The 72089-nt window shown below is 44.1% G+C and overlaps 1 protein-coding gene and 1 long non-coding RNA gene across 2 annotated transcripts; both read left to right on the top strand.

The window, feature by feature from the left end:
- Nucleotides 1–4856: 4856 nt before the first annotated feature.
- LOC112953140 lies at nucleotides 4857–7373 on the top strand. Its single transcript, XR_003250526.1, has 2 exons — nucleotides 4857–4944; nucleotides 6108–7373. It is a non-coding gene; the product is annotated as an uncharacterized LOC112953140 (long non-coding RNA).
- A 16431-nt stretch (nucleotides 7374–23804) lies between these two features.
- WNT7A (Wnt family member 7A) lies at nucleotides 23805–54953 on the top strand. The gene is made up of 4 exons (XM_026046106.1): nucleotides 23805–23930; nucleotides 24494–24720; nucleotides 34418–34689; nucleotides 52967–54953. Exons 1-4 carry the CDS (start codon nucleotides 23860–23862, stop codon nucleotides 53444–53446), a joined length of 1050 nt encoding a protein of 349 aa, XP_025901891.1. The 5' UTR covers nucleotides 23805–23859; the 3' UTR covers nucleotides 53447–54953.
- The last annotated feature ends 17136 nt before the right edge of the window (nucleotides 54954–72089 follow it).

Genomic DNA, 72089 nt, shown 5'->3' with positions numbered 1-72089 from the left:
TGCGCAGCCCCTCTTATGTTGATAATGAAAACACTTCATTTGGAAGCTATTAAAAGGCTTCCTGTATTTACTACAGGGAAGAGAAGTTTAATAACATAGCCCATTTGTAAACATTTTTGTGAACATGAACTTATAATTTATACAAGTTCAGCAAGCCATCAGTTATATAGGTAYGCAAGCATCATGCATAAAAGCTGTCAACATAGCCTGCTCTCTTCAGAGGCAAGGCAGCTTTCCTAATCTTTTGTTCTATGGAAGAACACAAGTGTTGGTAAATGTTGTTAAAGTTAAGTGTTCTCAATAAGTTGTCATCTTCCAAAAAAAAAAAATCCCATGTTTCTTCCACTTTTCTTGATCATTTGTATTCTGAAATACTCAACAACTACAGTAGGAATAAATGAGCATAGCCCATGTACTGGTAGCATGTCCCAAGAGAGACAGATCTAGGGAGTCAGTGTTTAAAAAAAMCAAATCTACTTTGTCAAGTAAAGTGACATGGGTGCATTGCTGTTCTGTAGTGATGCAGTGGTAGCTAATAGACATCCTGATTTCCATTCTCAAAACACCTTCATTAGGCACAAATTTGGACACTAATGCAGGTCTGTTTTCTGTCTATATCAAATATTAAACTTCTTTTTAAAAACTATGCATGCCATTGGAAAAAAGGTATTGCTCATAAATACTTTTGAAATACTTTTGCACTGCATAGGAAGGAGGGAAGGAGTAAGTAAAAAAGATGTTTAATTCATCTGAAGTCCTATTTCCAGACATAATCAATGATATTACATTGATTATAAGCAGATGGCTTAATACTAAGGTTATAAAGTCAAATATGCATTCAGGAACATGCTAGAATTCACCTTACTTTGGTCTTTTCTTCACATTAAAAATGGTTCATTATGGTCACACACTTCGCTTTTCTGCAGATGTGCTTAATCCAGTACATGAGTGGTGACTTCCTTCAGGCCATAGTTTCTGAATACTTAAGTTTCTTCTGATACTGTGAAAAAATAAAATCAAACATACTTACGGTAAATGCAATAAAACACAATTATTTCATGCTRTAATTACATGGAATCAAAATGCTTTCTGCTAAAGTTCCTACATGTAAATCAGATTTAGATATTTCAAATATGGTATGTTGGATTGAGATAGTAGATAAGTTATTTATGACAATTAAAATTATTTATCTTGTATTGTTGTGTGGAAAATACCAAGAACTTATGAACATTGGAGCAGACACATCATTACTCAGTTGGATTGGGCTTTAGTGCTGTTCGTGCTGGAGTTGAAGTAATTCTGTAAATACATACAGCATCACAGGCTGAAAGGAGCTTGTACTCTGGTTCTCTGTTGGTAAAGAAATGCCACTTCAAACAGACTCCATTGTATTCCAGTGAAATGGACTGCCTGGTCCATACAGACATACTAAATCTCAAGTTTTTAAATGCTRAAGTACCCCTGCTGATATGTAAATAGTCCCTTGCACTTCAAATTGCAAGCCTCACCTAATAAAGAATTTCACCTTCCTGGTCCATGCATCTTTTCAATGCAGGTGTGTTCTCTGCTACCATTTAGCTTGGAGATGAAGTACAAGATCTGTATCTACTATAGAAGTAATCTTACTAAATACCATTGGAAAGGAGGTCAGGAAATATGGGCRTAGGATGTGAAGGATATGGAACAACTGGGTGAAGGGAGTTGAAGAATGACTAAAAGTCTTCTGTTAATGACAGTTTTCCCTACACCCCACTTCCTCCTCCCCTCAAAAAACTGCATTCTTACCCTTCAAGCCAATTGAGCAAAGCCGAGTCTGTCAGTCTGCCTGTCATTTTTGACACTCCTGTGTAGATGCTCCAGCTATCACTGGAGAAGGTGACTGAAAGGCATTCACTGAAAGGCTGTGGGAGTCTGGCAGCCCCATGCCATTGGAGAGGGCATTAGTGAATTTAAAGGATAAAACAGTGAGGAGTTGCTGCTAATCTGAACCCCAGAGCTCCATCATGTGGCCAGAGCTGTGCACAGGCTGGAGCCTCAGCCCTTGGCTGCAGGCAGCAGCTTCCCACGAGTGCATTTGGCAGTGAAGTSATTCCCGTGTTCTCAGTGCTGTGCCCGAGTCCTGCACTTGCACAGCGAATGTAGCTCTCCCTCACTTTCACTGCCTTGGGCAGGTTATAGAGCAGAGACCTACAGGTGTCTGGAGAAAAAAAACTATATATATATATTTTGGGCAGTGCTGTTAACAGGGAAACCACATGAAAAATATCCCACTTAAAAAGCTTAAAATTTCATAATCGTCCAAGTGTTTATTGCTGAATTAGCCTGAGTGCAGGCAGGTGGCACAAAGTCTTGTGCCTTACTGTGATCTGATACCAGACTTAAGGGTTGGATGCAAGAGCATACTCACTTGGGTGGCTAGCAGATATCAAATCAGTAGGGGCTGCGCCAGGAGCATGATTTGCAAAGTTTCCCTGCTTTGGTGCGTGCCAGAGAGACTTTAACACAACGTCAGGAAAGCAGCATACAGCTAGACCTGCAAGGAGGCGTGAGAGATCTCATTCTTTGAACGGACATCGTGACTTGACTATACAGATTCTAAAAAGTCTAATAACCCACAAGTACATTGCTTAAAGTCCCAAACTACAAAACTTAAMTACAAAACAGAAGATGAATTTAACTACTTATTTAAAAAGAAAAAAAAATCTTTTTATAAAAGTTAACCTGGAGAAGGTTAATAGAATGGAGCAGACAAAATCAGCAATATTAGAATTGTATTTTAAAAAATGACCAGAAATTGATAGCAGGTACTTGGTAGCTATAACCTGCTGATAAAACTTTTCTCCACTAGTTAGAAGATGGGATACACTGATCTTCTACTGATCTTCTATTATTTAGAGAGTGAGGATTTCCTAACGGACTTGAGCACTTTTAAGATCTCAGAGCAGATAAGTGCACATAATCCTAAAAGAACAATTGTAAGGAATTCATAATATTTTCTCCAAGGACATTTTTGACCTTAAATAATAAATAATCTATGCACAGCTGCATCAGATAAAAGGCACATGTTTGGAGAAGCTGAAAGCAGACAGATTGTTATCAACTGAGAAATAGCAAACTCTTGACAGGAAAATCAAGTTATGGTGCTAGAAGGTGATTTGGAATCTTATATAAGTTTCAGAATTTCCCAGGGAAGACTTGCTGTTAATAAAGTCTGTTTTATACATCTTCTCAAGTGGGTTACCTTTAAAAAACAAACAAAAAACCCYCTAACTTACSTGGATGTGAAACAGTGATTTCTATTCTTATAAATCTAGTATTTTTCAGGCTGTGGTGTAAGAGAGCAAATTTGCAAGTATTTTCTTGAAGTATTTTGTGCTGTTTATTTTTTGTCATGCCCTCTTGCATTGTGCAACACCAGATATTTGATTTTGAGGCACTTAAACTCTCTTCAGTGCATCGGAGGGTCAGCAGCTTCATCGTGAAGTTTCTCCTGAAATTACAGATCTTTTAGGACAGTTACTGCATGCAGTTAATGAAATGACATATYGAAGGTACCAACTTGGCTGTGTCTCCAGCAAGAGTCACTGGACAAAGGCCCTTGTGAGCTACCTCTGCCCTTTAGAGATGGGGCCTTTATGTGAATGCCCCAGTGCTAATTCTAAACCTGTGGGGCTTTGGTGCGAGAACAAGGAACTGAGTRTGCTTGGCAGCAGCACCTCTCCCAGGCTGATACAAAGGATGAGATGTGTGGCAGTATTTCATCAGGATTTGACTGTCTACCAGGCTCCTATTCCAATTTATTTCTGTTTTGTGCATTAGCATCAACTGCTTCTGTCCATCTGTGCATGCTAAACTATATGCTCAGAGGCATGCRAAAGCAAATAATGGGATTTATACAAATGATAAACAAGATTTAGGAGCGATTCACCAAAATCTGTCATAAATATTGTGCAAAGAGTATTCTACAGTAAAACTGAGAGGGTTGTAAAGTACTTTTTCTTTGCTTATCAAGGAATAATGTTATTCCTTTATATATGAATGCATAATATAGTCATGCATTGTGTTTTTTGGCAAAAATATTAACATGCATTCAGAGCTGTTTTTCTGTCAAGACTTTGTTTGAAAACTGGTCTGAAAATCTCAATTTCGAATTGGGATGAAGTGTTACTGAAACATGTATTTGACATTCAAAAAACTGGATTTTCATAAACACTTTCAACAATCACATAAATTACATGGACAAAATAATCAGTTTTCCTTTCCAGCTCTATTTAAGATGTCTTTGTTAAGGAGGGGACTTTAAGTCACATCTGCCTGGCAAGTATTTAGATTTCAAAGTTGTTGTTTTTTTATACTTGTGTTAAACTATGTTGATGTAAAAACTGGCTTTAAGATTATTTTCAAGATCAATTGGAAAAGCCTATTTGGCAATATATGCCTTAAGTGGCTTTTTGACAAAGCAGGTGTAACAGTTAAATGATACAGAGAGTAGGACCTGTTCTTATTTTTTTGTCTAAATAATAATAATTTTGTCTAATAATAATTTTGTCTAAATAATTTTGTCTAATAATAAAAAAGTCCTTACGAACAGAACTTGATGTAATTTCAGACTAATGGAAAAAAAAAGATGATACCTATTTTTCTTTGAACTGTTAAAATATTTATGATAACTGAAAAATGGTACATAACAAATATATATCTGATCGAATTATAAACATCAAGGCATCATGATCCATGTTTGCATTGTTAGGATCTTATATTTTGTTATTRCTTCTAATTGTAGAGGAAGAAGTTCAGCTTTGTATGTAATGCTTCCAAAGCTTTTTCTTCTATTTCCAGATGAATTTACATTTGTGGGACAGGAATGGTACTTTTAAAGAAAAGTTTAATGATTATAGTTGCTATGACTGCCACAGCTTGCGAACTGTCAAAAGATGGAATATGGTAAGACCCAAGCGATTGGTAAAATTTTGAAATTAATCTTACTTTTAAAGTAAATAASTGCATATTTGGGGAGGTAAGTAATTTTTTCTTTGATTTTATTTTGTCTTCTTTTTTAATACTGTAAAGGGTGCCTTACAGCAAGCTTACCTTAACTTTAAAAATCACACTTCCTACATCGTCTCTGAAGATGCCTGCACTGTGGGATGAGGTAGTAGGTTGTATAGTTTTAGGGTCATACCCACAACTGGGAGATAACTATACAATCTACTGTCTTTCCTAAAGCAGCAGAAAGTCAACAGCGGAAACGTTGCGRTTCAAGTTCAATGTCAGATTCTACTGAGCTCCTGCACTTGGAAGGTCTATAGATAAGGTATTTTAGAAGAAAACTGTCAYAAGTGCATTTAGGTTTTTCACATTTTTCAAAAATCCATGTACATAAATTCCTCTCCCCTAAAGAAAATAGCCTAAACTTCCTATGTATATGATTGGGTAATCAAATACAAGTGATTGATGTTCTAATCAGGTGCGTTTCTTACTGTTAAGTGCAATGTTAAGTGTAAGTGTTGCTCAGAATAAGACAGTAGTTAGGTACTTCAGGAAAGAGCTTAAACATATRCTTCTCTGTCAGAGTGAGGTAGTAGATTGTATAGTTGTAGGGTAGTTATTTTACCCTGTTCAGGAGATAACTATACAATCTATTGCCTTCCCTGAGGAGTAAAAAACACTGCGGTCCTTTGCAGTCATTCATGTCTACATTGAATAAGAATAGATCTGTCAGATAAATTTGGAGTTTTAGAGTATCTAATTAATCAGTGGCAGAATTTTCAGAATGAACTATTACGTGGCAGTGGTGCAATTCTCTTCGCCCAAATACATTTGACTACTGTGACTTTTCTTCCAAGGTGAGTGGCACAGTGCTGACTGGATAACCAAAGTGCAGATGTTACTAGATACAGATTTGCCCTAGTAGAATGCTCTAGAATAATTTTTGTAATATAAATATACAGGTGGCTTGAGATTGTCTTGTGCATTGTCTTAAACTGTTTTGAGACCTCAGTTTCTTTAAGGTATTAAAGTGCCACAACCCCAGCTGGTTAGTAAAAGTTGAAGGAAAACTTGTCAATTGTGCTTTCTTAAYGTGTCTGCTTTTTTTTTTCTCCTAGTTCTAGCAAATGAGGCTTAAACAGTGTAATACAACATTAAAATGTTGACTTGAAGAGCCAAATACACCTTTTAAAGCAAAACACTTCTGGAGTACACATGTAAAGCTATAAAACTTGAATACTGAAGACTGAGAACTCCAGTTTGTCTGAGGTAGTTCCTGTTTTTATAAAAATACAGTTTAATCTTACTTTGTGCTTTTTCTTCAAGTCCTAAAGTGTATTCAGTTCAACTGCTTCTAGAGTAGATGCACAGATAGCTCTTCCCTCCAGTGACAGAGCAGAGCATGAAAGGGCTTTTCGTGACTGGAGGTTGAGCACAGTAAGAATAAAAATGGAGCCATTCAAGCCAGGAATGTTGAACTGCTTAACCACATACAAATAGTGACAACAGCATAAAGCTGCAGAACATACCCAGGCCTAACATGCAGAAGATGGAGAGCAGCTGGTAAGCTAAACTGACTGCAGAGAACAGCTGCTCAGTAAGAAGAACTGCCAAAAGGAGACATGGGGCTCCTAGGAAGAGGTAGTAGGTTGCATAGTTTTAGGGCAGGGATTTTGCTCGCAAGGAGGTAACTATACAACCTGCTGCCTTTCTTAGGGCTTTATTATAACAACAGGACCATTGGCTCTGTCTTAACTTCAGCAGCTTTAACACGTGAAGAGAAAGGACAAACTATTCCTAAGCATATTGAGGCTTATTGAAGCTGGTGTATGAGAAGGCATGGTGCTAAACTTGAGTTTAATAATGCTAGTTGAAGATCAGCATGGTAAAGTGCTGCATTTGAGGGTGTACTTGCCATTTTGGTGACATTAGTGCGATACCCTGCAGGAGAGAGGCTATGCTTGGAATGTAACTCCTTCAAAACCAAGATTTAAGTTCTCTATTGCATTATGCATATCTAAAAGTTCTATCAATACAACATACCTACCAACAAGTAACTAAAATACATATTCCTTTTGGCTTTGCATGTCCAACAAAGACTAGTTCTGTTTTTCCCCAAACAATCAGCTTGACAATTCGTCTGTAAGCTGGTGGTTTCTCTACATATAAGCACTCCTAGTAAAAAGTAGCTCTCGGTCACTCATTAAATGAATGATTGCTTGGTACCCTCTGTCATGGGCTTGCAGGTTAAGCAAGTAGTCCATAATTTGTTCTTTTAGGGCTTGATCCCAATACCTTACACCACGGGATACAGAGACTTAATTTAATGCCAAAGCCTGTTACAGCATTGAAATCTTCTGTCTATGCTAGCCAACACACTGACAGTGAGACACAATCCTTCCCTAGATACTATGAAAACACTGCATATGCTTATTTTTTGAACCTGTTTCATCAATGTAGTTATTTGACACAGTTAATGACCTAATAAACTAGTGTTTTATGCAACTATTATGATGTGTGGACTTTGCTTTCTCCAAAATAGAGCTGAATTTCACAAAAAAATAATACCCACATTATTTAAAATAATCAAGAACCTGTCATAAAGGAAGAAAAATCTAGTAGTAAAGTTTTGCAGCATACAAGACTTCACTGGTGGCAGAGAAGAAATCCTGTACAAGATCCCTGCTGAGTGTCAGGAGCTTTGCTTACCCCAGAGCTAGTTTATGAACTTAAGTTTTAACTGCTGCATAAATGTTTTTGAAAGGGTGAGCTGTCTAGCCTTACTATAGGTTGGGTTCTGCATAAATGCATGATCTGCATAGAACTGCTTAAAACATTAACATTTGGGAAAAGAAACAGATACCCATGTGTTTGATCTTTAGCAATGTGAAACTCCTTCTAAGCTTTAATGTACTTAGCATTTTATATGTTGAAGGAATATGCTTGTAAAAGAAATAATCTGTGTCAGCCACCATAGCTGTGATGRTCCTTTTGTCACGTGCTACTTTTGCAAAGTCTGAGGCATGTATCAATAGAATTTGGAGACTAAATTAAAACAAATAGCTTTATATTGCTATTAATATAGCTGTTAATTTTAAATTTTTAAAGTTAGTTTGGTGTCATGTGCAAGGTTTAGACTTGATAGGCAGATATCTCTTCTGTTACTGTCACATTTAATACGGTTAGCTGCATGCAGTAGAATAAGCTTCAAGTTTATTAGATTGACTGAAGCTGTATACATCTAAACACAGCTCAGAGCCAGACTCCTTTGCAGAGTCTTAAATGCTGTTTAGGCAAAAGTAACTAAAATTTTGAATATAGTGAGATTAATACCTCCTTGTGCTTTCACAGTATGGAGATTACTGCATCTACTGCACCACATCAAATATAGACCCTATTACATAATACAGTAAGTGGCCTTGATGGTGTCATTCCTAAAGGAAAACAGTAATACTCACTTTTGTTAATGGTTTAGTTCTTTAACTAATGGTGCTAGCAGTATTTGACTTTCATCTGATCATTACTGATGCTGTCTTACCTAAGATTTATACAGGCATTTACTGGCTTGTAACTGGAAGCAACTTGATGAAATGATAAGGCTTGAACTAGAAAGGAAGCTTGTTATCGTTTAATCACCTCATCTATTAATCAGATTATTTCCTACCTTGACCATCTGTAGAGTCCACAAGTAAATGGCATCTGCTCAAGGCAAGGATTTTTCCAKGTGTGTAGTTGGAGACCCAAGGATGAGGTGACAGCACGGAATGAAGCCTTCCAAGCAGAGAAGCAGTGGTTAAAGAACACACATCAAACRGTGCAGAAGAGTTTGCGCTAACAGTAGAGACATGCCTACCACCCATATTGAAGTAGTTGTTTCATGGTGGTCTTGGAAATGTTCCAAGAGTTCCAAAAATAGAACACAGCTTCAGCTCTGATCAGTATCCCATGAGAATTACTTCTGTTCTGTATTCCTCTCTGGGAGAAGTTGTGCTCTAAAATTTTCTTGGTTGTGTGAAATTGGAGACCTCTTGAAGTTTTCCATATGGAAAAAACTGCTTTTGAACACCGTGCCCCCGAAGAGTACTGCTAGCATTTGAACCATCTAAACTAGGGACTTGTCACCTGTGCTGCCTTGCTTTGGGATCTGAGACTGTAGCTGGTAGAAAGGAATTCCCATAGTAAAATTCTTACTAAAATAGGCTTTCATTTATATAATTTGTGCTATGCAGCAGATACCAGAGCTCATAGAGAACAGCTGCAGCCATGAGTGCCTACTCTAGAACCGCAACATSCCTCAATGCATGGTGTTACTTCTAGACCCCTGCTCAGCTTTAAGGAGCCCAATGGTTGAGTTTAAGAAAACCAGATTTCTGCTAAAGCTTACTAGTAAATTTCATGAAATGGTTATGTAAAGATAAAGAAGATTGCAATGCCCACAAAAAATCAGAAGTGCCATTTGTTCTTACTGCCTGTATAGTCTAAAAACATTGAATTGTAGATACAAGTTTCAGACACTTTAAAGCACTAGAGTGAAAAGAGTTTATATGCATTGAAGAGTAAAGCATTGATCTCTTTTGCCCTGTTAGACTAAAATAACTTCAGAATCAAACTGTTAAAAAAATCATACAGTGATACCAAGTCAAACTGTTCAAGTTATATAATGATACTAGAAGTTGTATTGTTGGTGACTGAAAATGTCTTTTCTGAAAAGTACAAGAATGTTACTGAAAAGTTCCTATTGACATTCAAGCTTTTCCAAATAAATTATCTTGAAAGTGATGATTAAGCCAGCACAACCTAAAAACAAGGAGAAAGGCCAAATCATGCATTTCAGACTCCCAATTCCAYATAGCATAGGTACATCTCTAAAGGTAATGTGTGTTCTCAGTGATCCCAGCGACTAGCCATAAATTACCAGGTGAAGAAAATAACAAATTTAAGTATCCTGAAAAGTTCTTACATGTGAAACCAATTCAGCTCTGGAATTGTTTATTTATAAATGGTTCCTCCTTCAGTAGCTACCTAAAATGAGGAGGGGTGGGTGGAAGGATGAGGAAGAAAAGAAGAGCAAGACCGGTGTACTTTCAGCATCAGCTCTTAAGATGAGAAGTGTGTACAAACAGCTAGTACTCAAGATTTACAAGTGTTATACGCCGTGGTTGAGGCTGTTAGACCCAAACTTATAGAAGGCATATTTTATTAAAATGCCCTTATGCTCTTATCAAGGGCATAAGAGCACAGCTTTTATCAAGACTTTCCCTCGTAGTAAAATAACTAAAGAGGTCCAAAGTGGTTTTTCAGTTTCAGATAGGTAATAACCATCCCAAGTGTTTCTTGGGCAACTGGCCTATACTGTCCTATAATATTGRTGTAAAACTCAATGAAATACACAAAACTGTTGTGGAGATCCTACCATCACCAGGCACAGCGGAAGCAACAGGCCTTCACTGTCCAGCACCAAGTGTGTTCTTTGCATGCAGGTATCTGCTGTGCACGTTTCTTCCTACWATAATAGTTAACATCTTCCTACAATAATAATTAAAAGAACCAAAGGATTTGGTCCTCCACAGGCCAAAGCTTCCTGTTCAGCAGTTCAGCAAAATGTTTAAGGATGTGGAGCTCTGGATGTGTCTAGAAAAATAACATGCCATTTAGAAAGCAAGTTCTTAAGTATTGTTAAAAGACTGCCTGTGTGAAATAGTTCCCATCTTAGAGTATTATATAATGGATGTTGAGCAACTTGGATTTAACTATAAGTACAAGAAAAACACTTGCAGTATAAGTGGGTAACATGGTTGGTGAGCGTATAAGCACTTATGTTTTTACAAGTCTGGCTTATGGTCAGCAAAGATAAAGAAGTTTTCACAATTGATGCCTTTACTTAGCCAGCATAGATGAGCAGATGAGATGCACAATTGTTTTTTTCCATCATTTATACAAATATTTTTAGGGCTGGTAAGGGAATATCGAAGGTGGGCACTTAAAAAACCATCCAGGCAGAGCTCTATTTTTAATCTTCTGAGAACATGACACACAAAAGCCATTTTTTCTAATGATGATTCACTTAGTGTCCACATTTCTGCTTACGGCCAGCATAGCTTTTAAAGAGACCCCAGTATGGATTTTCACTCTAAATTCATGCAAGTTGCGTGCAAGGGCTTTTGAAGTGCTTCATCTAATACCTGACACGTAAAACTGATCTGTAGCTTCTCTCAATATTCATCTGTGTGAACTTCCTCCAGAATCAATTCATTCCAGCTAAACACTCTGAAAGCTGTTACCACAGAACAAGTAACCAAACAAAATGGAATTTTCCTTACCATTATGCCCCCTTAGTGTCATACATGGGCAGTGCTGATAACAAGCCTGATGCCATTCCATGTTCAGACTGGGAATAGTGGGAACAATATTTTCAGTACTTGCCTTCCTGAAATCCAGTTGGAGATACCGCAAAGGGTCCAATCTATACACATTYACCTATGAAAAAACAAAGGTGATTATTGCCATGCATATAGGGGCTGATAAAAACCAGTAATACAAAACAATAAATTTGGAAGGCACAGCTAGCTGTGTGGATTTAATATTTTGACTGAAATATTCAAAACACTTGGTTGAAACCACAGACAAAAGCAGAAACTTGTTCATTCAGGTAGGGTCCAAGGCATGACTATGGAGTTCAAAAGAAAGTTTCTGCCCCGTGACAGAAAAAACTCACTGTGCTCAGGTATGACAGGACAGAAATCTAAATCACTCATTAATACCTCTGGGAGCCAAAACAAGATTATGATTTTTGTCATCACATTATGCACTAGCGAGTGCTGATAAAGCCCAGCCTGCTCATACATGTCACGCAGGAGAAGTGTTTTGAGGACACTGGTGGCGTGGGGGAGACCGGAGCAGGGCTGGCACCACCCGCAGCAACACATGGAGTTGCCTGCTGCCAAACTGCAGTGATTTAGTCCTGGTGGCGATTTATTAAAATCTAACAAGCTCATTGTACCCACACAGCGTGGATGGCCACAATTCAACTACCAGGCACCCCACAGGAGCTGCTGTCATAGAATCATAGAATGCCGAAGGTTGGAAGGGACCTCAGAGGTCATCGAGTCCAACCCCCCTGCTCACGCAGGGTCACCTAGAGCACGTGGCACAGGGCTGCATCCAAGCGGGTTTTAAAGATCTCCAAAGAAGGAGACTCCTTCCTTCAGACTGTCAGTACTGTGTTGATGAAGGAGGCGCTGGCTTTGCTGGGAACTGCTCTCCGCAGGGTTTTCTCAGCACCTAGGGCTCTGCACCCCAGCTTGGGGCAGCTCTGCTGCTCCAGCCGCATGGGARGGGATCGCAGCACCAGTGTGAGCATACATTGCCAGCTTAAGAACAAATAAAAACCCACAAGAGCTCACCAAGAATTAAAACAGAGGGAGGAGGAATAAAAGTTAGAAATAGAGCTAACYGGAACCTTACAATGTAAGAGAATGGTGTCAAGTTTGAAGCTTGCTCCTCTCTCTTTCCCTGTCCCTGGACAGCATTTTTTGAAGACTTTGGTTTCCTCCAGAGCGTTCCAGCCTGGGCATGGGGGTGGCAGAGCAGGCTGGGTGGKGCTACTCCATTTTTGACTATGTCTGCCAAAAACTTCCAGGATTGCCCTCGCAAAAAAAAAAAAAAAAAAAAAAAAAAAAGGTCAAAACATGAGTTATATTTCCTTGAAAAGCCACAACGCTCTTCAAGTGCCTCAGTAACGCGCCACAAGCCTGAAGCCAGCGCCAGACAAGAATAACGAGGCAGGCTGCACGCGAGGATGTGCCAGCGATAACGTTTTCCACTGAAGACAGGAGCAGGGAGATGTTTCCAGCACAGCAGCAGCGGTGGCGGCGACGCCGCCTGCCCCGCGCAGGCCGAGCAGGCCCGGCCCCATGGCGCCCGCCCGCCACCACCGACCTCGGCGTCCCCCGCTGCCCGCCCGCGCTCCCGAGGGGAAGTCACGTGTGCGGCACGAGCCTGACCCAGGAGCGCTGCCCGGAGCGGGATATTTTGTGCAAAGAAGGAAGGGCAGGGTCCGCAAGATGAGTCACCAAAACGGGGATTATCCTGAGGAAGAGCTAACGGTGATAAAGGCCCTCCGAGGCGGCAGCAGCGCGGGACGGCCGCGCTCCCTGGCTGTGTGTCGCCCAAGGGGCCACGGCACCAACCGTGGGCGCAGGGCACACGCGCTGCCACCCACGGCCCCCAGGCTTATTTTTAGCTTGCAGGGAAAATAGAGAGACAGCTGTTATAAAGACAGGAAATAAACTTTAGAAACTATTTAGCTTTTGGCTGAGCAGGGCCACCGAGTTACACAGTTCCTGAACGCATCTGACAGGCTCAGATAAGATGAGCTCCTAATGATGAGCTCTCCTCTGTGGTAGCCTCGCGGCGAGGTAACGCTCAGCGAGCGGAGAGGCCAYGGCAGCGGGTGAGAGTCCCATCCCGGCACCTCCGGGTGCTCTAGACCCTGTGCACCCAGGGCGGGTGCCACGGCTGAGTAGCCCCTGTCTTGCTCCACCACTGACAGCTGTCCCGTAGTACAGCCCAGGAGCCCAACACAGCCTGTGGATCCCAGCACAGCTCAGGGCAAACAACAGCCCCGTTCTGCCTCCCGCTTATGTCACACTGAGGGTTTTGTTAACAGACTGACACAAGGTTCACTCCCTCCTCTGCACGTCATCACCTTAGCTAAGAGCTCCTGGCTACCACACTGGAAGCACTCTCCCTTAGGTCACCGGTTGCGCTGTCCCAGTTCTACACAGATGCCTTTCCATCTCACTGCTCCCCAGTCATGAAAGTGTAAATACGATGCTTGCATCTCACCATCACTGAAGCTGTTCGCTGTTTTACACAGCCCCTCCTCAATGTCCTTCTGAGCCAGGTCCTCTTGGGTCACTYCACTTGGGCTCTTGCTGTACAGGGATGGGTCCATCGGCACTTGAGGGGTGGCCTGGTGGGAAGGCAAGCTCAAAACTCCTACTAGTGTTTGCTTGTTTAGCTGTGCATAGAGATCCCTCTGGGCACAGCACCATCCCTGCCCTCCCAACTGCGGTTTCAATTGAAGGTCTAGAAGGATATCCATAWTTGTTATGCCCCCAAAAGCACAAAACAACCCTCCTTTATCCCCAGGAGATCTCATTCTGCAGCGAGCCTGCCACAGTAAACCTCATTATCAATGTGACCAGATCAGTTTCCTCTATGGTGGAGCTGTTTTCTGTGCACTGCCCTGTGTATTACAGAAGCCAGAGATATAAATGATCAACTGGAAGCCTGAATTAATTTTTCCTCATGTCTAAATTAGGCAAGTGAGTAATTGCTGCAGTAATCGCGAGCAGAGCCTGTTTATCAATGCTGGTGAATAATTGGCTATTAAACAATAGTGCACTTTGCCTTTGAAAATCCACAACACTCCAKCAGGAAGCACGCTGCCAGCTTTATATGAGCCTGATGATTGATGAGAGGAGTGGCAGTGTTACAAGCACGGTTTGGGGAAACGCTCTCCGACATGTCTCCCCCAAAAATCTTCCCTGTGCCTAAACGGCTCTCCGCAAAGCAAGGATAAAAACACAGTGGGCTTGGATTACAGCATCTGAAGTCACAGGGCCAAAATAGCATGAGTCTAATTCTGTAATCAATCACTCGCGATTGCAGCCAGCCAAACGCTGTACCTAAAAACCGCAGGCAGGAGCTGCCTCGTTTTCTGTTTTTGTACATTTGTCTGTCTGCCACTTAGCCGTGGCTCTGACCTCACCCTTTGTTCGCCGCCGCATCTGTCCCCGTTATCTTCTTTGCCCTCTCCTATTTTCCATGCCAAGCCTATCCTTTTCCACAGCGCTCCTCTGTCCTTCCCTTGGACAACCCTGGACTGAGGCCCATCCTCCCAGGGCACCACCCGCTCCACCCACATATCCCTGTCCACACCTCCACCTACCCTTGGGCCACCACTCTGAACCTCCTCCACCCAGTGCTGTTTCGTGCCTCCATGCTCACAGAGCCACCCACAGCCTTGTCTGGCCAGCAGCTCCCTGGACCTCGGTGGTGCTCCCTAACACTTTGGGGCATCCTTCTTCCCTGAGCTACCTGYTCTGGGACAGGCATGATGGAAGGGGTCAGGGCTTCCTCCCATCTTTGCCCCTTTCTTTGCCTCTACCACTTGCCAAAGCCTCTCCCCACCCCCCTACTCTGCACCTGAAATGCCCTTTCTCCCGTCCAAATCCACATCTGTCCTTCATGGCCTCTTAGTGACCACCCAGCCAGTTTCTTACTCTTGTATTTCCTCATCTTCACACCTTCAGTCAATCTGTAGTCCTTGTCCAATTATTTCGGATGCTCCAAAACTGCTASCTGGGTATGCTTTCACCTACCACTTCTCGCTCTTCTCCATTCCACAAATCCCAAGCACAGTGCTGGCACTTTTCAAACAGTTTTTATGCTCCAGGTTGCATTAAAAACATTTCACAGTAGCATAGACTTCTAAGATGTCTCAAGAACATGTATGTGCACCTATAACCCTTTGGGCCAGGTCTCCCAGAATGCTTCCTAGGAATACTTTATTAAACATTGAATTTTTGTCTTTCCAGACCTATTGCATTCACTTTAGACAAACAGCACAGAAAATACCTTTACTGACAAGAGTGCTCACTCGGGCCAGATCAGAGGTAACACCAGTAGAAAGGCATTTTAACCTGAACCACAAGCTAAAGGATATGGCTGGAAGCTGTTCCCACCTCAGAGAGTGGAAATCAAACATCTTGCYTGCCCTTCATGCCTATGGACAATCCTGGACCAGCAAATGAAGCTGGTCAGAAACATGAGTAGACCTGGGACACAGGCTCTAGGGCCAGTGCTTAAAGGTGCTGAGTGTCATCAAGCTGCCTTTAGAGAGATGATCCTGTCCGGCTCTGGGGACACATGGGAGCAGTGCAGGAGTTGCAGCATCACCAACACAGCCCTGCAGGTGCACCAAAAAAACACAGGTTTGATRGTGCCAAGCCTGTTCTCCTGGTTTAAGGCAGCAAGGTCTCAAGGAGCAGGTGATGCTGGAACAGCCTGCAACAAYGGCCCAGGCCAAAATCAGCAGCTTCTGGTGACCCAGCACTGATTTGCTTCCACACCACCACCTTCGCTACTGTACAAAGTACATAGTAGGGCTTGATTAGTTCCCTGCTGTATCACTAGGCCTCCACAGTTTACAATTACATGTTTGATACCTTTAATTTATTTACTCTGCAACTACAGTTTGCAAACACGTAACTGAGGGGCTGCGTGAATCCCTCTGGAGGCATTAGAAGGTAAACAGATTTGCTTCAGGTATCTAGACATGCAGCATCTCTAAAAACATGAATTAGCTTAGCCAGGCATTTTCCAAGAATGAATGCTTTGACAGATTAGTTAGTATTGTTTATATAATTTTTAAATAAATATTGAATAGAGGCCTCTGACTTTACATCATCGCATAAAATGTATCTTCTCAGAAGTAGATAAAGGAAAATTCCTGGCCTTAGGAGGAGATAGGAGATTATTGATAAGGGTTCTGCTAGCTGCAGTACAATTCCCTTCTGAGGGCTTGCCGAATTCCCGAAAGCTTTCTTGCTAGCAAAGGCTGGTTTTGTTTTTCAGTCAAGTTTGTTCAAACTACCTAGTTTACTATTTTATCTTCCCCCCTCCCCGCCCCTGAAGTGGTATTTTAAGAATAACTTTGATTACCACATAGGCAAAGGCTAAACAGAAAGGGAAAAAAGTTGCAATATTCCCTAAAGTGTGTGCCATGCCCACAACTTCTCACCACCACGATATGACTGTGCCCTCCTGAAGCTCTGATGGTACCTTGACATCAGCTTTGTAAGACTTCGACTAGAAGGAAAAAAAAGGGAGTCAGACATTCAATTCTATTATTTAGCTTATTTATTTAGCTATAATTATAGTAGTATTAAGTTGACTGCCAGTAGAGATATTCTCAAAATTTATTCTGCTCATGGTCACATTTGTAAATATGTAATACGTTAGTGCAAGGTCACTGTCCACGAGGACAAAGAGTAGACCTGTGTCTTTCTGTGCCTTCCTCCTCATCATTCCACTCTCTCCACCCTTTCTCTCCTTCCTGCCGCRAACACGAGCTTGCTTCCCCTGGTCCCCACATGACTTCCTCGTGCTGTTTGCTGCCCCTTCCCGTGCACATGTTGGTGTCTCCGCCCTGGGCGCTCGGGGAATGGACAACACCCTTGTTGTCCGCTCAGCCCGGCCACGCGCTATCTGCTCAGTGCATCACCGAGCGCGCGGCGCTCCTGCCACTGCTGCAACCAGAGCACCAGGAGCAGCTCTGGCTCCTCCTCCTCTTCCTCTCGCTGTGCCRGGGCTGCCCCAGTCCCGAGCACAAGTATCTAAGCACTTCTCTTATGGAAAGTTACACCAGCAGGATGCCTATATTCACCATCAKTTGGCCAGAGGGTACCAAGATGCCTGTTTGACATCTGGTTTTACAGCACCTCTCTTTGCCCACACTCTGCTGTTGCTGCTCCATCTCACTATAGACTTGGCATTTCCAAAGCTGACAAGTTTTCCCCTACTTTGAGCAGCACCTATAGCTCCCCAGCTGTGATGCTGCCTGGAAGACTGTGTCATGTTTGCTGGATCAGATCCATGGTGCTTAAGACCTTTCTTTGGCAGCAAATAATCTACTCTGACAGTTCATCGTTTCACCTCTACATCCATTAATAAATGTGTAAAGGAAACATCTTTAAGACAAAAATAGTGTTTGCCTAAGTGCATATTTGTGACAACTAAGTTTTTTTTTTTGCAAGCACATATTCCCCAATGTGTTTATAATGAGTAGCTTATTACAAAGTGATGTCACAGAAAGCTTCTAAAGAAATCACAGGGAAGGTTAAAAAAAAAAGGAAAGAGTCTAGATGAGTAGCAACCCTGTGAACAAACAGCCACACTTACAGAGGGATAGGAGATCAAGAAGTGAGTCACTGCAGAACTAGAGGTTGGTACATTACAGCACTGTGGTCACCTAGTGACATTTTTACATTGCTTGAGACAGAGCAGAAGATGCAAACTGGTGGGTTTCACATTGTTTGCTTGAAATGACTGTTGAAGAGAGGGCTCTCTTAACAGCACATTCCTGTTAGCAATACTGAGCATTCCTGCTTGGGAAGCAATGGACTGYCTATATATTAATCACTAGTTTCCTCTACACTACATGTAACAACTGCAGGATTCCAGGCCGCCAAGATGACACCATGAGAACTGCAACCTGATGAGCTGGACAGTTTAAGGTTGACAACAATGTAAATTCAGCCCCAACATCAGGTCTAGTGCGTGCACTTGCCGAGAGGAACCTCCAAAACCACCACAAGAGCAATGGCAGGGCACCAATACCTGATGCTTAAGGGGCATACTTGCACAGAAAAGAACCACTCCATTTTCAAAGCAGCACATAAGTAACATATGAGTTCAAGCCTTGTTTTCTGATACCTGGTAGGACTGACAATCACATCGTCACACAGAGAATATCTTCTCTATTTTGAGACCCAAAACCTMCACATACTTGCTCAACAGAAATGGGACCAGGAATCATAGAATGCCCAAGGTTGGAAGGGACCTCAGGGGCCATCTAGTCCAATGCCCTGCTCACACAGGGTCACCTAGAGCATGTGGCACAGGGCTGCGTCCAAGCGGTTTTTAAAGATCTCCAAAGAAGGAGACTYCACAACCTCTCTGGGTAGAGGAAGAGTTCAGCAATGCAGGCTCAATGGTATCTTCACCAAACTATTGTTTGTATTTAATTTAAAGCATGGCTTTACCTGTGCTTGGATTCAAGTATCTAAGCAAATTCAAACTCCTAGGAAGCCCCGGCTCACAGGCCTCATTTTCAGAAACTCTGCAGGCTGCTCCTGCCCCGCAAAGACAGCAGACACAGGAGAGGAAACCCTACCTGGGCACTTACAGGTGGACACAGCTCTCCACCAGCTGGACATGGACCACCTGAGGACCTCTCACATCACTTCACAGGCAGTAGGTGCCTAAGTCACAGCAACACTTTCAATGCCCACCCCATCTTCCTCTAGCAGCCACCCAATGCATTTGGCCTCCTCCTAATTTATCTCCCGCGAGCTCTCAGCTCATCAGCAGGCAGCAGCTCAAGCTGCAGCTAGTTACTCCCAGCTGCAAGGCCAGACTCAGCTGCTTTGCAGGCAGGCTGGCTTCAGCTGTGCCGTGCAGGGTTCTGCCTGGCGGCCTGGCCTGTGTCTCACCCAAAGCATCGCCAGGAGACACGACGGCACCAGCACTCCTGTTCTCAGAGGAGGCAAATCTCCTCTAGGCTTCTCAAAATGCCCTCCCCAGCCTGCCCGGCACCCCTTCGCACCCCAAAGTCAATCACTAATTCTGTGTTAATGCCGCAGACATTCAGAGCCAGCCAAGTGCTCTGGAAAGGTGCGTGGCGCGGTGCCGCGGAGCCGCCCCACGGGGCAGGCGGCTTTCGCCCTTCCTGAGCTCTGACCTGCGGCACCTTCTGACATAATTTACTCATGGCGGAGCGAAACTCTGCAGCGCGCTATTTATTGCTCATTTCGCAGTCCCACGAACACATCTGTAAACTGAGAAGCTGCTGTTGTTGCTGATGATATGATATATTGCAGGAGGGGTGAGGGAGGGCCCAGGAAATTAACTGGCTTTGTGAATCTTGCTTATTTATTTGTTGTCTGTTTTAAGCACCTTTTTGGGAGGTTAAAAACTCTTAACACAGAGAGTGCTGGTATATTCACCCCTCGTTTCTGCTGCTGAAGGCTCGCCAGCCTGCCTGCTACAGGAGATGTTTTGACAACAAAACTGCAGCTATGATTAGCCCGATAAAAGGGAGCCAGAGTTGGAGTATTGATGGTATGTGCATCCAGGATCTGGTTACAAAATGGGCTTTTAACCACATTCTCCCTTGTGAATTTGTATTATCAAAGGCCATCTTAAAAAAGAAAAAAGGAAAAAAAAAAAAAAAGACAGACAACCTTTCTTTTTTGTTTTACACTAGTATGTTTCTTATGTTTCTTTATGTTTATGAAAAATGAGACATTAATAACCTTGGCCAGAGCCACACACGGAGCGGACGGGCACTTCCGCACTCGGCTTCACTGCCGGAGCCCGATGCAGAGCCCGGGAGCCGCTTCTCAGCGGGAGGCAGCAGGACYGGGGCTCGTGGCCGCGGGGCGTCCAAAGGGGCCGCAGTGACACTACCGGGCTTTTCCTGCTCCTGGCGGGACCGGCGCTATTTCGGGAGCACTCCCTGGTGCMCTAAATCACGGGGCGCGAAGCCAGCGCCGCCCTGCCCGCGGGGCAGCGGTGGCCGCGCACTGTGAGGGTGATGGATGGCCYGGGGTGTAGCCGGCCCGCGCTTTGTTCCAAGCTGCTGCTAAATAAAGAAGCAGGAGTCAGAGGCGAGAGCCGGCAGATCCCACCCGCAGTTGGGGGCAGCTCCGGCACGGGATGAGCGGCGATGCTCCAGCCCTGCCTCCGCGACACGCGCTGTCTAGCCCACTTTTGTTGACACGGGCAATTTCCTTTTTCCTATTGGATTTGCCAGTTGTTCCAGGTTAATTTTCCAGGTGTTGCCTGTAACTTATTGCCCTGCTCTGGTAAGAGGAGTGATTTTTCATAATGTCTCATATTGATTTTACTATGCAATAATTACAAAGTAGTATCAGGATGTGGTGCAAAWAGAAAAGCTGAATTTATATGCACTGGAAAACAGACAGTAGGAAGAGACAAGACACTAAAGACCTCTGGAGGAACCACAGGGCAAGAAGGACCACTTACCTTCTCAAGCATTTTCATGTTTTACAAACTTTGTGGAGCAAGACAAACTACCCTTCTATAATCTGCACAGCATTTTGTATAGATGACTTACATGCATGCGCACACGCACACACACATATCTAAGGCACAAATATTTTAGGAATAAATAGAGTACGGTCAAGTCCAGTAAAGTGTCCTCACTTTCTGAGGAGCTTTTGCCGTTTCTGTTCTCGCAGACCCATGAAACAGCAGTTTGCTTAGCCTTGACCTGCCCCCTGCTACCGCACAGTGCTAGGCAGCCAACCTGCTGAGGTCAGCCACAGAGGACAGAGAAAGCACAACTGAAGCCTAAGGAGCCCTGGGCTTGGCTTCTCAGATCACTGTACTGGGGAACAAGGACTGAAGCTCCAAAGTGGATTTAAATGACTTCYCCATTCTTTAGTGTTCACAGGTTCCCTTTGGAAGCAGATTTGTTCTTTGGAAAGCAGGTTTTGTTTCAGGACGAGGCTCCTGGGACTGACGGCGTGCTGCTTGTGCCCATTTCTGTGCAGGGATGACTGAGCAGTGACACAACCAAGAGGCTGGGCGAAGYAAGACGTGCAGCCGACTCCACCTCYGGCGGCTGCCCGGGCTCCTCCTCAGGGCTGCTCGGGCGCTACCTGCGCTCTCTGGCTGTTCCCTGCACCGTCCCAGCGCCAGGAGCCCCCAGGGCGGCCCAGGAGCTCCTGGCCCGGGGGTGGATACAGAGCAGGGGCAAGAGGCCAGCACAGGCTGGGGAAGCTGCTGAAGCGCTGCCTGGTGCACAGGAGGGGAGCTCAGCGACGTGCGCACATGAGTCCTCACAAACCCCGCGTGCCCCAGGCCACCCTCCCAGCCTGGAGCCCCTGCCCAAGCGCTGCTGATCGCCCAGCTGCGTGTGTGTGGGACACCAGTCCCACGAGGACACCTGCTCCCAGCACCTCGCCACGTGCGGCCCCGTGCCGGAGCACAGCACCAGTGCCCGTCCCGCCGTGATCCCTGGCGGTGCAGCAGCACCCCGTGTTCCTCCTCAATCCATGGGGATGAGAGATGAACACAGCTTGCAATAACTTAGCCTTTCTGCACAGCTATTAACGACGCTTTACATATATATATATATAAATAGATAGATCATATATATACACACACACATACGCTTATATACATACTTATATATACAATTTTTTTTTTGGGGGGGCGAGGGAGAGTTTCCCCTCCTGCCCCTAGGGGATATTCCCTACCCCCTGGGTGCTTCCTCCTTAACACAGGCCGCTCTGTCCGGGCGTGGGGGGCATGGGGGGGCGCAGGGCCGCGCTCCCTCCGCGCCCCGCGCCGCGCCCGCCAGGTGGCGCCGTGGCCAAGAGCTTGGGCGGCCGCGCACCTGCCCGCGCCGCTGCGCGCGCCGGCTCCGCGCGGGGCTCAGCGCGCCCTGCGCCCGCGCCGCGCTCCGCTCCGCATCCGGCTTCGTTTTCCGCGCAGAGCCGCGGCGGGAGGCGGCGGCGGAGTCAGGGAGATAGCCCCCTGCCGCGAAGCGCGGAGGAAAGCGGAGGACGGGGGAAAAAAAAAAGCGGGAAAAGGGAGAAAAAATGGGGAAAAGTGAAAAAGGGGCAGAGAGGGAGACAGCGCCGCTCCCCAGCCCCGGCGGGACCCCCGGCGGGGGCTGGACCCTGCGCTCCCTGCGCGGTGCCCGGGCCGGCTCTGTAGCGCGGGTCCCGCTACGTGGCTGGGATTTTTTTTTCCTTTTTTGGGGGGGGTTTGTTTTGTTTTATTTTCAGAAAAACACTATCAGCAGAACAATTCCAGCACCACGCCCCTGTTATCGCTTCGGCAGCCTCMCTGTTTGAAATATTTCAAGTGGATAATAAAATAGTCACCGTATCTGCGCGGGTTGGCGCAGCGAGGGGCGCGGGGCTCCCGCGGGCCGGGCCGGGGGCAGCAGCTCCCTCGGAGCTGCCTTTGCCTTTTCCTCGAGTGGAAACGCCGAGGAAAAGCAGCGCAGTCAAGTCCCAAAAGCACCTGATTTGAGCCCGATCCCCGCGCTGAGAGCCCCGCAGGGCACCCGACTGCGCCGGGACAGCAGCCGCCCGCCCCGTCCGTGCCCGGAGAGCATCAGTGCCCASAGCAGCGAGAACGAGCCCTGCCCGCAGAGCAGCCGGGCGACGAGGGGCTTTTTCTGCCCCCGCGGCTGCCGGGCGGACCCTCCCCGCCCTGGTGCCGACAGATGCCGGTGGGACCGTCCCGAGCCGAGGAGGCGGCCGGCGGRGCCGAGGCGAGCGGAGCGCGCTCTGCTCCGCTCCGCACGGGTCGCGCTCGGATGCTGCGCTGCAGGCAGCAGCCAGCACCTCGATTCCCAGTGTGAACCGCCACTTGGAAATCGCCAGGGAGCGAGAAAAAAAAAAAAACACGTTAAATGCGGGGAGGCAGAGAGAGAGGGGAGGAGCGTCGGGGCCGGTGCAAACGCATAAAACCAGCCCGAGGTGCGGAGCGGCCCCGGCGAGGAGGGCGAGGAGCCGGGGCCAGAGCCGCGCGCGGGGCCGGCAGGGCGGGCGAGGCGGCCGCGGGCCCTGATGCCGCCCGGCGCCGCGGGGCGAGCAGGGCCCGCCCGCAGCCACAGCCCGCGGGCTCCCCGCGGGCAGCGCCGCCCCGTCGGGGCGCGCCGGGTGCGCGGCGCGCAGCGGGCAGGAGCGCGGGCCGCGCGCGGGCCGCCAGGTGATCCGCCCGCGGCGCCTTCCCGCGCCCGCCTTTCTGCCTCCCCCCCGGCCGCGCGGCTCCCTCGCGCGGAGAACACGCCCCGGCGTGTGCAGAGGCGAGGCGGGGAGGGAAAAACAGGGGGGAAAGGGAACAGGCAGCGAGMAGCCACCGCACCTGCGGAGCGGGCGCGGCCGCCCAGGCGCCGCGGGCAGCGCTGAGCGCGCGGAGCGGCAGCGCGGGCGCGGAGCGGGGCTATGGTGAGCGGGCACCGCCGCCACCCCCAGCCCGCCCGCCCGCCCCCGGGCATCCTTTCCATGCTGGTGTGAGGCACGGCGAGCGGGGAATATGAACAGGAAGGCAAGGCGCTGGATCCTGCACATCTTCCTGAGCCTGGGGATTGTCTACATCAAGATCGGGTAAGTAACTTTTTTTTTCCCCCTGTTCTTTCTTTTATAACAATCACTGGCTCTCTCCGCCTAACCTGCCCGGACCTGTTGCTATTTAGCCGGGGAAGCAGCAGAAGCGATGGTGGCAGCCCTGCTTATTCCGTGTTATTTGGCAGAGTGCAGGTAGAGCCCAGCACCGGGCAGCGGCCCCGAGGCGGCGGGACAGGGAGGCAGCTCCAAGCCCGACCCTGGCCCCAATCCCGGCGCATCCCAGGTGCGGGGTCTGCTCCCTCCGCACGCGGCRGTGCAGCGTTCAGCGCCGCGCTCTGCGTGGCCAGGCACGCACCGCGCTTGCATGGGCTTTAATTTATGAACGAGGAAGTGGAGCCCCGTTTTGGCAGGAGCCCACGTGCTCCTTATCTCTGTTTTATTTATGGAGAGGGAGAGAAAGAGAGAAGCAGCAGCAGTGAATGGGGAAGATGGGTGTTTTCCGGGGGCACCTGCTGCACATGGGGCTGTGGGAGGGTGGCAGGTCCCCAGGGCTGGCCCAAGGACACGGTGCCCCCAGCACCACYGGACTCTTGTCGTTGCAGGGGTTTTTCCTCGGTGGTGGCCCTGGGCGCCAGCATCATCTGTAACAAGATCCCGGGTCTCGCCCCCCGGCAGCGGGCGATCTGCCAGAGCAGGCCYGACGCTATTATCGTCATCGGGGAAGGGTCCCAGATGGGCATCAACGAGTGCCAGTTCCAGTTCCGCAACGGGCGCTGGAACTGCTCGGCGCTGGGCGAGAGGACGGTCTTCGGGAAAGAGCTCAAAGTGGGTACGTGACCTCTCTGCTGCTGCTGGCGGCTCCCTCGCTCCTGCCGCGGGCACGCACGGCTTGCGCGGGGCAGGGCCGGCCCCACGGGTTGTTTCCAGCCCGTGCTCGGGCTGTCGCACTGGCACAAGTGGCACCTGCAGCTGTCCCCATGAGCCCCTGCCTTGGCCCTGCTCTGGTCCGGGAGMGCGAGTCGCAGCGCCTCAGCTCCCCCACAGCATCTCTATCCTGTAATGTTCTTGCCAAACCCTTCCAGAAGACTTTTCCCGCTGTGTGCCTGGGTCAAGAGCCCTTTGCACACGCTCAAGGATGAGCAGACATGTTCAGAGCTCTGGTTAAGGGCAGTGGTCAGAGGCAGGTGTGTGGCAATCGCAGTYCTGGGCACAGGAGCCTGCGGGCGATGCTGGCCCGGGGCCGGCAGCCTTTGGGACCAGTGTTGGCGGGTCGAGGAGTCAGGTCGTTGTGAGAGGTCACTGTCCCAGGCAGGAGTTAGTCCATGCTTACTGCCTCTGGTGCCCTGCCYCCAGAAAGAGCAGGTACTTCCCAGCAGGGCCATCAACACATCTACAAATGGGCTGCGTCCCCACCTCAAACGCAGGTGTAAGAAATTCCCCAAAACAGCAAAAAGCAATAGCAAACGTGGATGCTGCGAGGAGCGGGATGGAAGCGAGGGCCGGAGCGCCCTGTGGGGCTGCACGGCGGCTGAGCCCGGCCTGCGGGAGCCCCTCCAGGCTCCCACTTGCAGGCGGGGACAGGATGGGGGGCGAGAGGCCCGCGCCGCCCGCCTCGCGTCCGTGTGAGCTGCAGGCACCGAGCACTAAGCCGCGCTCTGGAAGGCCTCAAACGGGCCCCAGGGCATAGTAAAGGACAGGAGGGGACCGGGGTCTCTAGGTGGCCCCAGGGATGCAGCCTCCGTTGGGGAAGGCGGCAGCCCTGGCCRCGCCTGGTGCTTTCAGGCTGAGGGCCTGAGCGTACATATTCATGCATGTTCCCATATGTGTGCATTTCCCAGTGTCCAGAGATACTTAAGGAAAGAATAAAGAGAGAACAAAAAAGTAGCTTTTAAAGTCAGCGTGTGCTACAGGTCTATCGGCATCTCACACATGGGGTCAAGGAAGGGATGCCCAAACCCAGTCCCCTTTTTGTGATCCGAGAAGGGATCACGTGCTAGGACAAGCTCTTTGCTTCTGCCCCCGAGCGGCGACCCGCACACGTGTCCACCACGTAGCCGGCGAGGATCCCTCCGGATGGCTGGCGGATCCCTCCCGTTGGGCTGCGAGCAATCCTGCCTTAAACAGAGAACGTGGGGAGGGTTCTGCTCCCCCAGCAAATCATGCAGCTGCGGAGGTACCGGGGTCTGCTGCATAAACATCGCTCAGCTCCTCTTCCCACCGCCCCCAAAATTGAATTATTTAGCTAGTGGGTTATATTTAGGTCCTTTTAAGGAAAGTCAATATCAAAGGAAGTAGACTTTGATCTGCCTTTGAGGTGATAACTCTTAATACATCTATCCGTCCATTATGGCACTCAAACAGATAGGGCAAAATCATCGCTGGTCTCAGAGCCCAGTCAAGTGCTGAATATCATCCAGATTAATAAAACTCATTTAAAGAACAAGCAAAAACTTTCAATTTAAACAACTTACACATTTACATTTAAAAATGAATTTGGACAAAAAAATATCCCTCATTGCAGAGTTGAGATCTGCAATGGTGAACTTGACACACAAGGAAAATACTGTATTGCAAAAGTAAAGATGGGAGGACACTCAAATACCATAGTTGKTTTTTTTTTCAGTTGCTATCAGCATCCCTAGATTCTCAGTCCTTTGGCACAATGTGCTTTACAATTTGGCAGTCAGATAGTGACTAAGACGCGGGTGCTTTTATAGTGTTCAAAGGCTGATCATGTTTCTCAGCCAATTGCACCTTGAAAATTATCACCTGGGAAGCACCCAGGGCACCTGCAATTCCATCACTGGGTCACACAGTCTGGAGCCCCGCTCCAAGGAACTCTTAGGCTAATAGGATTTGCATGTGTGAGTCCATACAAATAAGTTACCTGGGATGCTATGTATTCTAGTGAACTATTTCCCAGCCACACCGAGCTAAATCTCTTCCAAAGAAGGTTTCATGACCTCCACCTTTCCCGGGTAATCTATTTTATGAATGTTATGCACRTGCAGCCGAATTATTTGCTGCAGTTTGATGCAAATCTGAGCGGCCCTGGCACCCTCCTCTCGGCTTCCCTCTGCCCATTTTGAGAATGACAGCAGAGATACCGGCCCTGGTAAAGCTCCCTGGAGTCTAGAGAAGAAAAATGCCATGCCAAAATTTCCTGTTCCCGTCTGTCTCACATGTGTGTATATGTATTTTAAAGAAATCATATTTAGCCTGTTTCCCAGTGATAATTCTGTTGCGGAATTACAGTTAGCAACTGTCTAAATTCTCTTATGTGTCGTATGGCATGTTCGTGATCACAGGCTGAGTTTCCAGATTCGCAGCATGCTTCCAAGCAGGATAGCATCTATACACCATTTCTGTGTCATTTTCTCTGGTTTGTCCTTGAAAAGAGAGATTCTCCTCTCCTGACACACTGTGGATATCTTATCATGACAGCTGGTGACAATAGTGCCAATAACATGAGGAAATATAGCAGAGTACAAATGACATCAGTTTACTCAGCAGAGCACTTGGTCCAATCACAAGAAGAAATGAAAAAGCCGCAATCAAGATTAACACAATAGCTTTTTTTTTCCTACACAACTCTATAGACACCTCATTAATAATGTAGAGTCACAAAGAGGATTTTTAAAATAACCACGGAGATGATGCAAGAGCACAATTATGGCTATTTTGGAAAACAAAGGTATCTGTTAGAGGGGTCAGCACTCTCTTCCTGAAGACAGCCACTATAAAAAAAAAAAAAAAGGTTTTACAGATGGATAGTCCAAAAACCTCCTGCCCACGTCTGTTCAAGTGAAATGGGATTCAAGCCTGAACACTGGAACATCCAGAGATGCCTTTGACTGAAGCTACATCCTTTTGCCATGACGGAGCAACAATGCTACTATTAAACATGACTCGGGAAAAACATGCAAGAAAGAATAACACAAACTCTTTGACTGCATCTCCACAAAGTGGCCAAACAAGGTGGAAATCTGTGTGGAGCTACGGAGGGGAAAGGAAAGGCAGCACAGGCTTTCAAAGGCCCGTTGTGGGACCTGCCCGGGACAGGGTAGAGGGAACGAGATTGCAGAGATGTGGTGGTCTCTGAAGAACATTAGAGCAAAACTTTTATCACAAGCTTACAAAAATTCATCAACTGTCCAGTTTCTTKGACACTGAAGAGCCTCCAAGCTTCCCATACCTCACCCATCTTATGCTACTCAGGTGAGTGGTGAAGCTGGAATCCAAGGACGACTCCACCTCCGTGAACTGGTCCTAGGAATCTTGAGGGCAGCAGCCTCACTTGGCYCCTACAGAGCCCTCTGTGCACAAGGCCTGGGCTCAGGGATTGCTCCGGATACCTCCAGGTGTACAGGTTAAAATGCAAAAGGACATTGGCTTCGGATTATACAATAGGCTATTTTCTCTGCACTGCTTACTGGACCAAATTTAGCAGTGATTTACTTTAAAAATATATTAGAATACGCTAAAAAGCTTCTCTTCCTCAACTTAATAGTGTTAGGGATGCACTGAAACAAATAGCAAGCATCCTACTTGTCAAAATATAACTAGCTCCCTCAATAACTGTCTATTAGGAGCCATCTCCCTTGCTAGCGTGCAAAAGGGAGCAAAATCCAGCTTGTTCTCCTRCAGCTTGTCTGGTCTGCTCTGGCGGAGTTAAAAGAAAAAGAATACAATCGAGCTTCATTTTGCATTAACTTTCATTATAAAGACAAAATTGTTCAAAAATACCCCAGGACAGATACATTCAGAAAGGATTCCTCCTTTTTTTTTTCTGGAGAGTTTTGATATTCCGCCCTGGTGTAGTCTCTTGGCTCAGATTTTGAACAGGCTGATTCTTTGACTCACAAGCTAACAGACCGAGGGGGCAWGCACAGATAGATCCACATGGAAAAGCCTGCTGTTTTGTATGGCAGGGAGCACATGTCCCTGGAAGCTGGAGTCCCACGTGCTGCTGCACTCTTCAGTGTCGTCAATACTGTTTGCTGAACCAGTGGGGTTGTGAAACCCTGCAGATATAGAGAAGAAATACTCTCCCTAATTAAGAGGGGCCTTGCTACCTACTCATGYAGGGTCAGGATTTGCATTCTGCTTTCAGTCCTTACCGCCCATTTTAGGGTCAGTATCTTGAGCAAGAACAGTTACTTGCAGGCAAAACAGAGGCCAACCTGACACATGGCCCAAACATCCCAAAGCCCAATGCTGCTCTATGCCAAAACTCAAGCTCTCTAAGCAGAGACTGTCACAGTAAGATAAAACATTGCCCCAAGGTCACTGCAGTTGGAATTCCCACCAGAAGGTTTTCATGCCTGCCTTCAGATGTATCTTGTGAGTACATGTTTCAGGGAAACAAAAAGATTACATTTCATTAGAAAGGTAAAATAGATATCTCCTGTTGTGGGGTCAGAATATGAGGGTTTCTGAAGTAGTATTCTCAGGTGGAAGGATCAAAGATATCTGAAAAAGGGAAACTATCTTCTGAACTTCAAAATCCTAGCTGCGATTTTTGCAAGGCAAATGCCTAAAGCACTTATTCTATAACTAACTAAATATTAATAAATATAAATACATTTTTTTTTTTCATTTTAAAATGGGATATTTTCAAAAAGAGTCACTGTAYCTGGGCTGTTTCCTGTTCAAGAATTTTGTTTCACTTGTTGATGAAACAATCTTGGCTTGATAAAGTGGGCAGTGACTAAACACCCCAAAGGCTCAAAYGTCTTTTAGAGCAGCTCTGCTTATTTGAATTATTGGCACTACTGTTTTAAAAGCACATACCACCAGGGAGCTGCCATTTTCRTTTCAAGTCAGTACAATATTTTAAGGGCAACCAGTAGCTCAACACTTTGAACCACTACAGAGTGGGGAATAAAAAGGGGAGTTGTATACTAAAATACTTTTTAAGCTACTACCTTGTTAATCAMCCCTGGTAGGTTAAAGAAAGATAAAACCCCAAAACTCCAAGACCAAACATAGCTTACCAAGAAAAGGAGGAGGGACCCCAATGTAGTCAGAGGATGAGTTTGCTCTTCATTTTCACTAACTATGAGTTATGACCTCCGTGGAGAGAGGAGAAGTAATGTTAGCTATGGCACATAATTGGCAAGGTACGCTGTATTTTCCATCTTTATATTTTCACAATCAACATATATTTCAGCTCATGTCACTGCAGATAACTCCCTCTCTGACCCTTTGGCTTTAAATAGCAGAAAATACAATCTATGTTTTCCAGTGAGATAAATAGAAATTTGTCTTTTTTATTTCCCAGATTAACCAATTTATGAGGGGGGCTGATATGGCGGGTCAGGCTATTTAGAAACATGCCTAGATCCTGCGAGGTCCTGAACTGCTGGGCACTTCCTGCARGTCAAATCCACGCTGTATCCCGCAGGCATGGGCCTCCTTTCCCACCCAACACCAAGTTACTTTATTTTTTACACTAAATTCTCTAAGCTTTTAGCCTATGTGAGTGAAGCTTTTTACAACCTGCTCAMATTTTAAGATTAAACTGAAGAAGTTAATGTCCCTGTCGCTGCAACAGGCCTGACTTATCCAAGGGCCAGTCCCTCAAGCACGAGAGCGAAGATACCCAGGTGGGATGGTGCTTAGAGGGACACGCAAGCAGGACACGGGAACGATGCTGGTGYTGACCTACTCGCCATGGTCCTAGTGCTTCCTCTCAAGGCATTGGAGACCCTGAGGGGCTGCTGCTCATGCACATCACAGAGTTGTGGTCAAAGCCCATGTACCACACGGCCCGGAGAAAGCACCATGGCCAAGATGCCTGTGCTTTGTGCTGCTTTTGGAAGTCCTGGGGGACCTGGATGCGGAGCCCTCCTCTGGCAAAGCAAACCGAGCTGCGAGGCTCTGCTCCACAGGGACCATCAGGACAGCAGGCACGATGCCCACGTCATCTACACCTAGAGAAGATGAGAAGAATGGTGAAATGTCTGTGTTTGGCACGTGAAGAAAACCYGCTGGGCTCCTGCTGCGCTGATTTGGACTGAACTTGTTTAGAGCCTGTGCCCACATCCCAGGGCTGGGATTTTCTCTGTTCTTTCAGCTGCTTTTGCAAGGCTGGCAACATGGATGAGGGGAAGATCCAAACCATCCTCTGGCAGTTTAGACTATGAAAATCTCACTGGTTTTGCTTTGGCTTTGAGGAGCATTCAGGCAGTGCCAGCCAGAATCCGGCTGTGGCTGCCAGAGGATGCGGCCGCCTGCCCAAATCCAAGGACCATCTGCACAGCTCRCCCTGAATACGGCAGAGCTTCCGTGCTGTGCAAAGGGACCTGCTGCACTTCCAGCTATCAACGGCCAAGGGAAATASAAACCACGTTTTTATGCAGGTAGAGCCAACTCTCACCTTTCTCTCACCTCCTCCCGTGCTGGGGCAGCTGCCACTCAGCAATCCTGCCAGCTCGGCAATCACAGGCGTCGTGGGGAGCAGCYCTGCGCGGCCCTGCCTGGARGAGCCTCCACAAGAGCCCTTTGAGCTGACCCAGCACCTSGGACCATGATTTGCACCAATCCTCCACAAAGATCAACTGCTTGTTATTTGCTTTTAAAAATAGTTTGCATTTTTTCAAGATGTAGATCTAAATTCAACTGCAGCCTAAGAATGGATTTAGAGAGAAATAACAGGAAAAAAACCCACTTAATTCCTGGATCTCAACTCAAATCTTAGTTTAAATTTTCTCCMAAAACTCTTTTCTGATCTCCCTGCTGCAAACATACCAGTTCACTCTTCCAGCTACTGCCTCATCKTTCTAGCCTGCTAGAGAGGGTGACCCGCTGCACCCCAGGGTTTTCCTCAGCCTTGCAATGTTGCAGAAGTCCTTGAGCACCCCTGGCTGCAGCTACCTGCTTTACCYGGGAAGAGACTTGTTGTTTGTCCCTGGCCAAGGCAGGCTGTGTGTCTCTCAACGTGTGACACGTTGCTGACAGTCCTGTTCCTCTTCCCTGTTAGAGCAAACACAGGGCAATTCCCCCCGCGCCGGCCGGCTCTAGAGCGTCAGCACAAGCTCGAGGAAACCAAGCGCTGCCCTCGGGGAGCAGCTCTCTGGCTGCACCTTGTTAGGGCAGCGTTTCCAAGTGTGTGATCCTCAGGCCTTTCAGCCGTCTACCAAAGAAAGAAGAGCAGCAGCCGTGTTCATTACTTAAAAGTGACAGGAAAACTTAAGTTCGCATGTTATCCCATTTGGGCATTGCTGGCTTGGTTGCAAAAATGCTTTAACTCTTTAATCATTTTGGTATCTAAGGCACTGTCACGGAAAAGAAGCTCTGCCTTCCCAATGTGCCCTATACCATCCCCTCAGTGCTGACATTTCTATGGATTAAACAAGGCTACTGGAGCTTAAAACGGTGAATCATTTATGCAAAAACTAGTTAGTTTGATGGGTGTGACAAGCATGCCCCACTTTATCAATACTGTACAGCCATCTCCTGACAGTACTTCCTACCTGGATTGATTCCTCCACTGCTTGCTTTGTTGATCTTGTGATCTCGCAACCTTTAGATTTMAAAAGCTGGTTTTCCCCTGAACAGGACAAATCTATAAAATAGACTAATCTGTGTAAAAGATTTTAAGAGCAAGCTTGAAATTGCATTCTGCTTCTGCTTGCACTATTTTTATACCCTGTGTATTGCTTTTTGTTCCCTGAAGAGGCTAAGGAACTGCTTCATCTTTAAAATGCTGTATGTATCAGATCAAAACATCCTTTGATTTTAATTCTAGTTCTTGAAAACAACTTGCATTAGACTAGAAATCATCCAGCTAAAACAAAACCAGAGTCAAACGCATAGTCCCATTTTCATAAAAGCCACGAGTCCGGCAAAGACTCGTCCACAAAATCCCCAGTCACAGCAATTGAACATTTAAAGAATTTTCCTTTTTTTTCATTTGAAGATTTTTCCTTTTTTTTTTTCTTTTAAAAAAGAAGAATTCCTCCGAAGAAGTCTTATTCTTGACTACAGAGTTATTTGCAAGCACAGTGCCCAGCAGTATCAGTGGGATGGAGCTGGTGCCGATAAAAGGGCACGTAGTTGCGTATTAGCAGATTTTGATGATGTCATCATGTTTTTCCATTTTACTTCCTCGCTCATAAGGAAGTAGGTTCTGTTTCATTAAAAGAACCATTTACTGATGCGCAGCAATCCAGATCACGCACGTGAAAGCGACACAGCTCAGAGTGAAGGGCTTGTCCGATTGTCTTCCTAAGGGATATATATATATATATTTTTTTTTAATCCAACAAAACAGTAGAAATGTGCTTGTTCTGGGAGAATAAAGTATTGCCAGCAGTTGAGTTCTGCCAGGATTGGCAGACGTTTAAAAGAGGGAAGAGGATCTTCCCATCTGCCCTCTCCTAATTAAGACCCTGATTCTAGTCCCATTCATGCAAATGTTCATCTTCTCACTGGAGTGGGAAAGTAGTGGCTGCAACTTACTCCGGGACATGCAGTTCTTATTCAGTTAAATGTAACCATCTCATGAACGAAGAGTGCAAAATTTGCAATAGGTTTATTCTCTCCATATATATTCTAACTKTCTACATTTTTTTTTCTGTAGAAATGGAACTATTTGCAAAACCAGATCTATTTCAGTAAAAAGAAGAAATCAAGAATTTTTAAAGGGCTATTTGATATACATGGACAACTTCTGCAAAACACCTTGCATTTTGAAGGGATCCTCCTTCAGCAGAACTGGTTCCAACAGCATCACAGATCACCTAGGCTTTGCACTTCAGAATTTCACACCCTAGATCTAGGAAAGTTTCAGGAAAATAAATTAAATTAATGATTTATAGGACCCCCTCCCCCCAAACTAACRAAACAAACAAACAAAAAGAAACCTGTCATAGTCATAATGTAGAGAACAACACTGGCTTTATCACTTCCTCCCAGATATCTGGTGAAGCTGTTCTTTTACACCTTGATTKTGTGGGGACACTTAGGTCAGGAATATTTTTTCCATCTTGTGATGAATTCTGAAATTAAAGCAGAAACTTCTTGCCTTGGGACTTAGTGAAAGTCATAATCTGAAAAAGTGTTTCAGTTCGGCTAGAATAACTTCAAAATAAGATTTCTAGCAGAATTAAATTTCAAAACCCATTTCCGAGTTGATAAAGTTGGAAAAGATGTTTTTACAATTCCACCTGCAATTCCATCCATTTTCTTTCTTTTTTTTTCTTGAGCAAGAACACTTGCCAATCCCTTGGTTGTCCTATGGACAGCTTACCCTTACCCTTTTTCTAATGCCACCTAGAAACAAATATATGAAACTGCTTAACTACTACTTTATCTCTGAGGACCTCAGGGAGAGCTATCGCTTTAGAGGGTGCCTGAGCGCTTGCAAACACCGATGCTTAGCAGAGCAGAGCTGCTCACGCCCGCAGGGGTGCAGCGCTGCCAAGAGGAGCCCCCTGATGCCCGCGCTGCCGCGGCACGCACGCTTCCCGCGCGATTGCGGCACGCGGCGCCCCRCGCTGACGGCGCTCTTGTGCTTGCAGGCAGCAGGGAGGCGGCCTTCACGTACGCCATCATCGCGGCGGGAGTCGCGCACGCCATCACGGCCGCCTGCACGCAGGGCAACCTGAGCGACTGCGGCTGCGACAAGGAGAAGCAGGGGCAGTACCACAAGGAGGAAGGCTGGAAGTGGGGCGGCTGCTCTGCCGACATCAGGTACGGCATAGGCTTCGCCAAGGTCTTCGTGGACGCCAGGGAGATCAAGCAGAACGCCAGGACCCTCATGAACCTGCACAACAACGAGGCCGGGCGGAAGGTGAGTAGCTCTGCTCGCTTGGGCGCGGGTGTCTCCCGTGTCGGTGACGGCGCGCGGGGCCGCCRGGTGCTCTGGTGCTCCCGTCAGCGCGCGGGGACAAGGAGGCACCTTTGCCAGTCCCGTGAGCTTGCTGGGACCATCTGTCCGTCAAATATTTGTCTCAATGTTGCTCTTTACAGTTGCAAAAAGAAAAGGCAAACAAGCATTTTGCCTGGAAAGTCAAGCGGTGCGCGTGAGAAAAAGCTTGCCTGCTACCGTGCGGGTGGACGGGATTCCCGTCAGGTTCAGACATGAACCACTCACTCACTTGAAAAGGGATCGTTTTCAGCCCGACTGCCTAAACCTTGCTCTTTGTGTGAGCACTGTGTGTAAAGGGAGGGAAATGCTTGTGCAAGACGACCGCAGACTGACTCACCGTAACACCATTACACATGCTCGGGTTATCCCTTTGCACAGAAGCCTTTTCCAGTCTTCAGGACTGGGAGCTGAAAGTAGTTATTGCGGAGTCAACACATGGGGAGGACAAGAATTCAGGAGCCTCAAATGTGCAGGTTTCCTGAACCCACTAACAATAAGTGTTTTCTAGCATTTTTTACCCTTATCAGACCTTACAGAATTAATGTAGGTCCCTTTGCTTTCTTAGCTCTCTCTTTTACCTTCTCCATTATTTGTGGCATTTGTACTGACTTCAGCACTATCTTATTGTGACTTAGAAGCAAAAGAAGAAGGAAGTTAGGAACAGCAGTTAATTTGTGGGTACTATTTTGTTGTCACATTTATCTTTGGGCTCTAAGACATCTCCACTTAGGCACCATATGCTGCAGACAAGAATGTGGTGTTGAAGAAAAGCGTTTTCAACCCCAAACAAAAGCGTAACCTTTCTATTATTTAGTGCTACTGAAGTAGTTTTATAGGTCAGATTGTTTTTTTCCTCTGCCCAGAATGCCAAATGTCTGGTCTGGCCCTCCAAAACAAGCATGGTACTGCAAAATACTAGCAAAATTAACACTGAATTCTGACTATACATAGCTCAAGTAGTAGCTATTAATTTGTTAATCAAATATTCTGAGTTACCTCAGTAAAGATACTGATCTTTACCATTTGCCTTTTCGTAGCACAGACACTTATTAAAAAGCATGGTAGAACGTCAGGGTTCACAGTTTCCTCTGCTGCACAAGGTCAAATGCACTGAAAKCAAAAACAGCGGGGAAGTCTCACCCCGTGGAGCCTCACCTTTGCAGAAAAGATATTTGCCTGTTTATTAGGTAGGTGATTGCGCTAAAAGATTCCCCCAAGTAACAGACAAGCCTGCAGAGGACTACAGGTATAGACAGAACTGGCTACTCTGTTAGCAAATTATTTTAAATACCATAGCTCAAAGACGTAGACAAAAAAAAAAAAAAAAAAAAAAAAAAAAAAAAAAAAAAAAAAAGAAAAAAAAAAGAAAAAAAAGAAAGAAGGAATTCCTCAAAGACAAACAATACAAGTGTATTCCCTGGCTCTGTTATCGCACAGGTATGGAGCTAGGGTGGAGGAGGAGGGATAGGAGTCCCAGAGCTGGCCTGCAGGAAGGCAGAGCACAGAGCAGCCTCCCCTGAGGACAGCAGCGCCTTGTGTTTCACACCTATACCTGTGCAATTTGCTGTCCTAAAAAATTATGCCTGGAAGATTCAGCTCCATGCATTGTTATCTGGGAGAACAGTGGTGTGCACTATCTCTGGCGATCTGCCATTTCTCCAGCAGGCTCAGGAACTGTTCTGATCTAGAGATATTTCTACGCTTCTTCCTGCATCCCTTACAGAGCAAAATTACTGATCTTTGTTCGAACAAATCTCTGTTGGAAATCTTCAGGGAAAAGAAAGAGTAACATGATTGAGAAGAGGCATGTAACTCCACCAACCTGTAGAGAATGAATAAATGATGTTTTTGCTAGAGAGATTCCTTTCAGCCTTTGCTCTTACTCGAAAGATCTCAGTTTTAAAGACAATTGGCAGAGAGAGACCTATTTGGCAAGCCAGGTCTCTCAAAACCTAAAGCTTTCACAACAAAGAGTGTCTTGTTTTAGGTGGTTCTCTCCCTTTTGGAGCAATATGAATCTTATCAGCCTCCATACAATCCATTCTTGGTGGCTTCCCTCTGGGCTACAAATACTTGTCTAGTTTTACTTGCTCACAGCTAAGTTTATGATGATATTTATACACCTAGGAGACAGACCGGCACCTTGTGAAGCTTCCAAAAATAAACTAGATTTTCAATTGTTATTGATTTATCTTCACTTGTAGGCATCGCTACACCTTTCRAAAGCCAGTCTCACCTATTTCTTTGGTTCCTGAAAGGCAAAACTGAACTGTGTGCTAGGTGCACTCCCTAGGGCTCTCAGGACTGATCTATGAAAGGTCCTCCAGGATGACACCAAAATAGCAGCAGATTCAGAATGGACTATGGTAAATCAAACATACACTGTTACCTTTTTTTTTTTTTTCCTACAAGTCTTTCCATCGGTTAATTCATCTGTTCCACCTCAGAAAGCAAGAGCTGGCAGGGTTTGCACTGAAGTAGGCAAGGCCATTGGACATACACAAGGAAGCTGAACATAGATCGGACCTCATAGTACCCACTGACAAAAAGCCACCAGGAAAACTTTGACCCATACATTTTGGAGGTCTCAGTTCAAGATAGTCTTTATAGTCTCCTTAGAGATAGACTTTGTTAGAGCAGTAGTATGAGCTGCTCTTAGCTCTTTTACAGAAGATGAAAACTGGGCCTGTTGTAGATGGAGGCTTTCGCAGGTTAGTGGAGCAGATCTGTGCTGCTATTCCCTTCTCAGAAGAGCCTTGCTAGCAAATGCTCAAATCCCTGCCCCGTGCAGCGCAGCGCCGAGCGCTCCCGCCYGCTCCATCTGTCCAGGCTCACTGCATTTCAGCTGCTCCTTGCTGTCCACGACGGCACAGCGGCTCCTGAAGAAATTGCACTGGGTATCTCAGCCGCTGGGACAGGCAAGGTACGCTTTTCCTCATTGTTAAAAGCTTCAGCTCTCACTTTGGCCTTGGCTCAGGCTAGCAGCTCTCGCCACACTGCTAGGACTCATTTCTGAAGACAAATGCACGACTTTGAACTTCTCAGGCCACTCAGAGGGGAAGGGACAGAGTTCAAAAAGGGGGTTGCACGCACCCTGTACAAGTGCCCCCAAGCAGCTTGAGGAGCCTCACATCATTTGTCAAACCTTTTGSAGAACAGCTACTCCTGACCTCCAGAACGGAGTTAGAGTGTCTTTACTCTTTGAATTAGTGTTTCCTGAAGTGCTGATTCACCTCAGCAAGAAGGAAGCAGTGCAGAGGGAACAGGAGAATAATTCATATCGGTTGGGTCAGAAAAGAGAGATAAAGCCTAGATTAATTTAAAGGCATAATCCTGATTTGCCCTGAGAACTTCCATGTGAGGGGTTATAATTACAAGACTGAATCTTCTGTTAGCAAATTTGTCTTCTTAAGTACAAAGTTAATTAAATTACTGAAAGTAACACAATAACGTAAGTCTGAGAGATATTTATGCTCCAGGAAATAAAACTCTTATTCTCTCAGTTAACCTGCCTCAGTAGAAAAGTAGGCATTGAAAGGTTCTATACATTCTGGCTGTAAACTCTTCATCCTGACAGCAAGGCAAGGTACATGACCAGATCGCTCTCTCCTCTTTTTCTCTGTGACATTGAAATTCCACGAATGGCATCTTGCATCAGCGTTACATCATATTAAGTATAATGCAATATTATGAGTCATTGTTATAAATCATGGGCACAGGCTGCATTAGAAGGCTTTTGCAATTCAAGAGCACATCAAGGTGGATTTTTATTTAACATTTCTCTTTGGAGGCATACCTAGCTGCACTAACTTTGCAATGTGTCTTCAGCCCCTGACTCAGTAGCATTTCGGTTGTCCCTTTTGGCCCTGAAGTTCACGGCAATAGGGTAGAACATGTCTAACAGAATTGCTACGAATGTCAAGCAAGGTTAAGAGAAACCAGAAGGTATTTCTAAAGTGAATCATGCAATCACTGTAATTAATTGAAATGTTTAGTATTTTGTCCTTTAGGGATGACTATAATGAAGTCAAACATCAGCATTTGAAAAACACCGAGTTCAAACATTCTCCCAAGCTATTCTGCAAAGGCTGTTTTTATGACCACTCTCCTGCTCTGCTTGCTAGCATCTCTGACCTCAGAAGAGATTGCTGCCATATTTTTCAGCTTTGTGGAGCATCTGTGCAGTTCTTGCATAAAGTGTGGGATCACCACACCACTGCAAGAACTGCCCTGTGCCTGTGGCCATCCTTCCACAGGACGTGCTCGGTCCAGCTCCCAGGGAGCTCCATTTCCAGGAGATGATGAGGGACGTGTATTGCCCCACAAGCCTAGTGCCAGATGGGGCAGTCAGTGAGCCCGGGGTGTGGGGCCTGTACAAAGGCCAGGAGAGTCTTTTCCACATTTACAGACCAGCTGCAATGTAGCCCTGGGCAATCTCTCTCTGCACTTCTGTATTCCACTGTCTCACAGCTCCATCARAACGTGTCTCTGATGGTGCACGCGCTCCGGCAGAGAGCTCGCCTGTGTCTGAGCTGCTGGAAATTACYCGAGACTCCAGCAAGTCTAGGAGAGCAGCGCCGAGCACAACAAGGCTGGGTGAGGCTGCCCTGATATTCCTGGCACCCGCAAGCGAGAGATATTACGGTATCAGCAGCACAGCCCTGTGTGCTTGGAGCTCAGAATGCAACAGTGCTCTTGAGGTTGCACTTCTATTTTATGATGTTTTTTCACTTTCTTTCTGGCATGGCCACAGAAATGTTTCTGATTATATTCAGAAGCCTCCTGTTTTTAATGTTAAGGATGTTCTTCACAATACAAAACTGATAAATGATTCTCCCCTTACTGCTGGTTATTAGCTGCTACTGAAACAGAGCTATGGCACATCCCTTTAGATTTAAAGTAGGTTGATGCTTGAAGGGTTTCTTAGGAGCAACTTTCCAATTCTAGATACAGGAGAAACTGTGAGGGATCCTAAAGAAATAAACATGCCTAGGACTAGTTGGGTTCCTTGCTTGCTCAAGAGGTGAGGCATTGTCTAAGGACATAAAAGCATTTGGTTACTGTGTGGTGAAAAACACTTGGTCATAGGAGTGGGCGCTTTTCAAGGTTTCTTCCCAAACCAATATAAGAGCAAGATAAGAGCTCATGCATGTCCGTTCCCATGGGCAGACGGGCAGCTCAGTCCATGGGCAGGTAGGCAGGTGCCTCTAGCTGACAGCAGCTGTAGCATTTCTGACAGACTTCAACTGTAGCTGTGGTTAGACCCTTGACAGAGATAAGGCTGTTGCACAAATCAACATGGAGCAAAGATTGCGGGCAGTACAGTGGCAGAACTGGATAAAGCAGATAGTATTGGAGATAACCCTGCCAAAAACATCAGTGAAAGTCATCTTTGGCCAAAGCACTTCCACTCACAAAGCTGCAACAGTCTCAATAAATGCCTGCTCCAGTTCTAAAATGACACACAATTTCTGGAAAATCTGGTGCTAGATGCACCAAACATCCCCATGCAGAATGCCCTAAGAGCTGGCTTGCCTTATCAGTTTAGTATCTTCCCTAGGCTCAGCTCAGCTAAGGAAAAGGTTCGGCCTTGCTGTGACCAGAAAGTAAAAGCCTTGTGTCTAATTCCAAATTATCATAGCTGGCAGTACCTTCCAGTACCACAGAAAGTCCTAGGAAAGGAAAGGAATGTCCACAAGCAGAGCTGAGCCCAATTACAACACAAAACCCCAGGGAATCCCAGGCTCATTGCAGCCTCCAATCCCTGGGTATCACACTCGACGAGGCTGAGCGCTTCCAAAATCACACACGTTTGCACTGCACAATAAGGTTCTGCTGGGCAACTTCCCAGGTGTGAAAAAAAACACACACRTTGTGCATTCTTACAGCTCTGTTTCAGCTGTGTTTGAAAGTATCGAAGTTCTATTTTATGGCTTTCCTACTTGCTTTAGATAATAGTCTTAAAACAAGACCAAACTTGACAGACAAGCTCTGCATCTTCTCAGCAGCCCAGAGTAAAGATAAAAGGAACATTAATATTACTCTAAATTATGAGAGGGAATTGGACTGCACAAGAGCTGTAATCTGCAAGAATGAGTTTTCATTCCTCTTGTCCTCTACTTTCAGCTAATCAAAAATTGTGATACACGGTCCTACTTGTGTTTTGGCTTTCAAGCTCCCTCATATCTTATGTGGCTAAAAACTGAATTCCTGATTTACGCTCAAGATTAGGAAATGATAAATGCTATCACTTACCTGCAGTTGCAATTTCAGAGGATTCTGGCGTTATGAGCAAAACATGCATTTCATGTATATGATTACTYGAGCTGACAATCTGTCATGCTGCTGACAAAGATATTTGAGAGAGAGAGCCAGGGTCTGTTAATAAATAACAAAGACCTCAAATTCCAAATTTAATATCATGCACCCTTTATAACCGAAATAATCAGACGCTTGCTGTAATGATTAATTTGCTCGGCAAAGCCACTGGCTGAGTCTCACACTTTGGGGTATTTTCTAATTTACTTCAGTCTTTCTCTGGGTTAGCGAGTAACACTCTCCACAAGAGCAAACACCTGCCATCCAGCAATCACAGTAAAAACAGTGGCCATGTAAGTTATTCAGCTCTCCCTGAAAGTCTCCCACCCTTTTCTGCCCTTCAGCTGAGACCCTTGGTGACATTTCCAGAAACTCTCTCGTGGTGCAGAACAAAAGACCTCATTTCTTTATAAAAACCCCAGACTTACTAGTTTGAGACTAGCACTATTGCCACAAAGCATAAGCACTTCAAAGCAAATACCTGCTATGTTTATCACAAGCCTTATGTTAATCATATAATAAAAGTCATAAGAAATGTAATAACCTAATAACCTTAACTTTAACCTATAATATATTTTTCTATTCTGTATTATTTCTTTCCATTTTTGTTCTCCAATATTTTATTGAGAAATTCATTTTCTTTCTGCTCAGTTTTGGAGGCACGCTTTCATTTTAATTATTCAAGCAAAAGAGAAATGAAATCAGAATCCATAATTTTTGAGATCTGTGCCTAAATTTAGGCCTGACTCACTGCAACATTTTCAGAAATAGCTGATGAACACAGATCTGCTTCCCCCATATTTACCAAATGACAGTCATCACACTTCAAATTCAGGTTTCCRAACACTGAATTGTTTTATAAAACTAGGCACTTCCCTTTGGATATTTTAGCAAATAAAACCAACAGAAGARCAGTATTGGCCAAGTTAGCAGGAAACAAATGGTTTGGTGATTCAGTAAGGCTGGTTTTAATACACAGTGTTAATTCATATTACACAAAGTTTACACTGAATTAGACTGTAGCTCTTGCTCTATAGGGTCTCATTCACCATTTGGTGAAGTACAGCCATTCACTAGGCAACTGCAGGTGTGCGTGGTTAAAGCTCAGGACCTTCCGCACTTGAACCCCAATCTCTGAAGATTGAACTGAAGGTATCTTTAGGAATGTTTTCAAGAGCCTTGAAATAACAAGTCAGCAATGCTAACTCACTTACTTAATCAGGCTATGCAGAGACTTCTGGAACAAAGAATAACAGGGTTTTGATAAAGCTGAAAGTTAAACTAATGTTTGGTCCAAATGCTGTATTAGATACTTGGTGGTAGAAAGCTCTGAAGTTATGTAGCTCTGAACTCTCACTGAAAGCAATATRCAGTAGGAAAAAAACAGACATTTGCTTTAATGGAAATAACTTCCAGGTATTTTAAAGTAAATAATAAAAAAAATTGATTAGGCAAAGATCAATCTTTCTGTCCAGACAAAGAATTATTTTGTTATTGAAAGAGGTTGATGTGGGTCTGTAAAAGGAAAAGGGCTTCAGATAATTACAAATAGGATGCTTAACTTTGCATCGCCAATTTGTGCCAAATGGCACAATATTAATTTACATTAATACTAGCAGAAAACCATTAGGACCGGTTATTGAAATGACCTCAAGATTTYCAGCACTTAGAAGTACCTAACCAACTATATCTGATCTGCTGTGACAGACTCTTCATACTCACAAACTCTAAACCAGATCTAAGCCAACATTCATTGCTAGAACTCCGGGATCTCTTTGTGGTATCAACCTGTGGCCACCTAAGGGAATTAGCCTTGCCTTAAGCACGTTAGCTTTTATGCTAAATATAAAACTACACACAGTCTTAAGTACAACCATGTAAACTGTAGGAACATYTATGTCTCACAACCTGAAGAGTGAACTAACAAAAAAGAACTGTACGTGTTCATGCACAATATGGTGCACCCTAAAAGAGAACTTCTGCTAATATGTGATCTCTCATCTTTAAGATGAGCGCTATGCCTCTTATCTAAAGTACCTGTTAGAATCAAAAAAAGAATACCTAATAAGCCAAGTAAGGAACACAGAAATCCAGAGAGGTTTGCTTGGAGCGCATTCAGCATCACGCTCAAAATTAGGAAATATAGGAGAAAATTTGAATTGACAACATGCCAGAAGATCCCTGTTGAAATTCTTGGCCTAGATATGAGCATGCTAATCTTGGCAGGTATTACGTTACAGAGATAGGCTCTGCTAGTAGGATCTTATCTCYGATAAGTAAAAGTTATATGAAAACATGGAAGCATGGATCTATTGTCTGCACTGCAGCAGATAATGGAGGAGTCTTATGTGTAAAACTTTATTTGAAAGTCATTTTGTGGAGTCATATTCCCACAAGAATAACACAGTCAACAAATCAAAATCATGTTATGTTATGCTAATTTGAATATTTTGAATTGTAAGCACAAAATGGGAGGAAAGAACTTCACAAAGAACAATAGTTAATTTGATCTATTTCTGCCTTATGATAACTAAGATAATTGCATACTATTTAGTTGGAATCATGTTAAATTGTTCTTAGAACAACAAGCACAGCTGTCACTCCCAGGGAAAGCTATGGCTTGAAGGGCTGGCATGGTTATATCCCATCCAGCATGCAGCCACTTTGGGTGATAACCTTGAAGGTCTGATACCTCTGCAGAATAGTGCAAGTTTAAGATGTCTCGGGTGTGCTTTCCTACTGAATGTATCATAGTCCTATGGAACACATGCCGGCAGAGCAGGCAAGGGATACGCCTCTAATGGTAATTTCTCAACTTGGTAGCTATAGGTTAAACGGTAGAATTGGAGCTTAAAGATAACTCTCTTTGGATCAAACATGAAGMTACCTGGTGCTTCCTTCCTGATCAAAGGAATTCTGAAGAAGTTAAGCTAGAAAGTACTTTTTTTTAATGAAGGCAGTACTGAGAAATTAGTGCAGAGGCGCTTTGAAATCATCTGGAAAGCTTGATGAAAAGGAAAAAGCCCATCTACTGTCCACTAAAAAATGCTAGCTTGGAGAACTAAAATTTACACATACATTTAAGCATGAGAAATACGCTTAGCAGAGTATTGGTTGAGTACTTAAGAGTTAACTATCATAATGTAGCACATAGCTAAATACAACTTACAATTAGCTGCGTGTGGCTATTGGTTAAAAATGTTTGGAACCAATATGAAGCGATATTATTTTGCAACTAACATTCCTGCCAGTGCCTGGCTTTATTAGTTTAGCACAAGAGGTGTTTTCTGATGAGTTGTCTGGAAGAAATAAGACTGTTCTTTTGATTTCTATCATTCTTTGGAAACTTTTTTTCTCTACAGCTTAAGCGTTTGTCAAAACGCTCTACCAKGTTGCTCCCGGCTCTTTCCTATGCAACRGCAGCACCTCCTTGTCTGAGCGCTTGACTGCTAGCGGAGAGGGTTGCACGGGAGATGAAATTTTGTGGGAATGAGTCAGGTCTGTCCCAATCCCCGCTCTGTGTACATTAGCWGTGACGAGGATGGATTCCAGTTATGTCAGTTCCTGTTTTCCCTACGCTCCCGCCGCAGCAGCGTGGTGTGACTCAGACACCGCGAGACAGCCCCGAACGGGCAGCAGCGACGGCGCTGCCCGGCAGAGCAAGGCTGCAAYGCAGCCGCAACACCCCAGCCTTAACTCCTTCCCTTCTCCAATTCAGCAGCAGATATAAAGGTTCATCTTAACTAAGAGTACCTCCCGTTACTTCAGAAACAGCAATCAACCAGATGAAACTAAAATATGAACTATAGGCATCACTTCTTTACTGAAAAAAGAAAGAAAAAGCTGGGTGCTGGAAGGATTATATTGACTTGGAAGATGCCCATGTCTGCAGACATCTCTCAGCCAAGATTTCATTGACCTCACTGATCTCTGGTCTGTTCACTGACTGTCCGACTGAGCTCCTGGGCTGAAGTAGGAATTAGGAAAGATGGTATTTTTAACATATCATMATCTTTCTAGTTCACAGTCAGAGGGATATGACCTAAGAAGAAATCTATGTTGATGGCATATCCTAATCCATAAAAATTGCAGTCTCATTTTCTTTGCAAATTGCCTTAATGCCAGTGAACATCATGTTATTTCTTCACTTTCAAGAATCCTATATCACTGTCTTCTTATTCGCTTCTGGCATCAACATGTTATCCGATATATTTTTGGAGAGGAAGATAGGTATTGCAGGAAACTTCTATAGTGAGAGGAAGGTAAAGTAGATAACAAAGTCATTTCTGTCTAATTCTGTAGCACCACCCGCCTTTCCATTCAATGCTAGCCTCACTGTTCAAAGCATCCATCTAGTCTAAGACAACAAGACTATTCAGGATTTCACAAGCTATAATCCATCATTTCCACAGTGTCAGCTTTGCTTGGATAACAGCAAGTAATGATCGTAGGTAAATTTTTCCCTAATCTCACAATCCTTTTTTTTCAGTGTCGGCCTAGGAAATCATACTTTTGCTTACGCAAATGTAGAGTATAATATGACAKACTGAATGTGTGCAAGAAAATTTAACTATTTTCCAATAACTGTGGGTGAAAGCATATTAAAAGAAACTTGATTTTATACTATATACTATTCTTTCCAAGCTCTTTTTTATGACTGATCTTTAAACTTCCTACATGATGACACTTATTTGGCATTGCATTGATCTAGTCTAATCTATGTGATAACGGGTCTCCTCAGAGTTATTTTTTAAAAACAAGTAATTTATCAAACACACGGACAGTTATGTTTTCAAACTAATTCCATTTTTTTTATGTTAATATATTTGCCTACTTTTAAATAAATAAATTCTAAAAARAACAACTACAGAAACAAAATACAAGTCAGATGAGTCTTGCAGGTAAATGTACTGAAAAGGCATAGCCACAGTAATGAGCACCAACCCAGCTTTAAAGTACAAAACATTTGGAATTCATGACTTAAAAGGAAAAAAAAATCCCACATCAGCAACCTCAACTCTACAATTTATTTGCCAATGCTATAGGATCATATTATTTATAGCCTATTCCCTGGTATAAGAGCTTATCTAATCATTAATGTAATAGCATGCAGTTGGGAAAAACTTTCATAACAGGACTTTTCACTAGCAGAAGGAAGATTAGGAAAAAAAATTGTATTACATTTTACAGAGAAAACTTTGTCACCAACCAATTCCCTTGAGAGTGCATGAAATTCAACCTGGAGCTCACAGTTCCAGCTCATGAATTAATGGTTTTGTTTTACATCTTGATGACCAGAGAGAGAGAGAGAGAGAGAGAGAGAGATGAGGGTGCAGGTACTTTTTCTCTGGGGAAAACTGGAATGTGTTCAGGAGAGACATTAAAAGGCAAGGAATCCTGCAGCCTCCGTTGTGCGGCTGTTATCAGAGACGATGGGAGGGAGGGGGCCTGGAGAGGAGAATACCTGGCAGGAGCCCCAGCTTGATGCAGCAGGACAGATTTATGGGCATCATCCCGCTCAAATTCCAAATCAGACTTTGCTGAGCTATTAACATCAGGAGTTGCCACATCGGGCCCACTATCTTCAACAAGTGCTATCTTGATGAAGATGAATAAAAACCTAAGAGCCTTATTTGACTCTCAGGGGCCACGATTAGATTTGCAGAGAAAAATCTTGAGTAAGGAGCAAGCTTGAGAGAGACTCTGAGATTCATATGTGGAACCCACGTTCACAGCTACTTTTGCAAAGCAGACTGGGTTTGGCAGACTCTCAACCTATGAGCAGCTGCAACGGGCTGCAGGATTTTCTCTGGGAAAAGTCTTCAGTGACCAAAAGCTGAGGAATTATGGCCATTAGTTTTACTAAGCGTAGTGATTCCTACAGTTTCAAGACAGCAAGGGTCATGCTGTGTGTTTTAATAGAAGAACATTATTAGGTAGTGCGAGAATCTGTCTTGTTTACTCTTGTACTTTTACAACAGTGATGTCCTTTCTATCCTGTGTCACAATATTCTTCAAAAATAACAACTATGAAAGCATCCACTAATGTTTATTTTCTACTKTTGCTGGGTCCAAGAAGAGGTGAAAAACTGATTTAGTGTGTGATAGGCCATTATGAAGGGTAGGAGGACTATAAGAAAAATATGCAGGAGAAGATGCTCTTTCTGCATTCCTCTCAGCTTTTWCTGACACTGTACTCAGCCCTCTCTGGTCATTCGCTATTCTGCACAGTGCTAGTTGCTGAATGAAAGGAACTAGGACTTTTGTCCTCTAGTTTAAATGATGTAACTTACCCATGGAAAAACAAGAACCTCTTATTCAGTGTGCCTGTGCTGCAGCAGCACACAAGCAGGGTGACTGAAAAAAGCTACACAATGATTTTCTTTACTCATTTTATATGTTGTGGAAATAGAAGTTGTGATTGGAGAAGAACTGCTGCACATGGTTGACTTCATTATAATACCCAAAAAAAGGGCACCTGGATAGACCAGGAGAAAAAAGATTACTGTCATATTGAATAAAACAAGCGGCAGACTCATGTGCAAGCTATTTTAATCATACAGAGATAGTTGTTTTATTGCTTGTCAAATCAATATTACCTATATGTCCACTGCYATTTTCAATGTTTCCTCCAGACCTTACAGTCAGTTGCATTACCTATGATTTGGTTTCCAAATAAGTTCATTTGTTGAAAGACTAAACCTGATTTAGCTTTCCTATATTAGCTTAAAACAGTATTTTACTCAATTAATCCTTTTTGAAAGAATAAAGGGATGTCTCATGGTGTCCCTGAAGTTTGAGGGGCTTTGTCTTACAGCTGTGATTGCTACCATGAAGGTAGCCTAAGTCACGAAGCATCATCTGCCACATGCTGAAGGGGCAGGACTGCATCTGCCCAAAGGCCTCTTGAGCACAACAGAAGTGCCATGGCCGCACTTAAAGCTCTTCCAAGTTCTCTGGAGTGAGAAATTCACACCTTTTTGCCAATATTTGTGTTTTCTTTGACCTATATAGTAAAGGTTCATCTGCAAGTACTTGTAGGAGATAGGTATTTCCTGACCTAGATGATGTGATGTCAGGCAAAAGGAGGAAAGATTGTGGCTCTGGTGGGCTAGGAGACAGCRTCTGTTGCCTCACTGATTACACCTTCCTTGCACGCAGTTTGGAATCTGAGCTATTCTGGTGATGCAACGTGGCTTCCTGACCTCGAGYCCTGTTGCACCAATGCCATGTTAACGCTGAATCATTGCCATGGTGGCTGAAGAGGCAGCATTGAGTTTCTGAGGGCATTCTGTTGGTGAGGGAGACGCACAGGAGGCGGGTATTTTGTGCTCCAAGACCTGCAGGGGACTCTGATGTTGCGTGTTCAGCATTTTGGAGAGCAAGGCAAGGCTGGCAAGACCTATCTCTGCATGGTGTAGTGTGTATGGTTGTAGACTACCATATCACAGAATTATAATAGCTGGAAAAGACCTTCAAGATCATCAAGTCCAACCGTAAACCCATCACCACCACGTTTGCTGAAATCAAGACAGAGAAACCCAGCCTGGCCAAGGCACGGGTGGAGGTTAGCCACACCAAGAAGCCAAGAGGAGCACAGAGCGCAGCCTAACTCTGGCGAGCAAGCTGGCAAACCCTACCAGCCCTCCTGGCCACACCAGACACTCAGCGACTTCCCCCTTGACCACGGCCGCAGGACCCGCGCGGCCCATGCCGCCCCGGGCCTGGCTGCGCTCCGGACGCGGCCTGCGATGGCGGTGGCTGGCGCAGCAGCGCCCGGCCCTGCACAACCAGACGCTCCAGGCCTGCTGCCGCCTCCCTCGGGAGCCGCGCGAGCGGCGAGCAGGGCACAGCCGGGCGCCGCCAACGCATCCCTCGCGTGGCCCTGCGGCTCGCGACGCCCCAGCACTGGCCCTTGCCCCCCGTGCGGGACACGGGCTGCGCGCGTCCTGCAAAACCAGCAGCACGGAGAAAACACGTAGGGCTCCTTACGGCAGCGCCCGAAGGGGCTGTACCCGGGGATAACAGCAAGGGAGACAGCCACGCAGTTCTCCTTTGACAAACTATTTCCCAGAGGCTAATGGCAAAGGAGAGGGGGAGAAAAACAAGTACTGACAGTTTGCTGCAGGAACTCAAAGAAAAAGTGGACAAAGCTAGAGGAACTTGGGCTCTYTGTTAGCATTTAATCCAGTTCAGAGMACTCACTGGTGCATACAGATTTCCTTTCCATGGCTGGTGAAGCTGGGTATGGTCATTTGGTAAGAAACAGAGAATCTAGGATTTCAATTTTGTACCCTTTAGACTCCTATCTTTTAGGTAAAATCTGTCTCAAACACATACTAGGTTTTAATCCAACATAAAAGGCACGAGCTAGTAACTAAGACCTTCAAAGAAACAAGTCCTGATCTCTAGTGAAGATGTTTCTTCTGTTTTCAATGCAGAAAAATTTATTAAGAGTTAGAAGCCTTCTTTTGGCTCATAGAAACCAAGGGTKAGGCACAGACCTCCTGTCCCTAGCCAGAGAATCCCTTTTATTTTCTTCCATCCCTTTTCAACTCCTATCCTGCATTAACAAAGTCATTGATTTATCAGAGGCTATTAGAGTAATATAACAGTATTAACATACCACTATACACATATTTTAATGCAAGACAAATAGCGCAAGCACCTGATATCACACTACAATAAAACTCTCAAATCACCACTGCAGACCTTTTCTTTGCAGAAGACAGATGTTTCAGATTACATGTAGCCTATTTTCTAAAGCCTAYAAGAATTAATTAATCTTTGGCTCAATCTACAAAACATGACACTGKAAGACAGCGGAAGGAAGATACACAAGCAGAGCCGCTGCAAGCATTTGTGAGCAGGAGGCAGAAAAGCTGACTATAAAAGACAGAAATGGAAAGGAAAATCCACTTGCAGAGTACAGTAGGCGAAATGGGCAGGTGTGTTGGAGTGTTTTTAGCTTATTGTACCAGAAATGCTCCCCTAGGTAGGTGCAAAGGAGAAAAGGGAGGGTTAGCCAGTAAGTCTTAAACACAAAAACTGAAAACAGTCAGTGTGGCACAGCACTAAGAGACAAAACGCTTCCTTACCCTGCATCTGCCAGCCACAAAACTGCAAGAATTGCAGTCTTCTAAAAAGGACTCCTGCTAGTTGGACTCAACAACTATTCCCCGAACTGATGTTTTGAAGTTAGATATTTTCACCCTGCTTGTGCCCAAAAAGTCTGAGAGCCAGTTCTGGTTGCCACCACGTCGTGCAGAACAGAAAGATCAACATGTGACACGAGGCCTCTCCATCGTTGCTCTAGCCCTTCAGTTTGCTCAGCTCCTTCTTGCTCTCTAAGAGATCACTCACTGTAAACGGCATGCTAAAGGAAAATARCAAAAAGCAATTTAGGCTCTTTAACTACACTTCAGGAAAAAACCTACCTGGATAGATGACACCAAAATATGATGTGTTTGGTRTTAATGTATCAAGACAATGTGGTGGATCCTGATGTTAAAAGTACTTCGTTGCGAGTTTGATCATAGCAAGGTATAAGCTCAGCCACTTGAATGAGAGAAGTGATTGCATTAGGACTGAGAAATGAATTCCTGSCTAGTTTCAAATTAAGAAGAGCTCTTAAAAAGGCATAAATGAGGCTAAAAGAATTTATGTTATTTTTCCGGTTTCTGCACTATAACTCCTTTTCCATCTCCTCATCTATCTTCTAAGTGCAATACCTTATGAATGAGTGAGCAATAAAAGAAGTATGCYGTGGCTGGAGAGGAACTTAAGATAACAAGATAATGCAAACGAAAGCCAAAGTGTGAGCAGATGTAAATCTGCATATAAAGTTTTCTCACATCTGAGTTTTAGGAAAATTAGGTGGACAGTGGACAGTATTTGGGTGGACAGAGTAACATAATCTGAGTATATAGCTATCAAAAGTTTGGACCRATACTTTCTATGTATTTAAAACCAGTCTTTGCACCAGGTGTACTTACAGTTCATGAACTAAAATACAAATCAAGATTGCATTTAAAATCTAGTTTTTCATTGAAAGGGAGCAAAGGAAGAACAAGAAGTGAAAGCTAAACCAAACTCTCCTAGATCAGGCAATAACAATTTCCATTACAGCCGACATGGGAACAGCCTAAAGATCTAACTAGTAAGAGACTGCACAGTCTCTACATGGTTTATTTTAAGTCTTCCAAAAACTGAATACAGTTACATTTTGCCAGTATCAATGTCTTGCTGGCTGGTCATCTTAAGATGTGCTCTAATCCCTCCCTACCACCAATTTATGCTGAGATTTTAGACTTGAAGTCCCAGTGTCTCTAGTCTCAAAGATGGACTTATCTCCTTCAGTGCAGACTGCCACTTCCAGCAGCAGCCAGTCCTTGTGCCTCTGGAAAGGCATGTGCTTGCATGGTAAGTTTTCCAAAAGCCCAAACTGAAGGGGAAGATTTACAGAGATACACTGCATAGCGGATTTCCATATCACTAACCTCCTTGGCTACTCATTTTCAATGCTACATAGATCAGCTGGGGTTTCTCGTGGCAAGAATTCATGTGGCCACTCCTTGGACCCAGATAATCCCTCTGGCTGGACTGCCTACTGCTATCTGCCAGGTTAAGCAGAATTTAATCAGCAACATTATTCTGTTCTCTTTCAAGCCAATACCAGTGTGAAATTCAGTGCTGGAAATAGACTTCTCTTTTTCTAGCATCAACCCAGAATCGTTCTTAAGAGAGTTCAGCTAGACGGACGGAACTAAGCTGGTATCCAGTTTTACTTGTCAGGGACTGGATTGGTAAATAAGCAGCAGGAGARAAATAACATGTGTATAAGGTTTCAAAAGAGGTAGAGGTTGAAAGGAAAATGAAACTTGCTGTCTTCAAAAGGAAAGTAGTGACAACTCAGGCACAAACATGAGAAACCCTGAGGGGGAAAAGCAGGATAGAGTAGAACAAGCCGTGATGCGGTTTGAGATGCTCCTATAATATCTTCTGTAATATTAAGGAGGTGTTAGGGKTTTTTTTTTTGTTTTGTTTTGTTCTTTTTAATAAGAATTGATGTCAAAACATGAAAGCAATTCCTCCTTCTCACTCTTATCCTTTATGCTCCAAGATAAAGCCAGCTTGCTTGCAAAGCTGCCTGGGCATTTTGCATGCTCTTTTATCCATGAGAGAGGAGGCAAAACACTTCAGAAAGCTCAAAGAACATAAGATTATAGTGCACTGAAATAAATCAGGTTTTCAAGTTGGAGTATTAACTTGCAATGTTTTAGAAAATCTGTACAATAAACCATTATGTGCTTTGTATTGCTGGTTAATAAGACCAACCAACATAAGGATAACAACTGATAGGCTTTATCTGCTTGTTCACATCTTGCACCAACTTAGATCATTTTAGGTTCAAGAAGGGGAATTAAGCTTACTTTTCCAACTCAGTTTACAAAAATCAAGTTCTGTTATGTATCATTGCCATATAGGTGCCATAACAAAGATGTTATTTTCTGATAGTTCATACTTTAATACCATATGCCAAAAAGYACCAAACAGACTAACATGAAGTGCTATACATTTCTACAGCAAAGCAGTGTGAAACCAAATTGTGGTTGATATGGATCCCATTTTACTTTTGGTCTGTAGGCTGTGAAACTGGGCAAAGTTTTCTTCCCTGCTTAAGTCAGGTGTAAATAGGGAATCTGCCTCATGGGCAGAGTTTGTGGAGTATCTGTGGAGTGAGGAGGCAAAATCCACAGTTTTGGAGTGAACCTGTGCTGGGGAGCAGCRTAGCCTGCACCTCTCATTCAGGATGCATCAAATAATGCTGCTTGATCCGAGTACGACCTGCTTTGTATTAACGCATCATTCTCTGTTCTAGATTCTGGAAGAAAACATGAAGTTGGAATGCAAGTGCCACGGGGTGTCCGGATCCTGCACCACCAAAACATGCTGGACAACTCTTCCCAAATTCCGGGAGCTGGGCTACATCCTTAAGGACAAGTACAACGAAGCAGTTCAAGTGGAACCGGTGAGGGCGAGCCGTAACAAGCGTCCGACCTTCCTTAAAATTAAGAAGCCGCTTTCCTATCGCAAACCCATGGATACGGATTTAGTGTACATAGAAAAGTCTCCCAATTACTGTGAAGAAGACCCCGTCACGGGCAGCGTGGGGACGCAAGGGCGGATGTGCAACAAGACAGCCCAGCAGTCCAACGGCTGCGACCTGATGTGCTGCGGCCGAGGCTACAACACCCACCAGTACTCGCGCGTGTGGCAGTGCAACTGCAAGTTCCACTGGTGCTGCTACGTCAAGTGCAACACGTGCAGCGAGAGGACCGAGGTGTACACGTGTAAGTGAGCCCGCGTTGGCACACACGCTCGACCTGCCCACGCGGGACTGAGGCACAGCCCTGCTCGCCCAGGACAAGTCATCCCTGTCTTTTCCTCTTGTGCTTCGCTGCTTATATGGATACGCTCTTCAAACTCATGGAAGTCAACCAAGAAACAAAGACAACCCTCCGCCAAGCTGCTTGACGTATAAACCAGAAAAAAAGAGATCCTCTCCGTCAATCAGCACCTCTAGAGCACAAAGCTGTGACTGCCCTGTGAAGAGACACCAGCCAGAGGGAAAACTCTGAGCTTGGCAATGGACTCGATTGGTTTTGAAAGAGATGATTGAGAACTTCAGTGCATAAGAACAGGGGAGAGAAAGGGGATCCTCCTTAGAGAGGGGCTTTGCACCGCGCGGGATGGACAGTGCCTGGGCTGAATTGCCTGTGTAAGTGTGTGGGTGGCACGGAGTTAGGCTTCTGCACTCGTGAAAAGCTTCTGCTGGTCTGGCCCACCTTCCCCCTCGGTACCCTTTGCTACGGCAAGTTGAACTGTTGGGGTTGCTGTAGGCGCTGCTTTATCTGCCGTTTCGTGTGTGTGCGCGCGTGCGCTGTGAATTCTGGCACAGGGATTGGGGACATCTGGGCATAATAATAGCAATATTTAACAATTTATTCAGATAAAACTAATATTAATTTATTTAATTAAAAAGAACTCTACCGACGTTTTTGGACCTGTTCTGCAATTAAAGTAGATAGCTTGCTTTCTTTGTGGAATAGTTTTGTAGAAACAGCAAGGAAAAACTGGAGCTGTATATATTATTCTTTACTGGGATATTTCTACTAGTTGGACTTGCAGGATATGTTCTACAGTGCTGGATGTTTAAGTTCTAAAGCTGGTGTCTTTATATATATGTACATACACAAACACACTTTTTTTTTTGTGTGTGCTGTTTGCTGCTAGTTGTCTGGAACAAAAATTATATGGTAGAGGTTTTAAATCTTTACCAGATTTTTTTTTTCATCAATTAAAGAAAGAAGCATTAAGAAAATCCTGTTTGGAATATGTCTAGAAATAAGGAACTCCAGACAAACTTCCATCTTTTGGAAAAACAACCATAGGATAAGAGAGTATATTTTGTAAGAGGCTATTTTTATATAAATATTTTATTTATACTACGTCTGCTTGTTCAACCTGTACTTTTTCTCAAACCAGACATACAGTTTGTAATCCTTAGGCTATTTAACAGAGGGAGGCCCAACAGTAGCCAGCTGGAGACATTCAGCTGCACCGGTGGATGTGTCGGAAAGCAGAATGGACTTTCTCTCTGGATGTGTGTACAAAGTGGCTCTTTTCCTGGGGTTCAATTTGCAGAATACGCAAAACAAGAACAGGGGATGTAGCATCAATTCTGTCACATGGTTTGAATTCATGATTGGTATTAACTGGATGCTCATTTATCCCATTCAGGAAAAAACTCTGAATTAGCTTCCCACATGCGTCAGTCATTAAACTGTGGCGTTATGACTAGCAAATGTGCTGTGTGTGCTGTCAGTTAAACCTCTATATTGTGTTACTGTCAAATTTGATTTTAATCAGTGGAAGACTGTAGACTATGACTGTAAAAACTAGCATGACACATCGCCTGATTCTCATAGATAGGATACAAAGCATACTTTTTATCCAACTCCTTTGAGCTTTTATATTATTCTTTTCCCCCAAAAAGGGAAAAAAATCCAGCAAAAACCTCCAGGCAAATACAAAGCCTGCTCACTTACTTGTTCTTCAGAGCCTAGAGAAACCATCTTGTGCTCCATTTTTTTGCATTTCCTTTTTCATGCCTTCTTGTTTCTTCAGCTATCTGTGGGGTATACATGTTCCTACCTCTAGACTCATTCTATTGCTCCTGCTTGATCTGTTTGCAACTGATGAAGAGCTAGTGTGATGATAATAGTTTTCCTTTGGGTAAAAGCGTGGCCCAGAGCTGCTGATGGCAGTGTATGTTCTCTCTGGGACATGCAGGATTCTGCCCCAATTGAATAAGGTGAGGAGTGTTATCAATAAAGGAAACAAACTTCTAGCCAGCACACAGTGCAGGTCCCTGGCTTCCCATGGCAAAAGAAACACCACAGAGACCAGAGATTACAGATGCACGCAGGGCCCACTCAACATCCTGAGGCAAATCTCTCACCTAAGACCATTAAAAATACTTCAACATTTTAGTATAATAACATTTGACTATAATAAAAGGAGGAGGAGTATGAGAACAAACATCACTGCAATCTGGGAAGCTTTTTTTTTGTTCTTTTTTTTTCTTTTTTTAAATGAAATTTCACTTCCTTATTTGATGCTAGAACTTGAATTCATGGGCAAGAGGCCATTCGGCACTGGAATTCCTAAGCATGTTTTAAGAATTTTACCTCTCCGCCTTTTTTAAAAGGACAACTAACTTGATTACAGTTAGCTTGACTACTTGAATACCTGCATAAACTACAAATCAAACAGTGTTTTTCCTTGCTATGCAGACACTTTCAGCAGTGATAATTAGAATGAAAACATCCTTAAAACCTAATCTGAAGTGGCTAGTTGGTAAAGCTATTCTARAGCTCTTCTAAAGATACATACAAGGAGATACTGCGAGAAAGAAAAAAATAAACATACACTATTTTACACTAACCGCTTAATGAACTCTCTCTGGGATTACAAGAACTGTTCTCACCAAGTGCATTTAAAAAGCAATCTTTTGAGTATGGAAACATCACAGACTGCAGTCAGGGCGCACACATTCAACTGAAGATTCAGCAATTCTGGCAATATTTGCATGTCTATTGTTATAATGGGGAAAGATGCACTGTGGATGTCCAAAATGAGTGTATTAATAGAACCCAACCAAACCTGTAATCCCAAGATCTGCTGAACAACAAGTCCTTTAGCAGGACTAAACTGCTGATGCCTAGARAGGGGAGACAAATCCTGACTGATACCCCAGTGCTGACCAGCAGGCAAGCAGTCTGATCCAGGACCTTTAATATTCCAGAACTTTCCATAATTGAATCGAGCACTAGACACTTCTCACACAGCGGGACACCAGACTATAGAGCTTCTCTAGACTGAAACACTCCTCTCTTAACTCAAGGTTTTCTCAGATAGCTGTCAATGTGAGAAGTGATTTAATTCACTGTACCAGTTAATGATCTCCAGGCAAAATCATACCAATAATTCCTCAAAGGCAAACATTTTAATCCCAAATGAAAATTTAGGGAATCATTTTCTTGGAAACAAAGTTTAGTAACCTATGATTAAGTTAAAATGATGAACTTGAACCTAATGAACCCCAGATATCTGAAGAAGAGTATTAGAACTTTGTGGTCCCCCCATCCTTGAACGGTTCAGAGACAATATTTTTAAGCTCTAAAGGCTTCTTCTGATGCTTTGCAGTTTTATGGAACTACTCCTGTTTGCATTTTGTCSCTGGTGCATATTTATGGATTCACTACCATATTTCGAGTGATTAGGAACCAGGAGGTCAAAAGCACATCTTGGAGAGACCACACTTAGAGCTATACCGTGCTGTATTTGCTATCTATGCTCAAGTCCATATAATTTCTCTCCCTTAATCCTGTATTTTTGTCAGTAAAGTCACTGTATCACACTCTTGTTATGTAAGATGCCTGCTTTATAGTAAGGTTTGGATTTCTGTGGGAAAAGACGAGTTTACATTAACCTTTGAGAAAATGTTTTCAGAACTGTGTGCACAAAGTACAGATGTAAGGTCAAAAAGATGCTACCAAACTCATGYGAGTTATCAGCACATACTGAAATACTCTTAGCATGGAAAGCATAGCAAATATGCTTTTCCAATATTTTTCCATACTGGCTTCCATCTTTCCCCAACACCAAAACCTACATGTGCATAGGGTACTGGAGCCGCAGTCCACTTTGTGGTGGTTGATGTGGACAGTTCTCTGTGCTGCCAGCACGCAGAGCCTTCCGYGCCTCTCCTGTACTCATGGCAGGTACTTTTAGGGGGAACATCACACTACGCAGCATCCTTCCAGATTCCCATTTCACCAGTGTGCTCGCCTGCACCACGTACATACGYGTTATTTTATTGTCCCTGAGCAAGCAGAGTGATTTTTGGTGTCCTGTGCACTCCTTCATGCTACTGACAGTTTCTGTGCCTTGATTTCTCCCTGCGTATGAGAACAGGGCACACTAGAGGAGAACACCTGCACCTAGAACATTGGCTGCAACCTACTTGTAATTCTGCAGCCCAATACAAGAAACCCAGAATTACTCTAGTCATCTAATACAGCTTACCATTTCACTATTGTTGAGAAAGCCACACTAACAGTTATTTAACATGAAGTTAAAGTGAACCTGAATAGCTGTTCCATAACTGACAAACTTGTATAATAAAACGTAGCAAAAAACTGTGAAGAGACAGTATTGAATGTTGTTCTCCATCAGGCAGACTCTCATTTTAAATGGGACTGCAGAAGGATCATGCAGTGAATGGTATCCAATATTCCCTGTTAATCATGTTTACTCATTTTCATGGCCTTTTCCTTGTCTCTATTTTTTTTTATTCTCCCAATGTTATTTTTGAACTTGCTTTCACCTGATGCCAGYAAACTGATTGTTTTGGCCATTAAGATTTTTCATGTGAGCTTRGCAGATCCTTTATGCCATTTATCCCCCTAGTCTGAAATCCCTTCTCTATTTACACAATAAGAGACCATAAATGCCATAACATTTTTGGCATTTCAGTGACAAAGCAGATATCTACTTCTGGCCTGACATAAATTAAATCAAAACCCATTAGAGAAGTGTCTGTATAGTCCCCAGGGTTTCTTTTTAAGCTATCACGTATTATGGCTTGTTCTCAGCGGCGGAAGGTGGAGATTCTGCAAGTGATAGCAGCAGTGTCTTGCAGAAAAGTAATTCCTATCACACTTCTGCAGAGTGAAGTGCTTTTTAGTATAGAGCGCAGTTCATCAGACAAGGAGCACTTTTACTAAACTGTAAAAAAGATTTGAAGAAACTAATGGCATAGTATAGATAGGATGCAGCCCAGAAGGGTTTTGGAAAGCAAAGAGGAGAGCCACATAAGGAAGAAAAACACTGCAGATTTCAATGGCTGGAAAGCAGACTACTGAGTCTATCAGAGAGGAGAGAAATGTCTTAGTTAAGCAGACCCATGTGAGCCCAAGCTAAGGCTCTCTACTTGATGTACAATTGGTACATGGTGCAATTTCATTTGGCTAAAGCCAAATCTAAAATATTTCTCTGTATTTCCCATGTTCAGCCAGGAAACCAGGACACAGAAAGCACAGGAAGGATAGCTAGAAGACACAAAGGAAGTCTGTGCACAAATTAGGAATAGAGCCCAGATCTCTCAGCTTTGCCATGCTGTTTTAAGGAACTCAAGCAATGTCTGATTTGCGTCCTTTTACAAAATATTTATCCAGATCTTAGTGTTYTGGAAATAGGTTCACTGCATATGGTATAGAGCTGAAATCTGGAAACTCCTTCCTCTTCTAACCTCATTAAATGCTAAGCATATAGTAATTAATACAGCTTCCACATTAAGTGTGACTTGGGTGTCAGGGAAAGCATAGTAACCTGCTCTAGGTATTCTCTCCGCAAGTCAAATGGTTAGCAGAGATGCCAGCCAAAGAAGGGAGCAGAGAGCAGGCTTGTAAGGCAGAGGATGCAAATAGGAGTCCCGTGCTGGGAACAAACGACCTCTGGCAAGCTAGAGCTCAGTGCAAGCTCTAAAGGTCTCCGTAAAATAGAAGCAAGTTATTGTGATGCTTCATCACTGAGATATTAGTTAACTAATATTCTAACGGAAGCCCAGGGCTGTGCTCAGCCCATTTCTACATGCAGACACGGCGTGGTGTTCTCTGCCACAGAAAGAGGGGGATGTGAGGTGACTCACTTAGTGGGCACAACTCAATGACCTAAGTACAGACTGTGAGGCTGGAAATAGAAGCTTAAAATAAAAAAGGATTAAAGCCTTTCTGAGTAGTTCGAAAGGCAATTTATCTGCCTCTCTCTCTACTTTTGTACTCAGGTTGGGCAACAGTCAGAATATTTTGATGCTTGCCCATCTTTACTTGCAAGCCACATGAATTGGGTTCAGATTAAACAGTAAAGAGAAAAACTTCTCAGGATATATATTGTGTTTATTTAGGCCAGACCAGCTTGGATGGAAGTGTAAAATCAATCAAAGCCTAAAAGGAAGCTGGCACCCTGTCAGTGCCTTAGCACATCTTAGCTGTGCTTCTTCCGTGAGAAAGGCAGGGGCAAGAGGCTGAGAAATTCTCAGCATTTATAACATACCATCGATTTATGTAACAAGATGAGTTAAGGTGATACACAGACCTTAATGGATGACCACGCACCAAAGTTGTCATTTTGATGACTTGTTTGGGCAGCAGTGAYAGTAGCCGGATGATAGATTATTCTCTCTTTATCCTGCCACAATGACATCTGCTTTATTCACAGATCAGCCACCAGTTGCTACAACAACGCCAGCGTGCTCTAGAAAATGTTGTTGAGCTGCTGAGAGAATCTTGGCTACCCATTAGTAAAATGTTAACTATGCAAAACCAAACAGCATTCAGTTTTGTTGTAGTGAAGAAGTCAATGCTTTGCAATAAGTAAGAATGTCAARAAGAATTTACATTCGAAAAGTAGAGAAGAGGTTTCACCCATGATATCACCATGATTCAAAAATCCCCCTGGAATTCATTCGTGAGACATTGGGTCTGAAGAAAAGAGAAAATAAATAGAGTTTTAAAAAGAAAGAACAAATACACTTTCCTCTAAGCAGCTTGTTGTCTGCAGCATTTTAACATGTCCGCTGCCCCCTTCACTTTTCCTGTTCATTGTGCTGGATTTTTACACAGTAATCCTTTGCTAATATGGCTTTTTTTTTAAAAAAAAAAAAAATCTTTTCTTCTCACTTAGCATATTGAGGAGATGCTAGATGCTGTTATAACATGCTAGGAAACAGATTCAGAAATTGATAAAGTYGCTTGCTTTCACTTCAGCAGAAGGCAAAGGAACTTCACACTAACAAATTCTGTAGAAAGTCAATCACACGAAAGTATTTGCAGGCATCTGTAGGAGAAAGTTTTGTCCTCCAGCCAGCTATCGCATCTGAGAGCTGAGATCACAGCATATGCTGTGCTGGAGAAGGCAAGAGCAATGCTGGAAGCAGGTAACATTCCCATTGGGATGGGTAGGGATGGTGCAAGGAAGACATATGGCCAAAAACACTGAARTCTCCAGCTACTCAAGTGAAAGAAAAAGCTGCATGAAAGAACATGCAATGTTCAGAGCAAATTTCCTCCAAATGCCAGGAATGCATCACTTGTCATCTCCCAAGCGATGCATGTTGGGCTGTTGAAGATGTTGTTAGAATCTATAACATGGCCTTCTAACACAGAGATGCTCCCAATTCTGCTTTCTTTTGAAATAGATCAGCTCCATTTCTCTTGGTCATGATTTCTCATCCTCCTCAAAGGAAAGTGAATATAATTTTTAATTTGTTTTCCAAATGACTCAGTTTTATTCCCTTTGTCTCCAAAGCCAGATCGATTTTACAATGTGTGGTACTTCAAATATAACTTCATTAAACGCTTGTAATACTAAGAGATTAATGACAAGTCCTGTTGTCTATATAGCGTGTATGAACAGCCCAAAGACCCGAAAGGACTGAAATTCAAGTTAACTCCCTGAGAACTAAATTTCAACACCTATTCTCACCTGTAAAAGTCAAATATAATAGAARAATTTCAGGGTTAACAGTGCAATCTGATAATAAAACTCAACTATTATAAACTCTCAAGGTTTAATCAATGCTCCAGCTGAGTATCCTAGTTCAATAAGCTTTAACCTCATGATTACTGGCAGAATACATGTGGAAAATATATATCAATACGTATTTTTACTATGTCTTAACCCTTAAACCCTTGTTACAGATCCTGTTCTCAAGTGGTTTAGTGGGGCATAGGAGTTTYCAGCTTGATTCCATAATAGCCACTTGTCTGACTGCAAAATCATGCTTTTAAAAGGAAAAATTAGGTCTATATTTTACTGTTTAAACCCTTTCTGTCATATTTCTGTGTAGATGTTTTCCTCAGTCCTGAGGCTTGTGCTTCTTCCAGTGATTCTTTCTAGAGCTATTGGTCATCACTCCATGAAAATTMAAGGTCGATCATGAAGACTAGTACTAATGCTTCCATAATATGGAATTTTATTTGTCTCTACAGAATATATATTTTTTCCAGAAGACTGAAGAGTTGACATCAGCTTACAGCAAGTTATTGATAACTTGAGCAAGGTAATGGTGTAGGCTCTATGGGATAAAATAGCTCTAGTTGGTGATAGCATCGTTTCACCTACAGTTTGGGAAAGACAGTCCTGGTTAGACTGTAGACTTCATGCTCAAGGAAAGACCTTCCTGCTAACTGCACCTTCCTGCTAACTGCACCATCTACTCTTAATATTTATCTGCGACCACTCACAAATCTTCAAAATATCTTCAGATGCCACCACACACTGAATTACTTTTTCAGTGGACCTTTTCTATTCATTTTACAACTGGGAAAAGCAGCATTTTACTTTCTAAATAGTTCCTAGTACAGTTTCTAAAGTTCCTAGCACAGTCTGAATATCAGAAGCACTAGTAGGAAATAGTTTCCATAGACTGATGGCTTCAGAAAGCAACACCCAATGCCCGCACCTGAAATTGCTTCTCCAAGTTGCCTGTCTGGATGTGGTAGGAAGACATTTCTCAAGCCTGAAGGATAATCCCACAGAACTGCTAGATACACTCCAGAGGCTGAATATCAAAGGGGGAAACAGGCATGTTACAGGGGATTTATAGGTTGTTCAAAGATTTTAGTTTGTTGGTCTCATCATACCTTCCCAGCCTCATCCAGAAATATTGTCAGGCATGCTGGGGTAGCTAAGCAGAAGACTAAATTCAGATTTAGTTATTTTCATGCATATCTGGAATGAGTATTGAACTCAGCTCAGCTCTTAGTATGGTTGAAGAACCATATCCAGCAGCTCACAGCACATCTGCCTGTGGCACCAGTGACCCTCTCAGGGCTTCGTCTTTTCAGAGGCTAAAATTCCACTTTCAACTTGAAAGAAAACACAGCGCAGAATTTTTTAAAAGGACTCCGTGCCTCAAAGGAGGAGCAAGCAGCGAGGAAGGCAGAACTCGCTAGCAGCGTTGTCATGACTACACACTGAAATCTCTCCATCTTCCAAGGTGCAGCATGTAACCTGGGAAAAGCCCGGAGAACATCCTTAAAAAGCCACAGGCATCTGACGGCAGCCCAGGGCGCAGGAGCCGAGCGCTGCCGCGGCTCCCCAAACCCCCCGTGCTAACCCAGCTAAACACAGCGCCGGTTTTCAGCTAATTATACACTAGAGGAGCATTATTTCCTGAAAACATATGTTGCCTTAGCAAGGGTGCGGATAACATCTTCATCTGCCAGAAACAGGATTAGCTTTGACAGAGTTATRTTTACAAACATAAAATTTATCACCTTTTTTTTTTCTAATGGCACCTGCGTACACCTGGAACAAGACAGTAGCTAATGATTTATGCTGGACAGTAACAACGGCTGGTTTTGCTGGAACGGTGCCATAACTTAGTGTCTGCCACGATGCCCCACTAGGTCAAGACAACACATCAGTCAAGTAAATCACTTAAGTAAATTATTGAGAACTTAAATTGACTTTTTCTACATAATATGTAATTACTTCCTTGAACCAACATTCCCTTATATCACTGATCCAAAAAGCTTTCTATTTATTTTTTAACCGAATATTGATTGAATTTAAATTACAGTCAGAGTGTACTATTTGTCTCAAGGATTCCAGCGAGCAAACTTTCCAACAATTTTGTCAGCCTTTGCTTGCAGCTTCTCACCATCCACACATGCCCACTGCTTAGCCTGAGCCATCAGGTTCGCAGCACAAAATTATGCCTGATGAAGCTGCTGAAAACCACAGGACTAAGACACTTCTAATTAGACTACTTGGAGGCATAGGGATGAAGATGCTACTCCAGCAGTACAGGGAAGGATGAAAGACAAGCTTGGAGCCTCAAGTGTTCATCCAGATATTGTGAGGGCATGAGGATTAAGGATGAGAAGAAAAGCCAAATATTCAGAGAAATCTCATGCTGCATGAAGGACAGAAAGAGATTTTCTTGCAGATCACATTCTGCTCTTAAAGGTCTTGCCCTACTGTTAAATACAGGGTGCGTGTCCACAGCACCATAGCAGTGTCAGAGCTCAACAGCATGTAGCCAGGGAAACACGAGGTAGCTACTCGGTCCACATTTTTGAACTGTGATCTCCTGCATAAAGGCAATTCAGTTAACGCTTCCAGAAGCTTTGGGGGAGGTGGAAGGGAAAAGGCGGGAAGGAGACTCATGATTTGAGGAGGGAAGTTTTCCAGCCYGGGGAGTCTCACAGTGAAACCTGTCTGACACGTGGGTATTGTGTTCCCACACTGCTGGGGTGCAACTAAGCAGCACCTTAAAGTTAACTTTGAAACTAGAGCCAAGTGACCCTGGGCAGGAAAGAATATGTGGCCTGCAGAGAAGGCCAGGGAGGTGGCTGCCCTAGCAGGAACCAGCTCGAGATCAAATTTGTCAGTGTGAAACATTTAATATACGTTAGTCAGAATTGTTTCCGGTTAAAATTGGCAGAAATGATGAATATAATTCTCTTAGTATTTTATTAGTGAGATGGGAAGTTAATGGGAAAGGGCAGCTCAAAGTACTTCTGCTAAGGGTAAAAAATACATTAAAGTCGGTGCTGTCATGGATTACACCCAAGACCCCAGAATTCAGACACAAAAATTGATTAGTGATATTTACAACTCGACAAATGGCTTTGAGCGAGCATGACATCATGCCCCACACTATTTACCAAGGGAACTGCACCCAGGCAGGCTACGGAATTGCTCCTCAGCCAGAGAGCAGGTTACAAACCCTACCTGCGGGTCACAGCAGGTATGTCCGCTTTTCACCTCCCTACCTAAAACCTGGGATGAAGCTATAGCTCCCTGAATCTACAAGAGCAAAGAGAGCCTTGCTAGTTGGGCTTACCTGCTCCTTACTCTGTTAACTAACATACACAGCAATCCGTTTTCTACAAGCTTGGCATTAGAGAAAAATGCTTTATGTTTAATATATTTAATTGTATTTTAATTGAAATCTTTCATAAGGCAAGTTTCTAATGCATCTATTGCCACAACAAAAAGGGGAGAACATTTAGCACATCAAACAAGCATATTGCTCTCTCATTCTTGTGTACTGGAAACTCTTTAGCAGACAGTTACAGCACTGGAACTGAATCCTTGTTTCTCTCTCTCACTTTTCCTTGCCCCCTTTCAAGCTTTACAACATGCAAAAATATTAGTTTTACATTACGGTTAGTGCCGACACACAGCAGGGGATCCTGAAACAGGACAAGCAACTGGAGGACTAAGCTCCTGCTCTGAAGGAGGATTGTAGGAGGACTCTTCCTCCATGCCCATCCAAAGGAAATCCCTGGGGAAAGCTGGAGGCAGGAGCACACGGCAGTGCCGGAGGCAGCAGAGGGATGGGGCTGGTTCTGGGCCACGCTGCCCGGGGAGCCCCACAGCCCCTGCCTGGCTCTCGCCCCACAGGGTACAGCAGCTTTTTCCACTTCCAAAGGAGGTGGATCCTTTTCCATGCCACTGTGGCTGCTTTGTGCTCAGGTGTCTGTGAGCTGTGGGCCACCTGGAAGGTTGGTTTGTTCAATCAAATGACTTCTTTCTCCTCCCTGTTGGAATTTGTCCTTTTCTAATGCATTACATCACACAGGAAACTGAACTTGGTTTGGAGGTGGTCTTTCTGGGGGGAGAGAGGGGCTATTACCCTTATGAATCTTTTTGAGTGATCAGGGGAGAGGATCAGCAAGGAAGTTTTGGTCAAATCCTGACGGATGAATTGATTTCAGCAGGACGCATTAAGTGAATGATGGAGCTCTGCCAAAAGGGCATGTAGGATTTTGCAAGAGGGAGGGGAAGAGCAGKCTGGCTTTGCCTTCTCCCTTTCTTCCTCCCTCTTAGCCAGGCTTGCTAAGAAAGAGCAAAAGCACTTAAATTCATTACTCGAGTTAATTCAGTTTTCCTTGCTCCCCTCGCAGAAGCCCTTTAGCTCCTGGGCTCATCCCCCCGTTGCGCTCTTGGTCCCTAGGCAGGAGGTAGCGTCTCCCCGAGCGGCGCATCCAGCCCCCTGGGCATCACCGCCACCACCACGCGAGCCAGCCCCCGGGCATCACCACCACCAYGCGCTTTCTGAGCTCGGCCGTCGCTTCCTCAGCGCGCCGGGAGCAGGGCTGCTGCAGGAAGGGGCACCAGGCGGAGGAGGCAGCTCCCGGCGCGGGGCTCGGGCTGCGCGGCCGCCCTGCTCTGCATGCCGGGCCACGCTTCGGATGCTAATTTGTTGGCACTGCAAGCTCCYGCTGCGAGCGATAGATCCCATGACCTTCTTCGGTTACAGATAACACAAACTACAGTTATATTTAAGTGGCATATTGGTTAACCTCAATAGCCTGCAATACTTTGCTTTGACTCGGTTTCTATCATTTGTAAAGGGTTACGTTACAAAGGCACCTTGGAGTTTCTCTCAAGGAAATCTAGCCGATAATCTTTCTTGTAAGCAGCGTTTTCAGCGCTGAGCTTCATCTGGCTGTTCTGTTTTTGCCAGCCTGTGCATTACAAATGCTCTGAACACTAACAGCAGTGGAGATGGCAACGCTGGGCTGGGCTAGGCATTCTGGCAAAATCCCTTCAAAATTAGAAGCACTCTGTAGAAGTAATTATCACTGATACCACTTCTGAGTCCTCTGAAAGGATCTGTGGACAGAATCAGCAAAGATATTTTGGTCTCATTTACCAGATCCAGTGGGACTATTAGATAACTAAAGATCATTTACAAAAGAATAGGACCAGAGCTGTGATTTTTGTTCAAGACATGAGACGCAGCTATGGCTCAAATAAAATCCCTGAAACCTGACTCCTCTTGCACCGTCATTACACACAGCAATATTCCTGTGGAACTGACCAAGGTCTTGCATTTCATAGTCAAAACTCAACTCTSAACCATACAGAGAGTTTTCAAAGTTGTGCCTGACACCAAGCAACCTTTACCACAACCACCGTGAACTCATTCCTAGCAACCAGGAACAYGGACACACTTGGACATGCACTGTAGAAGGGATTCCCTGCAATGACACCGTTATCAGCTCTCATCATGGAGCAGTAACTAGTGAACTCGCTTCGGAAAAGGTTTCCTACGCTCCAGGACACTCATTCTCACAAAGAGATATTTAGTAGCTCTTGAATTTGATTTTGTACGGCAATGCCAGAGCTATAACTATTTTCACCTATATCCACTTCTAAACACACAGAATTTCAGTGGATCACTGAAAGATCACAGCAGCTCAATCTAGTTTCAAAAACTGTATTTTCTTMCATGCCATGAGACAGCCTAGAGCTGCTCTTTGCTATGGTACAGAAGGAAAAGGAGCAGGTAGCTTCTCACTCCTCACACAGCTGAGTCTAGACCATGTAACTTGTTTCAATATATACATAGTATAGCCTAACAAATGAAGTAGCCACTGAAATTAGATTTCTTCTTCTGAAAAATGGAGGACAAAACAGATGGGTAGCCATCCATGCAGACAAATGTCTTACAACTGTGATTCTTATCCTTCTCCTTCAACTCTGTGTCCCATTACCTCTGTCTTTCATGCACCAGTCCTGCCAGCAAAATCTGTTTCCTGTTTCCAGTGTGTTGCATCTATGGTTCAATTTAATGTCAAACTTTTCACAGAAAAGAAATGGTACAACTTTGCTATATCATAGCAAGCCTAAGGTTCCAAATACTTCTTAATCCTTCCAGTGAGATTTATGACAATGCAAATTATACATCTCCTCCACATTACTAAAGTAATATGCTAGCATATGACGAACATGCTAGCAGCTTCCATATCCAGAACAATATTTAAACCTACACAGCAATGCACCAACTCTGGGCATGTGTACTCTTAAACGAATGATTCTCCTGGGAAAGATTTTTCTTCTTTTTGTGCTTCCTGGAAATATTCATCACCAGCTCAATGTAGTTAAGCAAAGCATTTTGTTTTAAACATGTTGGGTCAGATTAGGCTGCCAGTAAACAGTGCTAGGTGCAGTAAGAGCAAGGATAGGTTAAGTCTCTCCTTCTGGCCTATGTTACACTGTGTGGGAAACACAGAACTTGGGCAGTTGCAGAAAGCTGCTGAAGGTGACAACCAAGGTAGAATGAGTAAGATGGAGAGAAATCCTAGAGGCTGAAAATTAGTAAAAACTAGGGCCACTTACAGGTCTCAGTGCTAAGTGTCACTTAATTTCCAGAGATCAGCAGAGAATAAGGAGAGACAGATATGCAGACTTCCATGACCTGCATATGGTGCAAGGTGCCTCCAAACGCACTCGGTTAAGTTCGTAGGCAATACCACAGTCTTTATCTCTAATTTTTGCATTTTCTGCAGCTGCAAGTTACTGCAGTGGTGTGATGCTCCAAAATGATCCTTGACTTTTGCTCGCCATGAGGCTAATTCCTGGGACATGCTTAACAGCTCATTCTCCATGCACACTGCTACCCTTCTCCACCTTCCTGCACGCCAAAGCATCCTGAACTGTTTCCAGACCATTTCCTTTCCGTATCAGTCTCAATATGAAAGGCATATTGGCTGTCCTTGGATCACCTCTAAGACCTTAGCAGCATAATATTTTGAGGTAATTAAGTTAGACTGATCCCCTCCTTTTTCAATTATTGCAGGCAGAAGAAAGCACAGCATAACAGCTTAGTTGACTGCTATTAAACTATTTCTTTGTTTTGTTTTTCTGGTTATAGAATTCCTTAATATAAAGGTATCCTGCCTTAAAAATAACAACAAACAAAAATAAACAAAACTCACCGAAGAACCAAGACTGCATTATGAGCAAATATATCTGTTTTATTCTGCAAGACACTTGTGTTCAGCTAAACATGGCTTGAAAATCAATGGTGAAAGGTTCATGATGGACTGCCAGAGATATGTGCATAGCACATAAAGCTCTTTGGATTTCAAACCCAATTTTGGGGGCCAAATCAGCACAGATAATTACGCTTCTGTTTGGTCTGTCTTGAAACTGAGCTTTGCAAGACAGTTTAGCACAAATTCTGAAGCTGCCTTTSAAAAACACAGTGTCTTGACTAATGCTGTTGTGAAGCAAAGTAAGTTCAGAATCTACTGGAGTGTTTCAGAGGCAGGATTTGGCTCAGAGCAGATTATCTTCTAATATTTAAACATTTCAATGTTTGGATTTAATTGTCTTTGGATTTCATTTGGATTTCATTGTCTTTCATTTGTTTGGATTTAATCCAGGAACTGGAACCGCCCCTTCCAATGGTTCCTTTACCACATCACTCCCTACTCATTCTTTTGCTTGGACAACTATTAAAAACTCTTTTGATCTCAATGATCAAATGCATTTCAGTAACAGGAATCTCTTTCTGGTTTGTAGTTCAGAAAAGTCTCACTGATGGGAGTAATCATGCATTCCAGCTTTACAGATTACACTGAAAATTTTGAGCTCATGAAGAGAGAAAAAACAGCAACAAAAACAAAAGAGGAAGCAGAAGCACGCCACAGACACAGTAGTCTTTCTTCAGCCTTATGAGTTGTGTGCTTTGCTAACGTTTGTTTAAATTCTTTAAATACCTTCAGATTTTTTTTTTGCTACAGCACACTCTTACATATTTGCTTGAAGTCTTGAACATCAGTAGCCAACAACTCTGTCAAAACACAATAGCATCTGCAGTATTTCCAGTGTTCTGCCTACAAACATCATGGGATTTGCTGCACTTACTAAGCTGGTTTGTCACTAGAATCTTGTCCTGGTTTTAAGACCAAATGATCATGTGAGGGTTAAACTGACTTTGATAACAAAATAATTCAATCAAAGACATAAACAATTTCAAGAATTACATGACTCCCCTTTTCTACAGACAACATGATAGGGTCCAAGAGAAAAGTTGTGTGGGTCAGGTTAATGTTTCTAGACCTGCTGGCTAGGTGCAGGGATACAGGAGTCCCCAAGGTCCCTCCATTCCTCTATATTGTCTTAGTGCTGAAAAGATGACCCCAAATCCAACGCAGGATGATAGGATCACACTCCCTCAAGTTCTCCTGCTTTGGTTTCCCTCTGGTTTTCTTCTCCATGCATCTCCCAAAGCCTCTACTCAAAACATTGCAGTTTCCCTAGGATTGGGCAGAAACAACTCCTTGGTGACCAGTCTATTTAAATTGTGTCATCATACTCCGATTTGTGGGTGCTGTTGTTTAGCACACCCTGCTTGTTCAGGACCTTTCTGCCCCAAGACAGACAAGTTAGTTTTGCTAATAAGAAATATATATATATATATATACACACACACACAAATTGCACATCCACTAAAATAAGTGGTATGTGAAGTCTTAGATTTGATTTTTACATTTCATGAAACCTATAGAAATATGAATTTTGGTACTTAGAGAACATTGATATCTGGAAGACCCTGAAACACCCAAAGTCACACAGTTGTTCGTCTGCATGAAGATAGTCCACATCCCAGCATTTTGTCCCAAGCACATGACTATTTCAGAGCTGATCAGAAACAAAATACTGGACCAGAAAACTTTTTAGCATTTTAAACTAGCATGTCCTTGKGAAAAAAAATACTGTATACCTTAAAACAAATGAATTATAACATAGGTGCATCCAATACCAGGAACAGACTAACTCCATGACCTATGTTAACTCTCTGTGGTGAGCAGTGTATGGGAGCTCACCCTGCCCTCTCCCGCCTGCACACCGCCGCRTCCACAGATCCAGCTCCTGCACTCTCTGCTGAAGGCTCTGGGARCACTTCTAGCCAAAACCACAGCCCCAAGGTGAACTCCCATTCCTTGCATTTAAGGCACATACTTGTGACACCTGAGAGGCATAACCACTCGTTGGCTGTTTCACCTCTTCTACCAACAGGTGACTTTGAGCTCAATTAAATTGGGAGTTGGAGTGAAAAATAGCCACTTTTGTTCTGCAGCCTCAAATTATTCAAAGCCATTAAGAAGCTCTTGCAGAGTAGAAAAACTGCAGTGTTATTTTCATTTCTCTTTCCCTTGTTGGTAACCTACACAGCATTCTCTTTGTGTACACCGAGCTGGAACTGCAAAACAAAGTCTTTGCAACACACTCCATCTAACGAAGCTGTTTGAGGTAAATACACTTCTGACACCCTTTGAGATTTTCTTTCCCCTTATTCCTTCTCTTTTTTAATTCCATCTCAGCAAACGCTAGTGCGGTGGCTGAATGGAAAGCCCTTCGTCTTCAGAAGCTGATTGCAACAAGACTTAGATTGCTGCCCCTTTCTAAGAAAAATGCCTCTTGACAGCTCTTTGGAATGAAGGGGGAGTTACGTGCAGGGGTGACACTGGCAGAAAGAGTTGGCGCTCTCCGTTTCTCAAACTGCATAATGAATGAAGCGTTTAACAGAAGAGAGGATGTAGGGCTGGCAAGACGTATTAGTTAAASGGCTTTTTGAAGCCATCTGTCCACCAGCTTTAGCCACTACTGAATGAAAATTCGTTTTGAAAGCAAAAGGGACAGACACTCTAATCTTCCAGCTCTTCATCCTCCACTGCAAGTCAACCAAAAGCACTGGCAGTGCTCYGGGAAGGAATGCCTTCTGCTGCAAAGGGACGGCTGCTTTGCAATCATTTTAAACTGTGCTGCTGACAATATATGCATCAGTTAATGGTATAAATGCAGAAGAGCAGTAAGGACTGAAAAGATCAAGTTCATAAAGATCTGTCAAACCTCACATACCCTTCAAGGTGGAAATTACAAAATCTTAGATTAAAAAAAAAGAGAGGATCAGCCTCCTTTCCAAAAATAAAACTGCAGGTTAGTGAGTCAATCAGAAATCATGACTGTCAGCCCCTTTCTTTAATCGTTCAACCAAAACTTCTTTTTTTTATAGCTGGCCCCATTGATGCTAATTTCAGCAGTAGCATTCCTAATGATTTATGGTCACCTCTCTTTCCTACCCAGAGCAAAATACAGAACAGCTCCCTTATTATGGGAATAATTTGTGGTATTTACTCTTCACAGAATTTGGACCAAATGAAAAATTTATTAGATAGTCAGTGAGAAACCAAGATTTACTAAAAGCAAGCAAACACTTTATTTCTAAATTGGTACTACCACCAAATAGGACTTGGCCATTCTCTACCATTGCAGTTATGAGCAGACAGCAAACACAGATAACTTGATACGCAACAGAACACAAAAACTCAGAGGAAACTCACTCTACTTGAGACCTGCTTCCTATCCAGCACTTATACTCGATTCAACACAAAAGCAAAAGAGAAGGAAACTATGTTTAGCCACTAGCCATATATTGTCAAATGTGGGAAAATGACGTGTTAATTTATGCAGCAGGATCTGAAGAGCAGTGTAAAAGGAAAGAAAACCATCCAGGCAAATGTCTTGGGTGCGCCCTGGCCTACTGGATCCGTGCACCTGGCAAA

The sequence above is a fragment of the Nothoprocta perdicaria genome, unplaced genomic scaffold (assembly GCF_003342845.1).
Source record: "Nothoprocta perdicaria isolate Ctin4 unplaced genomic scaffold, notPer1 scaffold_42, whole genome shotgun sequence".
Classification (NCBI taxonomy): domain Eukaryota; kingdom Metazoa; phylum Chordata; class Aves; order Tinamiformes; family Tinamidae; genus Nothoprocta; species Nothoprocta perdicaria.
The sequence above is the reverse complement of the archived record's forward strand: the minus strand, read 5'-3'. Positions and strand labels throughout refer to the sequence as shown.